This window comes from Manis pentadactyla, chromosome X (assembly GCF_030020395.1).
Source record: "Manis pentadactyla isolate mManPen7 chromosome X, mManPen7.hap1, whole genome shotgun sequence".
NCBI lineage: Eukaryota > Metazoa > Chordata > Mammalia > Pholidota > Manidae > Manis > Manis pentadactyla.
Genome location: NC_080038.1, coordinates 20,516,420 through 20,588,508, shown reverse-complemented (window position 1 = coordinate 20,588,508; position 72,089 = coordinate 20,516,420). Strand labels below are relative to the sequence as shown.

Sequence of the window (72,089 nt, the reverse complement as noted above, 5' to 3'; positions counted from 1 at the left end):
GAATATGAGAACTTCAAATAGTAAAACTCTAATTGAAATGATAGGGGAAAACTGAAACATTTGGAATCATAGCCAGATACTCTGAGGAAACTAGAATCCAGGATCTAGTCTATTTTACAATGAACAGAATTAGAATCTAATAGTATAAGGCTACCCTATTGAAACACAACTCTTCTTTCTCTCTAAAATTACCTTCATTTTTATTAATATAAAATAAGTTTAGCTTTAAAACAGTTGACTTGATTATTTACATAAGTGCAGCAAGAACAGCCACTGATTGCACAGGCTCTTTTAAATGTGCTTTGCTGGAACTTTTATAAGGAATTTCACATAGAGCTTTTAAAGGCCTCTCGAGGCCAGAAAGCCAAGCCAGACTTGCCATCAGGTTTTGCCTGCAGTACCTGTAGATTTGGGTGAATTCCTCTATTCTCGAGGTCCCCAAGACATTCCTGAGGTTCCTGCCCCTGCCAGGAAGTGACCTTCCTTACTCACCTGGTAAGGCTGCTGGGAACCGTGTGAGCAAAAGGTACCAGGCCAGTTCTTCCAGGGAGCTTTGTTGGCTTTATAAAATCGACCTTAGTTCCTTAAAGCTGTCTGGTCATATCTGAGTCTAGGCACGTGTCTCAAATATGACATTCCAGTCAAAGCCTTGGTAATATAACCAGTGTTTTCAATTGGTCCTGTCACAAGGAGAGCAGATTCTGATTGAACTTATGCGAATAAAATTGTTGCCATAAAATATGAAAATAGTCACTAAGAGTTTTTAAATTCTGGAGGGATCAGGTAGAGAGAGAGAGAAAAATGTTTCAATTCTGCTTTAAAGGTATTAATTTTCTAAACTATTGTAAACTAGCTTAAGAGGAAAAGGTTGAAACAGACACTTGTTTTTCTGTTTAAGAGATTAGCTTTATTTGCATAAAAATTAAAATCACCTTCCTCAGTTTACTTAATTTTATGTAACTAATTTTTGCTCTGCTTGAATCTAGTTCTTTACTCATTCAGGAGTAAAACAGTAACTAAATGACAAAAGACTTAGAATTGACAATGGTTGAAGATCTGATGAGAGATTACTGTTAGACAGTTGATATAAGGATGTTTGGGTGTTTCTGTAATATCAACCTAGCTTTTAGCTCTTTTAATATTAAGATTTCATTCTTTTTAAGTACTTAGACAACTCACTGAGCCCTTAAACATGAGAAATCATTTTGATACAACAATTAGAAAAACCCTTCACAATTTTTCAATATTAGAGCAGACTTATAGTTTAAGAAAACTTTGTCCTTTTAACAAACAGAAAACAAATTCTAATTTTGCTGTGTACTTCATATCAAGACTCATTTGCTTTAATCTCACATAGCATGACCATATCAAATTCTTCCACAAACTTTCTACAACTTTCCTTTTACATTCAGTGTTCTCCCTCTTTAAATAAACAGCTGTACTTTAGAACAGTTACCTTCTTTTACCCTCAATAAAATGAATTTCCATTCCTTACACCTTCTCTTACCAAAACACATCTTTTCTGTCATGCAGAGATGTTTTCTTTATAATTTTAAGTAGTTTTAATTAGAACTTAAAACCATTAGGAACTTCAATTTTTAGTGAACACTGAGAAGTAAGCTATTGTAAACTGTTAACATTAGCATTCTTTAGATTGTCAATCAGTAATTAATGTTTCATTATTTTATCTTACTTGGGAGTGACTTAATTCATTAATTTTGATGCCAGGGGTTCTTGTTTGCTGAGTCGAAGAATAGACTTAGCAAACACCCAAGGTAGGAGAGCCAGGGTAGAGGCTTTTATTGAGAGATACAGTGGGAGAATAGAGCTCCTGGCTCATGCCAGGAGGGGACAAGAGAGCCCTGGGTGGTGCATTGTCTAGGGGATTTATAGGCAGTAGAGGATTTTGGGGGAACTGAGGGCTTAGGGTGTGGACTTGTACCACATGCCCCACCCTCAAGGTGGGCTGGGTTGTTATTTGTCTGCTAGGGCTGTTTACAGTGAAGTCACGGGTTATGCTGAGATACCCTTGAAGAACTCTCAAACATTCCAGGCCAAGTTGCTCCTGGCCTTTTGACCTTTAACTGATCTCACTGAAGATGTCTATATTCTTAGTCTGGTATCTTTCCCTAGAGAATTAGTGTGACCTTGACTTTGCATAATGCTGAACGCAGAGTTTCGATAGGGACTTTACATTGTTACATTGCTTTGACCGTAATTATCCTGCCTTGCTTTTTCCAGAGGCCCTCACCCTACTCTGACTACACCCACGGTCCCTGTCTCACTTGGATCTGCATGGCGTGGGGACTAGGCCCTACCACTCTGGGACTTGGAGGAGCCGTGGAGCACGTGATAGAGTGAGATTATGTTCTGAGAACTTCCCAGAGAGAGGAGATTTTTAGGCATGCTGCAGGAGCACATCCCTCTGGGTCACCCAGGCAATGGGAACTTGCAGGCCCAAATCTGAGCTCTAAGAAGCCCCTCCCTACTTATCAGGAGTAAACAAGAGACTAAATGAAGACGTGGAAATAAAATAAAATAGTAATAATTTGGTCAGATTCTAATTTGTGGTATTCCTAATATTTTCACAATACCTTAGCAAAGTTAATACAAAATAAAAGATCATAAATCATCCTTTCCTTTATTACTTTAGGCATTTAATGCTTTTTACTGCTAGGCTAAATAAGCCAGATAGAAATTTAACTCATAAGTAAGTATAATCATTTTAATCTACAGAAATGTACTTTGTACTCTTTGGTATGGTCTGGCAAAAATAATAAGTTATATAATGCAGTACTTTTTTTAAAAGACAGTGTGATGTTTTACAGACAAGCTGCAAATCAAAAAATGAACACCTCATTGTGCAAAATGAGTAACTCCCCATTTGCAAAAGCTAAAAATAAGAGTGTTTTGAGAGTTTGAACTACTTTTAATAAGTATTGATGGAGGGCAGAGAAAGGATTCAAGCATCATGATTAATTTTCCAAAAAAGCCAAGATAATAAACAGTATAGTGAGAGCAGGAAGGATTCCATCTTCAGGCTAAGATTCCATTTTAAAAGCCAGGAAGTCAGGAAGTAAGATTCCTAACATATTCTTTAGCAAACAGACAATAACTCAATCCACCTTGTGGGCAGGGTGGTTGTTTTGATTGATATGTTCCCAGGGGGAAGCTGATATCCTGGAGAGGAACCAACCAATCTCTTGTGTTAAATTAATTTTGCAGAATTACCTGGAAGATTGATAATAGAAGAGATAATGTCTCTCACTGGAGATAAGCATTTTGAGACCACTTTGCAAGTCTATACCCACTGGCCCTTTGTCACATTCCTGAAAGTGCTTAAAAGACAGAAACCCCAGCCTTTCAACAAGCCTCTTCTCTCTGAGGATGCTTGCACTTTTCCTCTCTTTCAGTGCATAACTTTAAATAAAGCTTTCTCGCTGCTCAACTTAACTGTGTTTTGTCTCTCTGCATTTTTCCAGTGGTAAGCAGCTTCTGAGAGCTCAGATTGGGGCCTGCAAGTCCCCATTGCCTGGGTGACCCAGAGGGAACTGCAGCTGCAGTACTGCCTGCCTGGAAACCTCCCTTCTTTGGGAAATTCTCAGAACATAATCTCACTCAATCCTGTGCTCCGTAGCTCCCCCAAATCATGGGTTAATAGGGGTTAGTTTCCATGCAGAGCAGATGCAAGCAGACACAGGACACCAAGTGACCCTGGCTTTAGGAGTGTGCAAGGGAATCTGCCCTATCCCTCTGCATTCTCCTGTTCTCAGCTGCCTATAAGGCAGCTGCCATTCATTTCTACTGTCTCTTTAATGAATTCCTTCCTTACCTATACTCTTTCTGACCTGCTCGAGAATTCTTTCTTGTTCAGAGTCAAGAACCCTCTCTACCCACGCTGTCTTGGTTGAGGTTTCACCTGGTGCACAGGGAGAGACCTCCCCAGAAGCAGCTGCCCAGCAGCAGTATGATTGCATGAGTAGCAGGCAAAGAAGGAAATTTTAGCTTCTGTTTTATCCATTGGTCCAAAACAGTTGTGCCTCTGGAAGAAATTTTATACACCACCTGAACATATTATGAACTAGTCACACTTAATTTTTCTTGATTTTACTATAATCTGAACTATCCATACAATCTTTGCAATGCAAATTTTGTTTCCAAATATTGCTTTAAAATAGTATTGTATTCATGGAGAGCAGGTGTCTTGGACCCACTCAGTATTTTAGCATTGTGGTTCAAATTTCACTTTGCACAAACGTTTTCATGCAGTGAAAGATATTGTACATATTGATTCTCATGGGTTTCCTGTCAGTATTCACTACATGTGTTCTTTGCAAGAATGGATATTACAGTTTTATTATCTGGCATACATGCATAAGCCTAACATATCAAAATAGTTTATATATTTTTATTTTTTGAAATCAGTATTTTAGAATATTTTATTTTCTAATAATTAAATATGAGGCATTATGGGTAAGTTACTTTATTTGAATAACCTGACAGTGGTCACATTATAAGTGTATCTATAGATTTCCAAGGAAAATCAATTCATCATTTTTTTTTCTGTTGCGCAAATCTTAGTGTATAGCTTAATGAATTTTGATTTGTATACACTCATAACCATCACCTTATCAATATAGCAAATTTTCTCACTAACTTTTCTGCCCATCCTGTATTTTACTCCCTCCACCCTCCCTCCCCTGTGGTAACCAACAGAGTAATATTCCATTGTATACATGTACCACATCTTTATCTATTCATCTATCAATGGACATTTAGGTTGTTTTCATATTTGGCTATTGTAAACAATGCTGTGATAAATATAGGAGTGCATATATCTTTTTGGATTAGTGATTTTGTGTTCTTTAGGTAAATTCCCTGAAGTAGAATTGCTGTGCCGTATGGTATTTCCATTTTTAGTTTTCTGAGGAAACTCCATACTGCTTTATATAGTAGCTACACCAATTTACATTACCACCAACAGTGTACAAGTCTTCCCTTTTCTCTACATCCTCACTAACACTTGTTATTTCTTGTCTTATTGATGTTAGCCATTCTGACTGGTGTGAGGTGGTACCTCATTATGGTTTTGACTTGCATTTCCCTAATGATTATCAAGGTGGAACATCTTTTTTAATTTATTTATTTTTATTTATTTTTTAATTTTGGTATCATTAATCTACAATTACATGAAGAATATTATGTTTACTAGGCTCCCCCCTTTACCAAGTGCACCCACATACTCCTTCACAGTCACTGTCCTCCATAGTAAGATGCTGTAAAATCACTACTTGTCTTCTCTGTGTTGCATAGCCTTCCCCGTGTCCCCCACGCACTATACATGCTAATAGTAATGCCCTCTTTCTTTTTCCCTGCCCTTATCCCTCCCTTCCCACCCATCCTCCCCAGTCCCTTTCCTTTTGGTAACTGTTAGTCCATTCTTGGGTTCTGTGATTCTGCTGCTATTTTGTTCCTTCAGTTTTCCTTTGTTCTTATACTCCACATATGAGTGAAATCATTTGGTACTTGTCTTTCTCCACCTGGCTTATTTCACTGAGCATAATCCCCTCTAGCTCCATCCATGTTGTTGCGAATGGTAGGATCTGTTTTTTTCTTATGGCTGAGTAATATTCCATTGTGTATATGTACCACATCTTCTTTATCCATTCATCTACTGATGGACATTTAGGTTGCTTCCATATCTTGGCTATTGTAAATAGTGCAGTGATAAACATAGGGGTGCATATGTCTTTTTCAAACTGGAGTGCTGCATTCTTAGGGTAAATTCCTAGAAGTGGAATTCCTGGGTCAAATGATATTTCTATTTTGAGCATTCTGAGGAACCTCCATACTGCTTTCCACAATGGTTGAACTAATTTACATTCCCACCAGCAGTGTAGGAGGGTTCCCCTTTCTCCACAACCTCGCCAACATTTGTTGTTGTTTGTCTTTTCAATGATGGCGATCCTTACTGGTGTGAGGTGATATCTCATTGTGGTTTTAATTTGCATTTCTCTGATGATTAGCGATGTGGAGCATCTTTTCATGTGCCTGTTGGCCATCTGGATTTCTTCTTTAAAGAACTGTCTATTCAGCTCCTCTGCATATTTTTTAATTAGATTATTTGCTTTTTGTTTGTTGAGGTGTGTGAGCTCTTTATATATTTTGGATGTTAATCCTTTTTCGGATCTGTCATTTATGAATATATTCTCCCATACTGTAGGATACCTTTTTGTTCTATTGATGGTGTCCTTTGCTGTACAGAAGCTTTTTAGCTTGATATAGTCCCACTTGATCATTTATGCCTTTGTTTCCCTTGCCCGGGGAGATATGTTCATGAAGAAGTCACTCATGTTTATATCCATGAGATTTTTGCCTATGTTTTTTTCTAAGAGTTTTATGGTTTCATGACTTACATTCAGGTCTTTGATCCATTTGGAGTTTACTTTTGTGTATGGGGTTAGACAGTGATCCAGTTTCATTCTCTTACATGTAGCTGTCCAGTTTTGCCAGCACCATCTGTTGAAGAGACTGTCATTTCCCCCTTGTATGTCCATGGCTCCTTTATCATATATTAATTGGCCATATATGTTTGGGTTAATGTCTGGAGTCTCTATTCTGTTCCACTGGTCTGTGGCTCTGTTCTTGTGCCAGCACCAAATTGTCTTGATTATTGTGGCCTTATAGTAGAGCTTGAAGTTGGGGAGCGAGATCCCCCCCACTTTATTCTTCCTTCTCAGGATTGCTTTGGCTATTTGGGGTCTTTGGTGGTTCCATATGAATTTTTGAACTATTTGTTCCAGTTCATTGAAGAATGCTGTTGGTAATTTGATAAGGATTGCATCGAATCTATATATTGCTTTGGGCAGGATGGCCATTTTGACGATATTAATTCTTCCTAGCCAGGAGCATGGGATGAGTTTCCATTTGTTAGTGACCTCTCTAATTTCTCTTAAGAGTGTCTTGTAGTTTTCAGGGTATAGGTCTTTCACTTCCTTGGTTACGTTTATTCCAAGGTATTTTATTCTTTTTGATGCTATTGTGAATGGAATTCTTTTCCTGATTTCTCTTTCTATTAGTTCATTGTTAGTGTATAGGAAAGCTACAGATTTCTGTGTGTTAATTTTGTATCCTGCAACTTTGCTGAATTCAGATATTAGTTCTAGTAGTTTTGCAGTGGAGTCTTTGCGGTTTTTTATGTACAATATCATGTCATCTGCAAATAGTGACAGTTTGACTTCTTCTTTACCAATCTGGATTCCTTGTATTTCTTTGTTTTGTCTGATTGCTGTGGCTAGGACCTCCAGTACTCTGTTGAATAACAGTGGGGAGAGTGGGCATCCCTGTCTTTTTCCTGATCTCAGAGGAAAAGCTTTCAGCCTCTCGCTGTTCAGTATGATGTTAGCTGTGGATTTATCATATATGGCCTTTATTACGTTGAGGTACTTGCCCTCTATGCCCATTTTGTTGAGAGTTTTTATCATGAATGGATGTTGAATTTTGTTGAATGCTTTTTCAGCATCTATGGAGATGATCATGTGATTTTTGTCTTTCTTTTTGTTGATGTGGTGGATGATGTTGATGGATTTTCAAATGTTGTACCATCCTTGTGTCCCTGGAATGAATCCCACTTGGTCATGGTGTATGATCGTCTTGATGTAGTTTTGAATTCGGTTTGCTAATATTTTGTTGAGTATTTTTGCATCTACGTTCATCAGGGATATTGGTCTGTAGTTTTCTTTTTTTGGTGTGGTCTTTGCCTGGTTTTGGTGTTAGGGTGATGTTGGCTTCATAGAATGAGTTTGAGAGTATTCCCTTCTCTTCTTTTCTTTGGAAAACTTTAAGGAGAATGGGTATTATGTCTTCTCTGTATGTCTGATGAAATTCCGAGGTAAATCCATCTGGCCCGGTGGTTTTGTTCTTGGGTAGTTTTTTGATTACTGATTCAATTTCGTTGCTGGTAATTGGTCTGTTTAGATTTTCTGTTTCTTTCTGGGTCAGTCTTGGAAGGTTGTATTTTTCTAGGAAGTTGTCCATTTCTCCTAGGTTTCCCAGCTTGTTAGCATATAGGTTTTTGTAGTATTCTCTAATAATTCTTTGTATTTCTGTGGGGTCCATTGTGAATTTTCCTTTCTCATTTCTGATTCTGTTGATGTGTGTTGACACTCTTTTTCTCTTAATAAGTCTGGCTAGAGGCTTATCTATTTCATTTATTTTCTCGAAGAACCAGCTCTTGGTTTCATTGATTTTTTTCTATTGCTTTATTCTTCTCAATTTTATTTATTTCTTCTCTGATCTTTATTATGTCCCTCCATCTGCTGACCTTAGGCCTCATTTGTTCTTCCTTTTCCAATTTCGATAATTGTGACATTAGACTCTTCATTTGGGATTGTTCTTCCTTCTTTAAATATGCCTTGATTGCTATATACTTTCCACTAAAGACTACTTTCGCTGCGTCCCACAGAAGTTGGGGCTTTGTATTGTTGTTGTCATTTGTTTCCATATATTGCTGGATCTCCATTTTAATTTGGTCATTGATCCATTGATTATTTAGGAGCGTGTTGTTAAGCCTCCATGTGTTTGTGAGCCTTTTTGCTTTCTTTGTACAATTTATTTCTAGTTTTATACCTTTGTGGTCTGAAAAGTTGGTTGGTAGGATTTCAATCTTTTGGAATTTACTGAGGTTCTTTTTGTGGCCTAGTATGTGGTCTATTCTGGAAAATGTTCCATGTGCACTTGAGAAGAAGGTGTATCCTGTTGCTTTTGGATGTAGCGTTCTATAGATGTCTAATAGGTCCATCTGTTCTAGTGTGCTGTTCAGTGCCTCTGTGTCCTTACTTATTTTCTGTCTGGTGGATCTGTCCTTTGGAGTGAGTGGTGTGTTAAAGTTTCCCATATGAATGCATTGCATTCTATTTCCTCCTTTAATTCCGTTAGTATTTGTTTCACATATATTGGTGCTCCTGTATTGGGTGCATATATGTTTATAATGGTTATATCCTCTTGTTGGACTGAGCCCTTTATCATTATGTAATGTCCTTCTTTATCTCCTGTTACTTTCTTTATTTTGAAGTCTATTTTGTCTGATAGTAGTATTGCAATACCTGCTTTTTTCTCTCTGTTGTTTGCATGAAATATCTTTTTCCATCCCTTGACTTTTAATCTGTGCATGTCTTTGGGTTTGAGGTTAAATCTCTTGTAAGCAGCATATAGATGGGTCTTGCTTTTTTATCCATTCTATTACTCTGTGTCTTTTGATTGGTGCATTCAGTCCATTTACATTTAGGGTGATTATTGAAAGATATGTACTTATTGCCATTGCAGTCTTTAGATTCGTGGTTACCAAAGGTTCAAGGTTAGCTTGTTTACTACCTTACTGTCTAACTTAACTCGCTTATTGAGCTATTATAAACACAGTCTGATGATTCTTTATTTCTCTCCCTTCTTATTCCTCCTCCTCCCTTCTTCATATGTTGGGTGTTTTGTTCTGTGCTCTTTTTAGGTGTGCTCCCATCTAAAGCAGTCCCTCTATGATACCCTGTAGAGGTGGTTTGTGGGAGGCAAATTCCCTCAACTTTTACTTGTCTGGGAATTGTTTAACCACTCCTTCATATTTAAATGATTATCGTGCTGGATACAGTATCCTTGGTTTAGGCCCTTCTGTTTCATTGCATTAAATATATCATGCCATTCTCTTCTGGCCTGTAAGGTTTCTGTTGAGAAGTCTGATGATAGCCTGATGGGTTTTCCTTTGTAGGTGACCTTTTTTCTCTCTCTGGCTGCCTTTAATACTCTGTCCTTGTCCTTGATCTTTGCCATTTTAATTATTATGTGTCTTGGTGTTGTCCTCTTTGGGTCCCTTCTATTGGGAGTTCTGTGTGCTTCCGTAGTCTGAGCAACTATTTCCTCCCCCAGTTTGGGGAAGTTCTCAGCAATTATTTCTTCAAAGACACTTTCTATCCCTTTTGCTCTCTCTTCTTCTTCTGGTACCCCTATAATGTGGATATTGTTCCTTTTGGATTGGTCACACAGTTCTCTTAATATTGTTTCATTCCTGGAGATCCTTTGTCTCTCTCTGTGTCAGCTTCTATGCGTTCCTGTTCTCTGGTTTCTATTCCATCAATGGCCTCTTGCATCTTATCCATTCTGCTTATAAATCCTTCCAGAGTTTGTTTCACTTCTGTAATCTCCCTCCAGACGTCATCCCTTAGCTCTTGCATATTACTTTGCAGCTCTGTCAGCATGTTTATAATTTTTATTTTGAATTCTTTTTCAGGGAGACTGGTTAGATCTGTCTCTGCAGATCCTCTCTCAGGTGTTGTCTGAACTATCTTGGACTGGGCTAAATTTTTTTGCCTTTTCATGGTGATAGCGGTGGCTGTAGGCAGGTTGCAGGTGTGTCAGCTGGGAGAAGAAAGTCTTTTCCTGTTTGCTGGATGCCTTGCCCTTCTCCGCTGCCTGTGTCGGTTTCCCTCACTCCTGGAGCAGCCACTGGGTTAGTCCCCTAAGCTGCTGTGGGCAGGGTCTCAGTCAGAGCAGCGCGGAGCCCTGCGGGGAGTGGCACGCATGCCAGGTGCGCTCCTCCATAATAGCGGCGCCCCTGCCTGGCAGCTGTGTGTCAGCAGCAGCCTTTGGGTCTGGCCCGGGCGGCTGTGAATTGGGCTGGGATTCCGGTCGGCTGCTGGGAGCATGCCTGCTCCCTCTGGCTCCACTGCAGGTGCGCACGGGGCTCTCCTGCATGGTCCTCTACCGGGCTCCTCTGGCTCCACTGCCGCCGCTGCGCGCAAGCCGCAACCAGGCTGTTCAGTCGCCACCGCTGTGGGCTCACACAAGCCTCTCCCGGTCCCCTCTGGTGCCATTGGTGCATGCGATCTGCTCCTGGTCCCTTCCAGTGCCACCATCCCTGGCACATGCTGCTACTATCCCGCTACTGGGCCGGTGTGTCAGGGTCCGCGCCAGTTGGAGGAACGACTGGCAGGCTGCTTAGTGCCACAAGGGGCTTCAGAGCTGCACTGCCTCCCCGGGGTTTAGGGTGCCTAAGGTTCCCCAGGATTCCTAGCTGCTGGCTAAGTGTGCCGGGACAACTTCGTCCAGCTATGGGGTCCCTGTCTCTTTAAGACTTGCAGAAAGCACTTGCTTTTCTTTTGTCTCAGGGGCGCTACTTGCAGGGACCTGCCCACAGGTTTTGCTTTTCCATTTCTCTAATATCCTGCACCCCGTGCACCTTGTGTCTCCGCTCCAGGTGCGGATTTCTAGAGCTGGTTGTTTAGCAGTCCTGGGCTTTCACTCCCTCCCCGTTCCGACTCCTTTTTCCCGCCTGGTTCTGGGGTGTGGGAGTATTCAGGTCCCACCTGGCCGCGACTTGTATCTTACCCCCTTCGTGTGATGTTGAGTTCTCACAGATGTAGATGTATCCTCGCTGTTGTACTGCATCCACTGGTGTCTCTTGTAGGAATAGTTGTATTTATTGTATTTTCATAAATATATGTTTTGGGGAGGAGATTTCCTCTGAACTACTCACGCTGCCATCTTCCCATGATCCGGAACATCTTTTCATGTGCCTGTTGCCCATCTGTATGTCTTCTTTCAAAAAATATTTATTCAGGTCCTCTGCCCATTTTTTTTAATAGGGTTATTTGGTTTTTTTAGTCTTGAGTTGTATGAGTTCTTTATATATTCTGAATGTTAGCCCCTTATTGGATATATCTTTTCTGAGTATAGTCTCCGATGTGATAGGAAACCTTTTCATTTTGTTGCTAGTTTCCTTCACTGTGCAGAAGCTTTTTGTTTTGATGTAGTTCTACTTATTTATTTTTGCCCTTTTTTAACTTTCCTGGAGAGATATCCAGAGAATAATTACTAATGTTAATGTTCAAGAGCTCACTGCCTATGTTTTCTTAGAAGAGTTTTATGGTTTCATGTCTTACATTTTGGTCTTTAATCCATTCTGAATTTATCTTTGTGTATAGTGCCAGAGAGTGATCCAGTTTTATTCTTTTGCATGTAGCTCTCTAGTTTTCCCAACAACTTTGGAAGAGATTGTCTTTTTTCCAACATGTATTCTTGTCACCTTTGTCATATATTAATTGACCATATAAGTGTAAGTTTATTTCTGTGCTTTCTGTTCTGTTTCCTTTTTTAGACTATGTAATTGTGGATATAATTTATACTATTAAAGTCATTACTAATTCTGTATGACATTTTGCAAAACCACTTAGCTATGCATTTATTGTATCTGTGAAAAAAAGTTGTCTCACTAATTTAGGAATGTTAAAACCAAAGAAAAAAATAACTGAAGAGAATTTATGGTTTTATAAAAAATGTATTTAAAAAGTGCTATATAATGTAAACAGTATTGTTGAAGAAAATATTTTTAAGCAATTTTTGTCTATTAAAGGGTTAATTCACTGAGATCAAAAAGAGTGAAAAACTAAAAATCATTTGTAAACGATTTTGCTATTGTTTGAGATCCTTTTATGTACATAATGATACTCAGCAATTTTTTATTCTTGAGCCAGCAATATACGAGCCTCTCACCACTTTCATTTCAAACATGTGGAAGAAAATAAAATATATATTATGTCACCCTTCACAATCACAGAAGTTGAGGATGTTTTTCCTTAAAAATAAGGGAATGGAGTAAAAAGTTAGTGAAAATGGGGGGGTTAGAGAACTCTAAAAGTCTGTTCTCTCAAAAACTGTCAGAATCAACCTTATTAGAACTCTGGAAATTAATCATAGTTTAACAATCAGGAGAATACTTAATCAAGCTGAATCTTGGCAAGAAACCTTTGTAGAATTCTAACTTACCCCATACCTGGTTCTCCCAGTCACTGGTGGCCTTGAGAAAGGGAGCCAGCTTTCCAAATATGGGTTCCTCATACGAGGGAAGTCAGAAGGGACCTTGTTCTTAGTGCATTGTGGATGTTTTGGCTTGTCAAGTGATTCCTTGAAGGATAGATTCAAAGGACTTCTTTTATTTCTCTTAACTCAAAACTGTTCTAGGGTGGAGGCATTTCCTAGTCTATGTGTGTCAGAAACATGTAAAGATAAATGTATTATTAGCCACTGATGCCTAAAGCAAGGAATAACAGTTGGAGAAAACAATACGCAAACTAAAAAGCATGGAAACAAAGGTTGAGGAGAGTGATGCTCTGGGGAAAAAGGGCTTTGAGAAGCTACCATGAATTCCTGGGAAACTAGAAGATCATATGAATACCCAGGACTAGGTGCTGCTGAAAGATACACCTGAAAGGACCTAGTCTGTCACCTCAGGTTCACATTTGGCCTCTGTGTGAGCAGGAGAAGTATAGGCAAAGATGTACACTGCCCAACTGAGTGTAGAAGGCATGCTCCAATACATGCACACAGAGCCCATCAGGAAAAGATTGGAAGTAATTTATATTTTGCCTCCAGACATTGAGAAAATCTCTTTCATAACATTAGCTGACCAATAAAATAAATGAACAGAGATGTCAGTGGCCATACAAGACAAAGAACATAGATCTTTAGAAGTTAGTTTTGAAAGTTCATGAAACAAACAAAGCCACAGGAAGCAATAATAAACCATGAATAGTGGAAGAATCCTATTTCAAAATTGACACATTATAATGATCTATCTAATCAGAATGTCTAGTTTTCAAAAAAACTGAGGTATGCAATGAAAAAAGAATGGGAAAAAATGAACTTAAGAGAAACTCTTTGGGAAGAAGTCCAAATATTGGATTTACTAGACAAAGACAAATTGACAATATCTCTGATAATATATAAAACTATTTTAAATATTATCAGAGATATTAAAGAAACCATGTACAAAGAACTAAAGCAAACTATGAGGAAGATGGCTCACCAAATAGAGAATATCAACCAAGATAGAGAAACTGTGAAAAGGAACCACATAAAAATTCTGGAGTGAAAAGTATAAATAGAAATGAAAAATACACTAGAGGGATTCATCAAGAAATTTGAGCAGGCAGAGGAAAGACTCAAAAACTTAACTATACATCAATTGAGATTATGCAGTGTGAAGAGCTAAAAAGAAAAAATAATTTTGAAAACTGAACTGCCTAAAAGACCTATGGAAAGACTCCAATATAAAAGCATACATATAATGAGAGCATCAGACAGAAAGTAAAGAAAGGGGAAGAAAGAATAATTGAAGAAATAATGGGCTTCCAGTTCCCTGTCTGGAATGTTAGGAGCTTGGAAGTTATCTTTCCATCCTAACAACAAGTAAAAAGCTGAACAAACTGAAAAATCAACAAATCTTAGATCTTCAAGAGAAGTAAGACCACAGGGCAAACTGATCCCCCTCAAATTGGAGGGACAGAGAGGTCAACATGGAGAATCAGAACTGACCAGTAACAGAAACCTGCATGGAAACCAGGATCAGGATATGAAGGCTTGTGTAATTAAAAAATTTCTGGGCACTCTTCCTGGAAAAGAGTTAAAAACTCTCCACACATTTGTGTGTTTTACCTCCAGGAACTCTACCAGATTCTCATAATAAAGATTAGGAAAAAATTCCCCTGGGCTTCCAGCAGGAGGAGGGAAAAGTGACCATTTAGAATATTCCAGAGCATTCCATTCCTCTTAATAAGGCCTGTCTTCAGGAGAAACTGTATTATCAGAGCCTAAATTAGACTTTGATCACAGTTCAGCTGAAGTGGGAGAAAGGAAATACTTAGCTCTAGCCTTTTCTATGCTTCCATGTGGTGGAAGGGAAGTAAACAACTCCAGTCCCATACAGCCTTTCCAGTTTAAGGAGGGGGATGGACTGACAATCACTTGTGAACTTTGCAGCCAGTAAGTCAGAAGTATAGGTTGCTCCTTGCTATAGTCACTTCCTGGGTCTCATGACTGGCATGTGACATGGAGGCAGGCTTGGGGGACTGAGCCCTTAGCCTGGAGGACCTGATGCATTCTCCAGGTGGATGGGGTCAGGCTTGAGTTAAACCTGAAGGACACCCAGTCAGTGTCCACTGAGTATTGGAGAATTGCTTGGTCGTGAGGGAAAAGCCCACATGTTATAGTATATGATACTCAAACTGCAGAAAAACAAAGATAAAGAAAAATTTGAAATAAGTCAAAGGAAAAGCAACCTACCTATTGTGGAGGACAGATAAGAATTACATATGACTTGGCCTCAGAAATCACAGAAACAAGGAATATTTAAATGTTGTCAAGAAATTTTTTTACGTGTTGAGGAAAAAAACCCCACCAGTCTAGAATTCTGTATCTTACAAAGTTATCCTTGAAAAAAGGAGAAATACTTTCTCAGAAAAACAAAAATTGAGCGAATTTGTTATCAGTGGGTTTAACCTTGCAAGGAATGTTAAAAAGAAGTCCTTCAAAAAGAAGGAAAATGATATAGAATCCATATAAGAAAACAAGAGCATTCAGAGAAGAGATAAAGGAAGGCAAAATACTTATTTTACTTATTCTTAATTGATCTAACAGATATCAATTTATTCAAAATAATAACAACAATGTAATAGATGATTATGGCTGTGTATAACTGAAATGAATGACAGAAATGATAGAAGTGACAGGAGGGAGGAATTAGGAATACTTTGTGATTATAAGCTATTTGTACTATCAGAAAAGTGGACAGGTGAACTTGCATTAGTTGTAAATGTATACTGCAAGCACTAGTGGAACCACTGAAAAAAGGGGAAAATATGGATAATTGATATAAGGAGAGAAAATGGAATCACAGAAAATGCACAACCTTTTTTTCCACTTTTATTGAGATATGAATGGCAAGAAAGCATTGTATATACTTAAGGTGTGCAATGAAATGTTTTGCATACATATATATTATGAAATGATTCCTCTAGTCAAGCTACTTAACCTAAAAACTAACAACAGACAGGAAAAGCATGTAAGAAAAATTTTTAAAAACTAGCGAATAGAAAACAATAATAAATGTGATAGATATTAAGCCAAGTGATATAAAAACAACTTTGGATATCAACACCATAAAAACAAAAGACTGTCAGCATGAATCAAAAAATAAATCTCATCTATATGTTGTTTATAAGAAACCCACTTTAAATATAAAGACACGTAAAGATTAAAAGTAAAAGGATGGAAAAAGATATACCAGGCTAACCTTAACCAAAAGAAAGTAAAAGTGACTGCATTCACATCAGAGTGCAGAGCAAAGAAAGTAATAAGGGATAAAGAAGGGCATTACATAATGAAAAAGGAATCAAATCTCTAAGAAGACATAGCAATGCACCTACCAAGAGCACTGGAATATGTGAGGCAAAAATTGATAGAACCATAAGAGGAGACAGATGAAGCCACCATTAGAGTTGGAGACTTGCATGCCCCTCAATCAGAAATGGACAGATACAGCAGGCAGAAAATCAGTAAGAACATAGTCGAACTCATAAACATCATCAATAAACTGAATCTGATTGACATCTATAGACTACTTCTTACAACTGCAGAATATACTTTGCTTCAAGCTCACTTGGAGCATTCACCAAGATCCACTACATTCTGGGACATAAAACACATCTTAAATGTAAAAGAATAGAAATCATACAATACCTGTCTCAGACAATAATGGATATAAACTAGAAATCAACAACAGAAAGATAAAACCCGAAAACGTGGAGATTAAATAAAACACTCCAAAAACATGAGTAGAAGAAGAAATCTCAAGAGAAACTAAAAAAAATATTTGGAACTAAATGAAATAAAAATACAACATTTTTATTGCAAAATAAAAACTGTGCAAGTTTTTGGCTGACATAGGTAGCACAATTATTTGGTAAACAGTGTTCAAATGCAATGGAAAAGGGCACAGAAAGCTGCCTTAGCTCTACCAGTGGAAGTTTTCTAGTTTATCCAGGATTCAAAAGCCATTTGGCATGACAAGCTTAAGTCTCTCACCTCTGAGACACGCTCTATGAAGATCCTCACTCGCTCAGCCTTACCTTACATAGCTAAACTTAACTGCAGTTTCACCTAAGAACTTGCAGTTCCTCAAGCCGACCTGGAGCATGTATGCTGTACTGTCACTTCACTGTAGTCATCTGGACCCCAGCACCCTCCCTCTTTCCTTTTAATTGTCCCTCCGGGTTACCATAGTATCTTAACATCTTCCTTATAAGATTACTGCTCCTACATACAGAAATCCGAATGTCTCCAGCAATAGCACAGACTATTGGAAAGAGAGATGTCCAATTAATTTAAAGGGAATAAATGAGCAAATGAGCATATTAACTAATTATTGAGATTGAATTTCTCCATAATTCTTAAGTAAGCTAAGCAAATCCAGGTATGCCATTTAATTTTACTGAACGAGAGACTAAAAAAGATAAGGAAAACAGGAATCGACAATCTTCTCATTTTGTTCTGCTCTGTTTTTTGACCGCAACTATTTTACTAGTGAGTTATTGCACCTTTCCAAAGTTAACACCTGTGACACTGCCATGTCATCCTGCTCTGCATCAAAAATAAGTGGGAAAGCTTCCCAATTTGATTCACAATGTTTAAACCGTCCAAGTTGTAAACTAGATGCCCATTAATAAATGTGTAAAGGTGATTCATAAACTTATAATGAGAAGATATTTAAACCACCTATTAGAAGGAACAACGTTTTAAAACTAAGAGAGAGAGAAAGGAAGATCTCCAAATTACCACATAGACAGACATAAAGACGCTGTATATCCGCGGTGGAGGAAGGACCAGTAGGGGGCTGAGATGCTCTAAGTCGGGGACAAGAAGGTGACATGGGCTGTCTGCTGCACTGAGACCAGAGTGCAGCCTTCAGAGGCAGCCACAGGGAAGAGCTGGCCGGCCAGTCAGGTTCTGGGGTTCGCAGGTAGGCACACTGGGGAAATCCTAAGGAAAAGGTGCTGTAATGATGGGAAGAGCTGAAGCTCGGCAATGTACCAGCTCCTGGGCAGAATTCACTCTCAGGAAGATCCCAGGAAAATAGAACCCAAGGACAATCTCCACATTTTGATTTATTCTCAGATTTGCAATCCCCTTCAATAGGCCTCCTTTCTGTACTTGGGCTATAAGTGCCTTCTTATTGCCTGAGATATGTTTTGGAATAGCGAAAACAGAAGTGATTTTAGAGACCCAAGGTCTGCCTCGGGGTGAGAGGCATGGAACAGTGTGGCCGTTAGTCAAACTCAGGCCAGGGCTCTAATCCCAGCTCTGCTACCAACCAGTCTTGTAAAGTTGAGAAAACTGCAAGTTCCTCATCTTCCAGGTGGGTGAGGTAAGCCCTGTTTTATAGTACTGTTGCAATGTGTACGGTATATATGAACCACATGGGAGATGACCAGCGAATACTCCCTAACATTTAAAGAATGGCACTTCATATTATTATTTTGATCCTAGGTCATACCACCCACCTCCCTTGGAATGTTTTTTTAATCCAGGAATTGTCATTGAACATGCAATACTCTTCCACAAAGAATACTGAATCAAACAAAACCTCTCCCTAACTAGTAAAACAAAGTAATTTTTCCCGTTAGAGCATCTGTCACTTAATTCAGGTGTGGAATTTTTTCCCCAGCTGGATACAAATCAGACTCCTAGAATTTGTGTCAAGGTGCAAGTCCTCCCATTCCCCCAGGCACCCTTCCTTCCCAAAGACCTCTGTTTATATTTGCTCCCCGCTCCATGAAGGTAGCACTCCCTTGGAGCTCGCCAAATTACATTGGAGATATTCTAATTAAAATGCCCTTTTAATGCAGCAGGCTATGGCTCTCGCAGCTCTGGGCAAATAGTGCCAGCACAGAGGCTTCCTGGCATCTCGCCTCACGGGAGTATCACCCTTATTTCTCAGAAACTCCCTGTAGATAATGTGCACAAACACCTGGTTTGTTCGTGAACACTGTGTTCCTCCGCACTGGAGCAAGTGCAACGGACACCCTCCTTTCTTGCCCTAGGCGGCGATTTCTTTGTGGTTTACCCACAATCCCAAAGTAATCAAAGCTGCAGTTTTCCACTGTAGACTGAATGTTTGTGTCCCTCACCAAAATTGGTATGTTGGTGCCCTAAACCCCAGTGTGATGGTATTTGGGAGGTAACTAGGTTTAGGTGAGGTAATGAAACTGGGGTGCCCGTGATATAGTTAGTGCTCTTGTAAGAGTAGCAAGAGAGGCCAGAAGCCCCTCTTTCTGTGCTGTGTGTGGACACAGGGAGAAGGTGGACACTGCAAGCCAGGAAGAAAAGTCTCACCAGAAACTGAGTCCATTGTCACATTCGATTGTGGACTTCCCAGTGTCTGTCGCTGTTAAAGTATAAATGTCAGTTGTTTAAGTCACCCAAACCTTTGTATTTTGTAATAGTAACCCAAGCAGACAAATGGGATTCTGTTTAACTCCAAAGCATAGCGCCGGAAGGTGGGCATCTAGCCACCAGTTCCGCAACTTGAACTAGCCCACCACACAGTGTAAAGTAAAATTACATCCTACTGAGGACTTGCAGTTTCCGACAGTCCCGAACTGCCTTGCTCCAGAAATTCCCACTTAACTACTCTTATAAGAAATTCCCTCTTCTTTTTACTCTACCTGTAGTTCATCGAGGGTATTTCAACATCTTAACTTGGATGCATGCAGCTCAAAAGCTCTAAAATTCTTTGAGTAGAGGCTGGATTTTCTTTATCTTAGCATGCCCAATAGTAAGAGAGTCTTCTAAAGAGCAGATACTCAATGTATGGTGAATAAATGAACCAGTCAACATGACATCTAATTAATTAAGATTTATTTTCTTCTTTACTGAACAAGCTATGAAAAGCAAAGTATAGATCACTTTTATGAAACTAAGGACTAAAATAAACAGGTAAACTAACATTGTTCATGGTTAATTTTTCTATCCCATTACCCCAACTATTTTCCTATGGGATTCTTCTGCATTTCTAAGAATATAACCGCTATCGTGATTCGATCATGTATTTGGTCTGGAGGACAAAAATTCTCAGTCATCAGTAGGGGTGGGAAGATACTTCTGGACATGGCCCTGGAAGGTATACAGATACTCTGCCAGTGGTGCCAAGGTTGACTGCAGTTGTGACTTTGGCTTTTTCTTCCTCATCTTGCAGAGCTTCTTCACAAAAGAATGGGAAAGCACTGGGAAATTCTCTCTTGGTGTTCACTATAAATTCCAGGATTTTCATCCTGCTGGTTTCAGCGTGGGCTTTGGGGCCCCACAGGAACACATAGAGAGGGGGACCACTGCCAGGCACCTGGCGGCACTCCAGGTACTTGAGTCTAACCAAATCTTGGGTGATGAGCTTCCTGGGTTCCCCGAACAAGAAGTGCCTCCTCCCAGGATATAGGCTGAACACACTCAGGTGTTTCCACATGTCTTCCTCAGTAGCACAGTTGTTGTGCAAGAGGATGATACCCAGAACATGCATCAGGAGACCCGTCTTTGGATAGCCCCTGCCAGGACGCACCCTCCCATTGTTGGGGAGCTTCAATTTGCTGACCAAGTCATATGATGGTCTAGGTGAGTCACTTTCCTTCAGGTCAAGAGCAAAGAGGATCTCAATATGCTTAGCGGTTTTCTTGAGGATCTCAGGAAATTGGTATTCATTCTCTTTGCCAATAATCATCAGCATGTCTTCCTTCAGGATGGGCTGCTTCAGTTCATACCTCTGCACAAGGAAGTACCCCAACAGGTCAACACTGTTCTTGACTAAATAACCTTTGTCTGAGCCTTCAGTGTTCAGTGGAACCTCAGGAATCCTTGGCCTATCCTGATCTTCGTCGTCAGAAGCTTCATCAGATGTAGTGTGAGTAGATACAGTGGTGACAGGTGGTGCTTCCTGAGGCTGCTGGCCAGTGCTACGTGGCTCAACATCAGGCAGACTCTGGATAAGATCTTCACACTGAGGAAACGAGGAGGGAGTGGGCTCTGCTGATGCTGCTGCTGCTGCTGCTGCTGCTGTGGCCTGAGCTTGCCCACGACTCTGGGTCTCACCCTGGGCCTGGTGCTGTGTCTGGCGGCCCTGGCGCTTACTCTTCCGACGCTGAGGCATGATGACTCTCTGGTCAAGGACAGCAGGCAGGAGTGTGGGCAGGCTGTGAGCAGGTAAGGATACCTGGGGGAGGGAAGGTGCGAGGATGTGAGCACCTTCAGCTGGGAGATCACCTTGGCTCTAACCAAGGCCACCTCTGCAAGTTTCCGTGGGGCTCTACTCTAGGTCCCCACAGGGCTCCTGTTCTGGTCATCCTGTTCCCTGAGAACATCACAGAGGACCTCGGAGGAAACCTGAGATGACAGCTTACTAGCTCCATCACTGGGGTGACAGCAGAGGCTGCCAGTGGGGAGCCTCTGTTCTTGGGTGTGGGGGTGTTTTCAGTTCACAATAAGATTGTAATGTCAGCTATTGGCAAGTCCTAGGCCCCCTCTATTCTGCTATTGTAAAGGTGCACCAATGCCAACACCTCCCGGAGAACCAGGAGGAGCAAAAGAAGGGGTCCCTTAGCCCCTATCCCAGTCGGGGGACACCCACCTGAGAGTTAGGTGGAGCACTCTCCTTCAAGAGCTGCTCGGGTCCGCAGTTCTCGTGTAGGGTGCTTGGTCAGGCGGTACTTCCTGGTACACCTCCCGTTGGCCGCCTGCTGGCAGCACCCTCACACAAAATATCTTTTCTCCCTTACATTTAATGGAAATAAGTGAAGTTGAGCCTCAGCCTGACAGCCCTGGCCTAAGCCTTCACGTTCTGAATGCAGAGGTGGGGCTCAGAATATCTTGTGAACTATTCAATGGTGGACTGTCCCTCAATCTTTCCCCGAGGCATAGCTGGGACTCGTCATCTCCTGAGAACCCCCAGGAGGATATGTGTGTCGTCGGCTGCCCCTAGACCCTCCCGCCCATGGTCTCCAGGGCTGAGAACAGGGGATGGATTCCGTGTACCCTCATTTTGTGTGTTCTTCTCAGACATCATTGTCCTCACCTAAACCCCTAGAAAGGCCTGAAATCCTCCAGTTTCAGAGGATAAACCTTCCGCTTTAAATACAGTCCCCCCGCCACCTGGCCCACCACCATGCCCCAACCCCCGGCTGGCCGCCACACCACCCAGCCCACTGCTGTGAGCCACCCCCCACACCCACACCCTGCTGGCTGCCATGGAGCTCCCCTCCTCCCAGCCCCTGCCGTGTCCCTCAGACCCCCACCCCACCGTCCCCAGCTCCCTGCGGTGACCCGCACCACTGCCATGCCCCACTACCCCCGTGCCCGCTACAGCACCATGCCAACCACCCCCAACCCCCCAACCTGCCACAGCGCTATGGCACCCCTACCACTACTCTGCCTGGCGGCCCACACCCCCACTCACCCAACTACTGCTGTGACCCACCAAGCCCCTTCCTCCATCCCCCGTCCCGCTGCTCTGCCCCCCACAACACCCCCACCCGGGCCCACCGCCATCACACAAGCCCCGACAGGCCCTCCCACCACCCCCTGGCCCGTTACTGCCACGCCCCTCCTCCACTCAGCCCATCGGTTTGGGGGATGGGTGGGCTGGGTCCGGGAGGAAGGCGGGCGGGCTTTGGTGAATCTTTGAGCCTATGTTTCCTCACCTACACCCTTGTTGGCGTCTTCTCTCCCTCTGCTGCCCTGGGGCGGCCCCCTTAAACTACGGTCCTTCCTCACCTTCCCGAGACCCTCTAGGCAGAACTCTCCCTCAGCCTGATGAGCTGCCCAGGACACCACTACGACTGGGACAAGGAGCCGCCTCCACCACTCTTGTGGAGTGAGGGGTTCTCTCATCCTTTGTTCAGGCCCTTCCCCTTAACTCCTCATAGGGTTTGGGACTTCACTTGCCTGTTGTGTGGTTTCCCGCTTCAGGCAAAGTCGTGTTCCTCAGGCGCCTGAGAAGGAGCGACTTTACACTCGCGGTCAGCAACAACGGGGTCTCTCCCTCAAGGCTGACAGCAAGGGCGGGAACTCAGCTGCTCCAGATATTCTGGGGAGTGCCGTCAGTCATAACGGAGTCCCTCTAGGCTTACAGCAGGGGCGGGATCTCTGCTGCTCCGGATGTTCTGGGAGCGCTACTCTCCCCATCAATCATTACGGAGTCTCTCTAGACTGACGTCTGGGGTGGGATCTCTCCTGCCGGGATGCTCTGGGGAGCGCTTCGCTCCCCGTCAGTCATAATAGCGTATCTCTAGGCCTACAACACGGTGGGATCTCTGCTGCCCCTTCTGTTTTGGGGTGGAATACCCTCAGCTTCACACAGGACTCTCAATTATATTCCTTTAGTACGGTAGGCACTTCCCTCTACCACTGCCCTCACAAGGCCCTCACCTCCTTGAGACCTTCCTTGCAGAGTAGATGCTCAATAAAAGAGCAACTCTTAAAGTTGGTATGAAAACAACCCCCTCTATTCTTTGTGGAATTTCTAAGGAGGCCTTATTTTAGAAATTCCTTAAAGATGTAGTGTGTAAAACATCTAGATCGTGCTCTGTGTTCAACTGCATGTGAAAAGGAGTGTAGGACACCTATCATTTCTGCCACAGGAGGATGTTTTCCTCTGGTTCACCAATGATATTAAGTAACTCTCAGAGGGTAACTACAGTTATTGTGGTGAGCAATTCATTATGTATACAATGGTCGAATCACTATGTTGTATACCTGATTAAAAATATAAGGAACTCTTATGAGCAGGTTTAACTTCCAGTGTTTTGTCTTTCAACACTAAGGAGCACCATCTGTATATGTGGCCCGTGCTGACCAGCAGCACGGCCTCACTGAGCCCACCACCAGCTTGCAGTCATAGGATATCCCACTGAGGAGCTGGTGGTATCCCCAAACCCACAGTAACTCTGGTGAGGGGGAAATATTTTCTCAGCCCAAGGCAAAATGCCTTTGAACTGAAATCAGTCAAAGGGAGAAATAAAGTGGGAGAAACGCATTTATTGCTTACAAGCAGTTGTACACTTCTGCTCACCCCTGTCTCTCTGGACCCTGGTGCAAAAAGGGGCCCCACCCAACCTCTCTGGTCCAATTATGCCCTCCTCCCCCTTGTAATTACCTATTGATATGGAGATGTGCTACTTCTCTCTACCCCTTGGAAATACCTATTGATATGGAGATGCCCAGGGCCAGCTGAGAGATTCTGCAAATATTGCAGTTCTGCCTCACCCAAGCTGCTTTTACCCAGAGAAACTGCTCCTTATTGTTTTCAGCCCCACACCCTCCCCATCCCACTTCTCCTAACCTTCCCCCTGCTGCCTTACTGCCTGACTCCTTCTCATTTGTCCTGTATGTCTTACAGATTATTTCGCCATCTTTCCTCTATGATTACCGTTCCTTGAGGGTAAAATTCTAAGGGCAGAGGTGTTTCATATGCTAGTTTCCCCACTTCCAAAACAGTGACATTCAAAGAGCAGATGTTCTATTGATATTTGGGAAATGAATGAGCCAGAGAACATGAATTCTTGCTTTCAAATATTTTATTTCTCTCTCAAAACATTTCATTTTTTCTATATTCTCTAATAAGCTAAGCAAATCCAGGTTTGTATCTTTTATTTTTACAGAACAGACTAAAATGTGGAAGGAAAACTAGGAACTGAACAACTTTTTCTTCTTTGCCTTCTATTTTTGATCTCAATAATTTTACTGCTTTTTTTTCTTTGCACATTTCTAAGGAAATGCCTATTACAAGGCCATGTTTTTTTGTTCTCGTTAGGTAAATAGGAAATGTTTCCCAGGTTGACTTGCAAAATAATAAAACACCTTCTCTTAAATCTATTGAACAGGAAAAAATAGGCAACCAAAATCATTAATGAGCTTAGATTCTGAAATTATTTAAACTTTCTACTAAAGAAACATCTGAAATATAACAAAAGGCAAGAGAGAAAGAAAGAAAGAAAGGAAGGAAAAAATAAGGCTAGACAGAAGTCTCAATTTACCATATAGAACAGAAACAGAAAGGTGATATTCCTGCGTTCCCTCCGGACCCACCCTGACCATCACTACTTAGAATATTGACTGCTTTTTCCTTCCACAAAGAAAAAAATTTGCTTCAGCTTCAGTAAAACCTAAAAAAAAAAAAGTAAAGTTACAAGTTACAGATACACAACAGGAGCACAAAGACGCTTGTCCATCCCCCTCCGCCCCCTCCACAGCCTTCCCTCCCACCCAGGCTCACACAGCCCGTCCCCCCGCCCCACCCCCCCCCCACCCCCCCCCCCCGTTAGATTGCGGACACACCTTTCAAACAAAAAGTGAAGAGACAACCTCAGACTTCTCTTAGTGTTGGGAGGGGTTGCGAACCAAGGCTGTGGCCCGTGCGCTGGCCCTGGCAGCAATGCGGGCCCTGGCTGCAGCCTTGGCTGCAGCTCTGGCTTGGGCCCTCTCTTTCTCATCTTGCAAAGCCTCTTCATACCAGGATGGAAAGGCATTCGGCACGCTATCATGCAATTTGGCGAGAAATTCCAGCACCTTCATCTTGCTGGTTTCGGCGTGGGCCCGGGCACCCCACAGGAACTCATAACAGGGAGGGTCGCTGCCGGCTACCTGGCGGTACTCCAGGTACTTCTGCTGCACGAAATCTTCGGTGACAAGCTTCTTAGGATCCCCATAGATGAAATGCTTCTTATCAGCATAGACACCCATTACATTCAGCACTTTCCAGATATCTTCTTCCCGGGCACAGTTACCTTTCATGAAGACCACACCCAGCACCATCATCAGGACGCCGGTCTTGGGCATCTTCTCTTCACCGTTGGTCGGATCATCGAAGGCGGTGTCTAGTTTGTTGACAAAGACATAGCAGTGCCTGATGGGATCCACCTCCCTCAAATCAACACCAAAGGCCAGCTCCATGTGCTCAGAGGCTCTCTTGAAGATCTCATTGAAATGATGCTTGTGCTTTTTGATAACATGCTTGAGCATGTCTGACTTTGTAATTGGCTCCCTTTTCTGATACTTCTGCATTAGGTACTGCACCAACAAAACCACCATGCTGTGTAAAGGACCTCTTTCGAAGTCCTCAACGCCCTGTGAGGACCTTGAGCTTCGCTTATTTTGGCTATTGGCATCATTATCTGACTTGGCACTTGTAGCAGCTTTGGCAGTAGTTTTGGGAGAAGCCCTAGGAGAGCTAGGTGTCTCAGCAGCAGGCACATTCTGAGATCTTCGCTCAGAGGGAGGACTGGCAGGGGAGGGGGCCTCTCCAGCTGCTGCAGCAGTGGCCTGAGCACCCTCTATGCTCTGGCTTTCCATCCTGGCCAGGTGGCGTTTCTCACGGGCACGGAGCTTACTCTTCTGACCACGAGGCATGATTCTGGTCAAGGACAACAGGCACAAGTGCACACAATCAGATTGATGACAAGGTCACCCTAAAAGACGGAGGAAGAGATGGCATGCACAACCTCAGTAGGGAGATTCTACCTTGCCTCTAAGAAACGCCACCTCTGCTGGTTCCCTTAAGAGTACTGTTTTAGGAACCCTCAAAACAGGTGCAAATGGGACTCTGTGGACCTCCTCTGTTCTGTAGGGGCTTGTCACCTCAGATATAACTCTAACGAGAGTCCTTTGACTCCACCCTCTGCTGAATTAGAAGGTACCCCTTCAGACTAAAGCATCCAACCTCCCAAATCCCCTAGGCAGAAGTGATGGGTGTTAGGGCTATCTGCATGTTTGAGTCACTGACAGTTGAGAGTGGGGGTGGGGCACGCTGGGGTAGGCTGGGGCTCTGCGGAGCCCCCTACTTTCCCGTGGGAATATGGCCCTTCAGTTACAGCGAAAGTTTCACAGCTTGATACCTGTCTAATCCTGAGATGACGCCTACTGAGTTGAGGTCACACCTCTTCAGACATCAGCCGTTGCGGGGCACCCAACCGGCACAGCCTACGGAAGTCCTGTGATTACTTATGGCCACGCCCACTGGGCTTCCCAATGTCGTAGCTGCCGTTGGGGGTGGTTCTAGGGGAGGCATGTTCTGGGCCTCCCTTCTCTTCTGCTCTAGGGGTATATTAACGCAGAACTCGCACATGACTCTTTTCTGACTCCTGACAGGGCCACTCCTCCCTCTGGAAAGTAGAGTCAGTGGACCTCAGACCAAGGTTCTCATTTCCCTAGAACCCCCAGTATGAAGTAAGGGGGGACCTGAACCCGTAGCCATGCTTGGGACCTACCAAGCTTGGAGGGCAGCATGGGGGGGTATCTTTGTGGACCCTTCTTTTGGGGCCGGTTCTTCCTTCAGTGCTCTCTCTGTGTCTTACCTCGATGACTTGTATTTAGGTTCTGCACTATCTCTGCTGACCAGAGGCCAAACCCATCAGGTAAGACAAATCTGTAAATAATTTAAGGAGAGTCACTATCTGCACAATATTCTGCTCACTGTTAATAAAGAGTGTATTACTCTATTTGAGACTTCCTTTAAGTCTATCAGTAATTTTTTAAATGCTCGCTTTCATAAAGATCATGCACATATTTGTTAGTTCTCTTTATAGGTATATTTTGTATATTGCTGTTTTTCTGAACGGTATATTTTCCATTATATATTCTAATTATTTATTTTGTGTGGCTGGACTCCTGATTTTATTATAATGATCATTTGCACCAGCTTCCTAAAGTTTCTTGCACATTTAAATATTTGGCAGCCAATTTCTTTGGAGTCTTCAATTAGAGGATCATATTATTTCATTCACTTCATTTTCATAATTTTATTTTGGTATTCCTGTGTATAGCTCAATACTGGCTATGCCGTCCAGTCCAGGTTTGAACAGTTGAATTTGTACCATGCCTGTGCATCCTGTTGTGGACTTTATTGGGAATGTTTCTGGCATTTCACATTTACATATCTTTGGTGTTGATTCTACAATATGGAAATGCCATTCCAAGTTAAATTTGCTGTAAGTTAATACTATGAACAAGCGTTGAATTTGCATCAATCAAAGGGTTTTTTTCTTTACTTCTACACATGATCAAATGCTTTCTCTTCTCCATCTATTAACGTAGTGAATTCCAATTCACTGTTTTTTCTAATGTGGTATGATCCTTGCACTCATTGGTCACAGCCTATTTCTTCATTTAAGTCACTGCTCTACTGGATATGCTATGAATTCTTTTCAAATTTATGTCCATATGAATGAGCTTGACTTAAGTGTTCTTTTCTTGGTGCACACTCATCTGGCCTTTGTATCAAGGAGAGCTAGCCTGTTAAAGTGGTTGACTAATTTCCTACCCTGTATGGTTTGAAAGAGTTTACTTAATATGATGATTAGCTTTTCCTTCATTATCTGGTGTAACAGCCTTTAAACCTGGCTGGTCCTGGTACATTTGGAGGGTAAAATGTAGCAGAAGAACAGTTTCAGTTTGTATTGTCAATGAAAATTTTCTATTTCTTTACGGACCTATTTAGTGATTCATATCTTCTTAAAAATTGTGCCATTTTACTTGGGTTTTCAAATTCAATGACATGATATTTAAATAAATTATTTTATTAAAGAGATTGTCAACATATACAACATAATAGAGAATGTAATAGCTCACTATACCTGACAGTCAGCATCAATAATCTTCAGTAGATATAGAAAGAAGATTGTTCAGATTAAGGTTTATTTATTTATTTCTTTTGTTGTTTTCCAGAAGCACTTCACAGGTGACAACGTTCAATTCTACTAGGAGGGTCACAATGTCTGTTGTTTCATTTGCAGTGATGCTGGCAGTCATTAAGGGCCATCACTGCTATTCATTAATCCATTAAGGACTGCTGAATTGTAATTCTCTAATTCTGTCATTCCTTCTAAGATTATTGGTTGAAATATATCTATAGGCAGAAACTTTTGTTATCCTTCTTTTTTCCCTTGAGGTAAGCCTTAGAGTTGCCCCATTTTACTGCCTAGAGAGATAAAGAACTCTAATCTCTCTTTGTCTAATCAATATTAGACAACCCTTCAGTCCAAAATTGCATATATTTTTTGTAATTTAGGTAACAAAACAATCCTGCTTGAGAATAAACCAGTTAATAACTGGTTGAACAATTCATCTGTTTGTAATCAAGATTAATGAGCAGCATTGGAATAATTAATGATCAGACCCTACCTAGTCTTTGTCACATGATGTATCACTTATACCTAGAGTAGGTTATGATATTGGAAAACAGAAAATTTTTCAATGATTTTGAAAATTAGCTTTCTTTGAAGGAATACAGTTTCTATGTTCTTTTTGTAAAGCTTCCAGCCAGCATGCCAGTTGAGTTTTATTTTTTTACCTTATAAATTTAAATGTAAACATGGCTAGTGGTTACTATGTTAGATTGTACTCATGTAGTTGCAAAAAAATACATTGTGGCACTCTTTCCTCTGGGTTTACAGACTTACTCAATATAGGGTGACCTAATGGACTTCATCTCAGGACTCTGTTCATTCATGAGGTCAGTGCAAAAATACCTGGTTTGTTTGAATAAATATGCTATTACAGTGTCACCATTTGTTAACATAGATTTTCCAACTTCTCAGTTCACTTGCCAGTAAATTAAATATTTAGATTTTTGAATGAATATTTACTTTTTGAATAAGTAACTTTTTGGACATATTTCTAGATTAATAAGCCTGGAAGTAGAGAATGTTGTACAGCAGAGACATCAAATTGGTTAAGGAGCCATAGGTTATACATCCGGTTTGTTACCATTCAACTGTTAGAACTACCTCCCTGGTCCCTCCACCTATCCTCCTTCTCCCTGAGTGGAGCACTCAGGGAGAGGTCATCTGGAGTGATTTGGCCTCTGACACCTTTAGCCTTTCAGTGGCTGACGACCTTGTTCATCTCGACTTTCTGCTCCAGTCCAACTTGTACAAACTGTCCAGCCTTAAACCTGCTGTTTCCAATACCATTTCAACCACCTCAGTGGTCACATTGCCACCGAAAGACTGGATTTCTGAAGGCTTCCCATTCCCTCAGACATCAGCTCCAGCCAAGAGAATGATATTAAGGAGAAACAGGACCAATTAGTGATCAAAGCCATTTTAGAGGACTGGATGACCTGTCTTCACTGAGCCCAGGACCTATTGTCATCATACTCAAATCAATATAGCCAGTTTGTCAGATCAAGAGAACTATATTTTGGAACACATAGCTGTATCACTTGCCAGGCAACCAAAATAACTAAGTAGAAAGTGTATTTCAGAGGTAAGAGCATATGTTAATACCTCCTAGTAAATGAAAGATAAGGAAATGTCAAAGGTCACTGAGTCAGGGCCAGCCAGAACTAAGGTGAGTGGGAAAGGAAGAAAATATCCTATTTTTAAATTAAGACAGGATCTGACCCTACACTTGCATGGCCCTGACAGTGAGTTCCTCGCTTGTCTAACCTTATTTTTGGTCCGTGGATGGTGTCCCTATTTAAAAGTGTGGTATTTCTCTTCCTGAATTTTTGGCACTAATTTAAACTCTTTTAAAATACTGAATTAAAACATAACTTATCTTGATGACTAAGACTTTTCCGTTCACCCCTTACCTTAAATTTGTGGCTTAAGGTGAATGCCTCACTTGCTTCACCCTAGTCGCAGTCCTGGTGAGACTTTAGTGTCTAATACTGATCCTGGCCTCACGCTTTTAAGAGCATTGCTAGTTAATTATCCCTTGCCTTACCTTAAATTTTAGACGTCATTTCATTGTCTACCTTGGTGAACTCGAGCAATGAGTCTACCCTATATGAGACTTAAAAAAAAAGGAAATTTAAAATGGAGAAGAAATTTAGAATGGAGAATAAGGATATTCTTTTTACTGAGTTGGTGAAATGATTAAATAAAAGTATACATGAGAAAATGCTTTGTGATCTTTACATGTTACTGGTTGTTTAGAAATAGTTACCAGATTGAAACTTGGAGAAAGTCCTAAAAATCAGTCTTGATCCATCCTTTGAGATATCTGGCGCATTCGTTTTCCATTGCTGCATAAGAAGTTATGGTTGAAAACAACATCCGTCTATTACCTTAGAGTTCTGCCAGTAGTTTAGGGGTGGCTCATTTATGTTCTCTGCTCAGGTCCTCACTCTCAAGGTGTCTTGTTGGCTGGGCAGCGTTTTTCTCAGTAGGCTCTAGACGAGGCTCTACTTCAAGTACTCAGCTCTTTAGTAGAATTGAGTTGCTTGTGATTATAGGACTGAGGCCTCCATTTCCTTGCTGGCTGTCAGACAGGCACCACTCTTAGCTCCTAGAAGTTGACCGTATTCCTTGTGCTGCGATCCTCTCCACTGTCAAATTCAGCCGGGGAGAATCTCCCTCATGTAGAATCCCCAGCACTTTGAATCCCTTTCACCAGGAAGGTGGACCCTTTTAAGGGCTCACCTGATTCTGTCAGGTGCCCCAAGGATAATCTACTTTTCTTAAAGTCAACTGTTGTCATATAACATAACTTTATTGTGGGAGTGATAGCCCATCATATTCACAGGTGCCTCCTGTGCTCAGTGGGAGGGGACTATAAAGGTGGGAGCCATTGGGGGCAGTCTTACAATTCTGCCTATCACACCTAAAAATATAAATGATTACACAATTCTTTACCATAACAATAGCTGGAACTCCCAAGTTGTGTGTACAGTACTAAATGTTAGAATGAAAGGTGTTAAAGCCTCCAATGCTTTGGGTTTTCCTTTTACCGTCTTTGAAACAGTTGTGCCTAGTGGCCTGTCAGCATCCATCAGAGAACTGCTCCACTGGAATATTTGCCATAGTAGGCACGATTCAGGCCTCTAATTCCCAAACTGGAAGTCTGCATTCATACATTGGCCTTCACTGTGTCTGTTGTTTCATATTAATGTCTTCATATTGTCTCATCAACTCATGAATGACTTTCTGCTTATCACTTACTTAACAAATACATATATAAGGCCAAGCACTATGCCATGAGTAAAGTATGCAGCAATGAATGCCTATGTGTATGTCTTCAGAGTACGAAATGGAAATTAACAGGGTTTACAATTCATTCATTCTTCTTTCCATCACAGTAACTCTAAGTGTAAGAAGTAATGAGATAGTCAGTCTTATATCCTAGTCTTTTCAAAGGTATACGAATGGTCATACAACGAAATAAGGAGCGATGCATGGAACACATACTGGAACCAGGACATCTGTGCTCAGAGATGGCTCGCCTCCAGAATGACTGTGTACTTGATGATTGTTGGGAGGTTACTGGATTAACCTATTGTAACTATTTAGTGTTTATCACTGGTGCTCACTAAAAACAGAAAAGAAATTATATTCTGTAGGAAACGCCTAAGTAATATAAATGGAATTTCAAGTGAAGTGATATTAATTCATTTGGAAAGGATTAATCTGCCTTACAAATTTGATAACAACATATAAATAATACGATGTAGTTGGTAAATATTTTCTTGGCTGTAAGTGGGAAAAAAACAATACCAGGTAGTTGGCAAAAATTTTCTTGGCTGTAAGTGGGAAAATTATAACTATTTAAAGAGGAAAACACATGCCTACCAAGGAGCAAGTTTAATTAATTTAAACTCGAGGGGCCTGTATATTTTGTCTGTAAAAGAAGTATTTTTGGAAATACCTTTTTGAAATTAAGAAAAAAACAATAGTAGAGGATACCATGCAAAGAGAAAAGTATGGTTAATTTAGACACTAGCAGTTACTAAATTACATATAGAAAGAGTATCTATTGTATCCGAAAAGAAAATTTTGTTTGCAAGTTCTGAATGGATATTGAGTATATGGAGCATTTAAAATGGGATCAGTTAAGAGGTTCGGTTTGCTGTTCATTTGTTTTCTCCTTATTTTCCCTCTTAGTGGGACTTTCGAACTAACCGTCTCAGTGTATGTGTGTGCACTCATGGGGTCGGTAAGAAGGAATGGGAAGACAAGTACCAACTTACTGCCACACAAGTAGGCTGTGTCCTAAGAAAGAAGTGGTTGTGCCTGGAAAAATGTAATGAGCCTCGTTTTCCAGACTGCTTTGTAAGTCCAAGTGTGACTGTGTAATGGAATGGGGCACACAGGTTTCCCCAGGCCATTCTCTAAAACTTTTGTGTGTTATTCAGCCACAGGAATATGAGGGTTGAAACGTAAGGAGGTAGGACAAGCATTTTAAAATAAAAATAATAATACCTACTTTAACTACTTATTGATAACTGCACTGATCAATAAGTTTTATTAATAACTATATTATTACATGATGGGCAAGGAAGTATGCCATGTACCTTATCACATATAGACTGTGGTGTGGATTCTATTCATTGCATTATACAGGCAAATAAACTGAGGCTCACGAAATTAAGAAGCCTTCATTCATCTATTTAGTCTATATTTACTATAACCAGGAACTTGACCAAAGTCATAAAGATAGTTAAGGCTTAGACTGACCAAGAGATAGAGAGAAGAGGGATTTGATCTCAAAAGAGAAAGATCAGAAGTCATTTTCAGATCAGAAGTGGCAAGGTTTCCTTGGCAGTGGATAGACAACTTTTAGTTTCATGTATTGCAATCGACTATGTTCAGTACTTTCTGTTTTAGACTTTTCTTTGTTTTTGCTTTCTACTGTATTCATAATTTTGATAATCAAAATGATGTTTGCAAAATTGGTCTCAACTGTAAACTAGTATAAAAGTCATAAGGAAAAATTAATATGATATTTATTGTAAGGGAATTATTCATGACAGAATCATCTTAAGCATTCAGTTGAAAAGACCCTTAAGAAATACGCTCTTAGGTTAGCTCTTTTATTTAAAAGAATCTATCTTGTTTTTATCTAGTGAACGACTAGTTGTCTTTTTTTATTCAAGTCAAAAGTGGAATCTCAAAATCGGATTTATGCATTCTTACAGCAAGTGAACATGATCTGATTCTGTGTACTCTCAGTACCAACCTAACTTCATATATTTCATTCCCACTTTAGTATTTTTCAGAGTATAAAATATTACAATCCTTATTTCAATAGTTACTTATTGGTCAATAATTTAGCCATGCATTGTGCTGGGAGCTGAGGATAAAATAGTGAGCGCAATGTGGGCAGACCCTGCCTTCATGGAGCTTATCATCTGGTGGGAGACAGATAGGTATATAAATTCAATAAACACATATATTCATTTATTACAAACTGTTAAAGGTTATGAAGGAAAAGGACAGGGAGATAAAATAGTAGGATACTGTCTGATTCAATAAGTTTGGGACGGCTGTCCTGAAGAATTAGGATTTTAACCTACAAACGTTTAGATGGATGTGAGTTCGATGAACAAGAATGGGGTGGGGTTTGAAGACTGTTCCTTAAGGGGTGTTTGCTGCATCCCAAGGATTTTTGAACCGTTGTGTTTTTTTATTTTTATTATGCCACAAGTACTTTTTTTTTCACTTACTCTTTGATTTCTTTGTTACCCATTGTTGTTTAGTCGCTTGCTATTTAGCGTTCATATGTCTGTGTTTTTCCTATTTTTTTCTTACTACTGATTTCCATTTTCATCCCTTTGTGGTCAGACAAGATGCTTGATATGATTCAATCTTCTTAAATTTATTGAGAATTTCTTGGTGGCCTGACATGTGATCTATCCTGGAGGATGTTCCATGTGCTCCTGAAAAGCATGCGTATTCTGCCGTTTGGGGATGAAATGTTCTGTGAATATCTATTCAGTCCATTTGGTCTACTGTGTCATTCAAAGCAACTGCTGTTCCCTTATTGATTTTCTGTCCGAGTGATCTATCTATTGATGTAAGTTGGGTGCTAAAGTCCCCTACTGTGTTGTATCACAGACAATTTCTCTCTCTCTGACTCTTAATGTTTGCTTCATATATTTAGGTGCTCCTCTGTTGAGTGCACAGTTATTTACAATTGTTATGTCTTCTTGCTGGTTTGAGCCCTTGACCACTATGTAATGTCCTCGTCTCTTGTTACAATCTTTGTTTTAATGTCTATTTTGTCTGATATAAGTACTGCTGCTCTAGCTTTTCAAAATTTGTATTTGTGTGGAATCTTTTTCACATCCCTACAGTTTCACTCCGTGAATGTCTTTAGGTCTGAAGTGATCATCCTACAGGTTTTGTTTATTTCATCCATTCAGTCACTCTGTGTCTTTTGATGGGAACATTTAGTCCATTTAAAGTGATTATTGATAGGCATGTACTTATCTTGTTAAACATTTCCTGGTTGGTTTTGTTGTCTCTGATCCTTTCTTTTGCTCTTGCCTTCCTTTCCACATGATAACTTTCTTTAGTGTTGTGCTTGGATTTCTTGCTCCTTATTTTTGTGTATCTGTTGTTAGTTTTTGTTTTTGGTTACCATGGGGTTTACATATGATGTCTTACATATATAATACTCTGTTAAGTTGAGAGTTGATTCAACTCAAATGTATTCCTACAGCACTACATTTTTTATTCCACTGGACCATGTTTTTTATATATGTTTTCTTTGCACCTTTTTATTTAGTGGTTCCCTTAACTAATTTTTAGGAATAGTTGCTTTTACTACTGTGTCTTTTAACCTTCATACTAGCTTTTAAATGACTGATCTATTTATTACCTTTGCTATATGTTTTCTTTTACCAGTGAAATTTTTTCTTTCATAAACTTCCTGTTTCTAGTTATGGCCTTTTCTTTTACTTTTAAAGAATTCCCTTTCACATTTCTTGTAAGACTGGTTTAGTGGTGGTGAGCTCCTTTAACTTACATTTATCTGGGAACCTCTTTGTCTCTCCTTAATTCTGAATGATAACCTTGCCAGGTAGAGTAATCTTGTAGTAGGTTTTTCCTGTAAACACCTTGAATATATTCTGCCACTCCTTTCTGGCCTATACAGTTTCTGGTTGAAAATCAGCTGATAGCCTAATGGGGTTTCCCTTGTATGTAACTGTTGGTTTTCTCTGTTGGTTTTCTCTGTTTTAAGTCTCTTTTTGTCTTTGATCTTTGACATATTACTTATTACATGTCTTGGTGTGGAATTCCTTGAGTTTGTTTGAGCCTCTCTGTGATCCCTGGACCTGGATGTCTTTTTCCTTCCCTAGGTTAGGGAAGTTTTCCAGCTATTATTTCTTTAAATAAGTTTTCCATCCCATGTCCTTCTCTCTTCTCATTCTGGGACTCCTGTAATGTGAATGTTAGGACATTTAATATTGTTACAGAGGTCCCTTAACCTGTCCTCATTTGTACCCTTTTTCCTTTCTACTGTTCAGCTAGAGTGCTTTCCATGACTCTGTCTTGCACATCACTAATCCAATCTCTAATCTGCTGTTGATTCCCGCTAGTATAACTTTATTTCATTTATTGTTTTCTTTACCTGTGATTACTTCTTTTTCATATTTTCTATCTCTTTGTGGCTATCCTCCCTGAGTTCATCCATTTCTCTCTCAAGTCTGGTGAGTATTTTTGTAACCTTTAGTTTGACCTTATCAGATAGGTTGCTTACTGGGTTTCATTTAGTTTGTCTTCTGAAGTTTGTCTTATTCTTTTGTTTCCAGCATATTCCTCGGTCTCATTTTGTTTCACTTCCCGTGTTTGTTTCTCTTGATTAGGCAAAAGAGCTGCCTCTCCCAGTCTGAAGAGCATGGCCTTGTGAAGGAATATCACCTGGGTAGACTGCATATGCCTGGGTGCTTTTAGCTGGGTGGCTGGAGACCACGTGGACATTGGCTATGGTGTCCTGGTGCCAGGGCTGCCCAGGCATGGTCCAGGGACAGAGGAAAGTCTCAAAAACTTGACTATAGATCAATTGAGATTATGCAGTGTGAAGAACTGAAAAGAAAAAACAATTTTGAAAACTGAACTGCCTAAAAGACCTGTGGAAAGACACTCAAATGTAAAAGCATACATATAATGAGAGCCTCAGATAGAAAGGAAAGAAAGGGGAAGAAAGAATAACTGAAGAAATAATGGGCTGCCAGTTCCCTGTCTGGAATGTTAGGAGCTTGGAAGTTATCATTCCATCCTAACAAGTAAAAAGCTGAACAAACTGAAAAATCAACAAATCTTAGATCTTCCAGACAAGTAAGATCACAGGGCAAACTGATGCCCCCCAAAATGGAGGGACAGAAACGGCAATATGGAGAATCAGAACTAACCAGTAACAGAAACCTGCATGGAAACCAGTATCAGGGTTTGAAGACCTGTGTAATTAAAAAATTTCTGGGCACTCTTGGTGGAAAAGTCCATGAGTTAAAAACTCTCTGCACATTTGTATGTTTTACCTCCAGGAGCTCTACCAGATTCTCATAATAAAGATTAGGAAAAAATTCCACTGGGCTTCCAGCAGGAGGAGGGAAAAGTGATCATTTAGAATATTCCAGAGCATTCCATTCCTCTTAATAAGGCCTGTCTTCAGGAGAAACTGTATTATCAGAGCCTAAATTAGACTTTGATCACAGTTCAGCTGAAGTGGGAGAAAGGAAATACTTAGCTCTAGCCTTTTCTAGTCTTCCATGTGGTGGAAGGGAAGTAAACAACTCCAGTCCCATACAGCCTTTCCAGTTTAAGGAGGGGGATGGACTGACAATCACTTGTGAACTTTGCAGCCAGTAAGTCAGAAGTATAGGTTGCTCCTTGCTATAGTCACTTCCTGGGTCTCGTGACTGGCATATGATGTGGAGGCAGGCTTGGGGGACTGAGCCCTTAGCCTGGAGGACCTGACGCATTCTCCAGGTGGATGGGGTCAGGCTTGAGTTAAACCTGAAGGACACCCAGTCAGTGTCCACTGAGTATTGGAGAATTGCTTGGTCGTGAGGGAAAGCCCACATGTTATAGTATATGATACTCAAACTGCAGAAAAACAAAGATAAAGAAAAATTTGAAATAAGTCAAAGGAAAAGCAACCTACCTATCGTGGAGGACAGATAAGAATTACATATGACTTGGCCTCAGAAATCACAGAAACAAGGAATATTTAAATGTTGTCAAGAAATTTTTTTACGTGTTGAGGAAAAAAACCCCACCAGTCTAGAATTCTGTATCTTACAAAGTTATCCTTGAAAAAAGGAGAAATACTTTCTCAGAAAAACAAAAATTGAGCGAATTTGTTATCAGTGGGTTTAACCTTGCAAGGAATGTTAAAAAGAAGTCCTTCAAAAAGAAGGAAAATGATATAGAATCCATATAAGAAAACAAGAGCATTCAGAGAAGAGATAAGTGAAGGCAAAATACTTATTTTACTTATTCTTAATTGATCTAACTGATATCAATTTATTCAAAATAATAACAACAATGTAATAGATGATTATGGCTGTGTATAACTGAAATGAATGACAGAAATGATAGAAGGGACAGGAGTTAGGAATTAGGAATACTTTGTGATTATAAGCTATTTGTACTATCAGTAAAGTGGTCAGGTGAACTTGCATTAGTTGTAAATGTATACTGCAAGCACTAGGGCAACCACTGAAAAAAGGGGAAAAAATGGATAATTCATAAAAGGAGAGAAAATGGAATTGCATAAAATGCTCAACATTTTTTCCCACTTTTATTGAGATATGAATGGCAAGTAAGCATTGTATATACTTAAGGTGTGCACTGAAATGTTTTGCATACATATATATTATGAAATGATTCCTCTAGTCAAGCTACTTAACCTAAAAACTAACAACAGACAGGAAAAGCATGTAAGAATATTTTTAAAGATTAACAAATAGAAAACAGTAATAAATATGATAGATATTAATGCAAGTGATTCAAAAGCTGCTTTGGATATCAACACTCTAAAAACAAAAGATTGTCAGCAGGGAACAAAAAGTAAATCTCATCTATATGTTGTTTATAAGAAGCCCACTCTATATATAAAGACACCTGTAGATTAAAAGTAATAAGATTGAAAACAAAATACCAGGCTAACCTTAACCAAGAGAAAGTAAAAGTAACTTCATTCACAACAGAGTGCAGAGCAAAGAAAGTAATAAGGGATAAAGAAGGGCATTACATAATGAAAAAGGGGTCAAATCTCTAAGAAGACATAGCAATGCAACTACCAAGAGCATCGGAACATGTGAGGCAAAAATTGATAGAACCGTAAGAGGAGACAGATGAAGCCACCATTAGAGTTGGAGACTTGCATGCCCCTCAATCAGAAATGGACAGATACAGCAGGCAGAAAATCAGTAAGAACATAGTCGAACTCATCAACATCATCAATTAACTGAATCTGATTGATATCTACAGACTACTTCTTACAAATGCAGACTATACTTTGCTTCAAGCTCACTTGGAGCATTCACCAAGATCCACTACATTCTGGGCCATAAAACACATCTTAAATATAAAAGAATAGAAATCATACAATACCTGTCTCAGACAATAATGGAACTAAACTAGAAATGAACAACAGAAAGATAAAACCCGAAAACGTGGAGATTAAATAAAACACTCCAAAAACATGAGTAGAAGAAGAAATCTCAAGAGAAACTAAAAAAAATATTTGGAACTAAATGAAATAAAAATACAACATTTTTATTGCAAAATAAAAACTGTGCAAGTTTTTGGCTGACATAGGTAGCACAATTATTTGGTAAACAGTGTTCAAATGCAATGGAAAAGGGCACAGAAAGCTGCCTTAGCTCTACCAGTGGAAGTTTTCTAGTTTATCCAGGATTCAAAAGCCATTTGGCACGACAAGCTTAAGTCTCTCACCTCTGAGACACGCTCTATGAAGATCCTCACTCGCTCAGCCTTACCTTACATAGCTAAACTTAACTGCAGTTTCACCTAAGAACTTGCAGTTCCTCAAGCCGACCTGGAGCATGTATGCTGTACTGTCACTTCACTGTAGTCATCTGGACCCCAGCACCCTCCCTCTTTCCTTTTAATTGTCCCTCCGGGTTACCATAGTATCTTAACATCTTCCTTATAAGATTACTGCTCCTACATACAGAAATCCGAATGTCTCCAGCAATAGCACAGACTATTGGAAAGAGCAGATGTCCAATTAATTTAAAGGGAATAAATGAGCAAATGAGCATATTAACTAATTATTGAGATTGAATTTCTCCATAATTCTTAAGTAAGCTAAGCAAATCCAGGTATGCCATTTAATTTTACTGAACGAGAGACTAAAAAAGATAAGGAAAACAGGAATCGACAATCTTTTCATTTTGTTCTGCTCTGTTTTTTGACCGCAACTATTTTACTAGTGAGTTATTGCACCTTTCCAAAGTTAAAATCTGTGACAGTGCCATGTCATCCTGTTCTGCATCAAAAATAAGTGGGAAAGCTTCCCAATTTGATTCACAATGTTTAAAAACTCCAAGTTGTAAACTCGACGCCCATTAATAAATGTGTAAAGGTGATTCATAAATTTATAATGAGAAGCTATTTAAACCACCTATTATAAGGAACAACGTTTTAAAACTAAGAGAGAGACAAAGGAAGATCTCCAAATTACCACATAAACAGACATAAAGACGCTGTATATCCGCGGAGGAGGAAGGACCGGTAGGGGGCTGAGATGCTCTAAGTCGGGACGAGCAGGTGACATGGGCTGTCTGCTGCACTGAGACCAGAGTGCAGCCTTCAGAGGCAGCCACAGGGAAGAGCTGGCCGGCCAGTCAGGTTCTGGGGTTCGAAGGTAGGCACACTGGGGAAATCCTAAGGAAAAGGCGCTGTAATGATGGGAAGAGCTGAAGCTCGGCAATGTACCAGCTCCTGGGCAGAATTCACTCTCAGGAAGATCCCAGGAAAATAGAACCCAAGGACAATCTCCACATTTTGATTTGTTCTCAGATTTGCCATCCCTTCAATAGACCTCCTTTCAGTACTTCGGCTAAAGTGCCTTCTTATTGCCTGAGATATGTTTTGGAATAGCGAACACAGAAGTGATTTTAGAGACCCAAGGTCTGCCTCGGGGTGAGAGGCATGGAACAGTGTGGCCGTTAGTCAAACTCAGGCCAGGGCTCTAATCCCAGCTCTGCTACCAACCAGTCTTGTTAAGTTGAGAAAACTGCAAGTTCCTCATCTTCCAGGTGGGTGTGGTAAGCCCTGTTTTATAGTACTGTTGCAATGTGTACAGTATATATAAACCACATGGGAGATGACCAGCGAATACTCCCTAACATTTAAAGAATGGCAATTCACATTATTATTTTGATCCTAGGTCATACCACCCACCACCCTTGGAATGTTTTTTAATCCAGGAATTGTCATTGAACATGCAATATTCTTGCACAAAGAATACTGAATCAAACAAAACCTCTCCCTAACTAGTAAAACAAAGTAATTTTTCCCGTTAGAGCATCTGTCACTTAATTCAGGTGTCGAATTTTTCCCCAGCTGGATATGAATCAGACTCATAGAATTTGTGTCAAGGTGCAAGTCCTCCCATCCCCCCACGGAACCCTTCCTTCCAAATGACCTCTGTTTATATTTGCTCCCCGCTCCATGAAGGTAGCACTCCCTTGGAGTTCGTCAAATTACATTTGAGTTATTCTAATTAAAATGCCCTTTTAATGCAGCAGGCTATGGCTCTCGCAGTTCTGGGCAAATAGTGCCAGCACAGAGGTTTCCTGGCATCTCGCCTCACGGGAGTATCACCCTTATTTCTCAGAAACTCCCTGTAGATAATGTGCACAAACACCTGGTTTGCTCGTGAACACTGTGTTCCTCCGCACTGGAGCAAGTGCAACGGACACCCTCCTTTCTTGCCCTAGGCGGCGATTTCTTTGTGGTTTACCCACAATCCCAAAGTAATCAAAGCTGCAGTTTTCCACTGTAGACTGAATGTTTGTGTCCCTCACCAAAATTGGTATGTTGGTGCCCTAACCCCCAGTGTGATGGTATTTGGGAGGTAACTAGGTTTAGGTGAGGTAATGAAACTGGGGTGCCCGTGATATAGTTAGTGCTCTTGTAAGAGTAGCAAGAGAGGCCAGAAGCCCCTCTTTCTGTGCTGTGTGTGGACACAGGGAGAAGGTGGACACTGCAAGCCAGGAAGAAAAATCTCACCAGAAACTGAGTCCATTGTCACATTCGATTGTGGACTTCCCAGTGTCTGTCGCTGTTAAAGTATAAATGTCAGTTGTTTAAGTCACCCAAACCTTTGTATTTTGTAATAGTAACCCAAGCAGACAAATGGGATTCTGTTTAACTCCAAAGCATAGCGCCGGAAGGTGGGCATCTAGCCACCAGTTCCGCAACTTGAACTAGCCCACCACACAGTGTAAAGTAAAATTACATCCTACTGAGGACTTGCAGTTTCCGACAGTCCCGAACTGCCTTGCTCCAGAAATTCCCACTTAACTACTCTTATAAGAAATTCCCTCTTCTTTTTACTCTACCTGTAGTTCATCGAGGGTATTTCAACATCTTAACTTGGATGCATGCAGCTCAAAAGCTCTAAAATTCTTTGAGTAGAGGCTGGATTTTCTTTATCTTAGCATGCCCAATAGTAAGAGAGTCTTCTAAAGAGCAGATACTCAATGTATGGTGAATAAATGAACCAGTCAACATGACATCTAATTAATTAAGATTTATTTTCTTCTTTACTGAACAAGCTATGAAAAGCAAAGTATAGATCACTTTTATGAAACTAAGGACTAAAATAAACAGGTAAACTAACATTGTTCATGGTTAATTTTTCTATCCCATTACCCCAACTATTTTCCTATGGGATTCTTCTGCATTTCTAAGAATATAACCGCTATCGTGATTCGATCATGTATTTGGTCTGGAGGACAAAAATTCTCAGTCATCAGTAGGGGTGGGAAGATACTTCTGGACATGGCCCTGGAAGGTATACAGATACTCTGCCAGTGGTGCCAAGGTTGACTGCAGTTGTGACTTTGGCTTTTTCTTCCTCATCTTGCAGAGCTTCTTCACAAAAGAATGGGAAAGCACTGGGAAATTCTCTCTTGGTGTTCACTATAAATTCCAGGATTTTCATCCTGCTGGTTTCAGCGTGGGCTTTGGGGCCCCACAGGAACACATAGAGAGGGGGACCACTGCCAGGCACCTGGCGGCACTCCAGGTACTTGAGTCTAACCAAATCTTGGGTGATGAGCTTCCTGGGTTCCCCGAACAAGAAGTGCCTCCTCCCAGGATATAGGCTGAACACACTCAGGTGTTTCCACATGTCTTCCTCAGTAGCACAGTTGTTGTGCAAGAGGATGATACCCAGAACATGCATCAGGAGACCCGTCTTTGGATAGCCCCTGCCAGGACGCACCCTCCCATTGTTGGGGAGCTTCAATTTGCTGACCAAGTCATATGATGGTCTAGGTGAGTCACTTTCCTTCAGGTCAAGAGCAAAGAGGATCTCAATATGCTTAGCGGTTTTCTTGAGGATCTCAGGAAATTGGTATTCATTCTCTTTGCCAATAATCATCAGCATGTCTTCCTTCAGGATGGGCTGCTTCAGTTCATACCTCTGCACAAGGAAGTACCCCAACAGGTCAACACTGTTCTTGACTAAATAACCTTTGTCTGAGCCTTCAGTGTTCAGTGGAACCTCAGGAATCCTTGGCCTATCCTGATCTTCGTCGTCAGAAGCTTCATCAGATGTAGTGTGAGTAGATGCAGTGGTGACAGGTGGTGCTTCCTGAGGCTGCTGGCCAGTGCTACGTGGCTCAACATCAGGCAGACTCTGGATAAGATCTTCACACTGAGGAAACGAGGAGGGAGTGGGCTCTGCTGCTGCTGCTGCTGCTGCTGCTGTGGCCTGAGCTTGCCCACGACTCTGGGTCTCACCCTGGGCCTGGTGCTGTGTCTGGCGGCCCTGGCGCTTACTCTTCCGACGCTGAGGCATGATGACTCTCTGGTCAAGGACAGCAGGCAGGAGTGTGGGCAGGCTGTGAGCAGGTAAGGATACCTGGGGGAGGGAAGGTGCGAGGATGTGAGCACCTTCAGCTGGGAGATCACCTTGGCTCTAACCAAGGCCACCTCTGCAAGTTTCCGTGGGGCTCTACTCTAGGTCCCCACAGGGCTCCTGTTCTGGTCATCCTGTTCCCTGAGAACATCACAGAGGACCTCGGAGGAAACCTGAGATGACAGCTTACTAGCTCCATCACTGGGGTGACAGCAGAGGCTGCCAGTGGGGAGCCTCTGTTCTTGGGTGTGGGGGTGTTTTCAGTTCACAATAAGATTGTAATGTCAGCTATTGGCAAGTCCTAGGCCCCCTCTATTCTGCTATTGTAAAGGTGCACCAATGCCAACACCTCCCTGAGAACCAGGAGGAGCAAAAGAAGGAGTCCCTTAGCCCCTATCCCAGTCGGTGGACACCCACCTGAGAGTTAGGTGGAGCACTCTCCTTCAAGAGCTGCTCGGGTCCGCAGTTCTCGTGTAGGGTGCTTGGTCAGGCGGTACTTCCTGGTACACCTCCCGTTGGCCGCCTGCTGGCAGCACCCTCACACAAAATATCTTTTCTCCCTTACATTTAATGGAAATAAGTGAAGTTGAGCCTCAGCCTGACAGCCCTGGCCTAAGCCTTCACGTTCTGAATGCAGAGGTGGGGCTCAGAATATCTTGTGAACTATTCAATGGTGGACTGTCCCTCAATCTTTCCCCGAGGCATAGCTGGGACTCGTCATCTCCTGAGAACCCCCAGGAGGATATGTGTGTCGTGGCCTGCCCCTAGACCCTCCCGCCCATGGTCTCCAGGGCTGAGAACAGGGGATGGATTCCGTGTACCCTCATTTTGTGTGTTCTTCTCAGACATCATGGTCCTCACCTAAACCCCTAGAAAGGCCTGAAATCCTCCAGTTTCAGAGGATAAACCTTCCGCTTTAAATACAGTCCCCCCGCCACCTGGCCCACCACCATGCCCCAACCCCCGGCTGGCCGCCACACCACCCAGCCCACTGCTGTGAGCCACCCCCCACACCCACACCCTGCTGGCTGCCATGGAGCTCCCCTCCTCCCAGCCCCTGCCGTGTCCCTCAGACCCCCACCCCACCGTCCCCAGCTCCCTGCGGTGACCCGCACCACTGCCATGCCCCACTACCCCCGTGCCCGCTACAGCACCATGCCAACCACCCCCAACCCCCCAACCTGCCACAGCGCTATGGCACCCCTACCACTACTCTGCCTGGCGGCCCACACCCCCACTCACCCAACTACTGCTGTGACCCACCAAGCCCCTTCCTCCATCCCCCGTCCCGCTGCTCTGCCCCCCACAACACCCCCACCCGGGCCCACCGCCATCACACAAGCCCCGACAGGCCCTCCCACCACCCCCTGGCCCGTTACTGCCACGCCCCTCCTCCACTCAGCCCATCGGTTTGGGGGATGGGTGGGCTGGGTCCGGGAGGAAGGCGGGCGGGCTTTGGTGAATCTTTGAGCCTATGTTTCCTCACCTACACCCTTGTTGGCGTCTTCTCTCCCTCTGCTGCCCTGGGGCGGCCCCCTTAAACTACGGTCCTTCCTCACCTTCCCGAGACCCTCTAGGCAGAACTCTCCCTCAGCCTGATGAGCTGCCCAGGACACCACTACGACTGGGACAAGGAGCCGCCTCCACCACTCTTGTGGAGTGAGGGGTTCTCTCATCCTTTGTTCAGGCCCTTCCCCTTAACTCCTCATAGGGTTTGGGACTTCACTTGCCTGTTGTGTGGTTTCCCGCTTCAGGCAAAGTCGTGTTCCTCAGGCGCCTGAGAAGGAGCGACTTTACACTCGCGGTCAGCAACAACGGGGTCTCTCCCTCAAGGCTGACAGCAAGGGCGGGAACTCAGCTGCTCCAGATATTCTGGGGAGTGCCGTCAGTCATAACGGAGTCCCTCTAGGCTTACAGCAGGGGCGGGATCTCTGCTGCTCCGGATGTTCTGGGAGCGCTACTCTCCCCATCAATCATTACGGAGTCTCTCTAGACTGACGTCTGGGGTGGGATCTCTCCTGCCGGGATGCTCTGGGGAGCGCTTCGCTCCCCGTCAGTCATAATAGCGTATCTCTAGGCCTACAACACGGTGGGATCTCTGCTGCCCCTTCTGTTTTGGGGTGGAATACCCTCAGCTTCACACAGGACTCTCAATTATATTCCTTTAGTACGGTAGGCACTTCCCTCTACCACTGCCCTCACAAGGCCCTCACCTCCTTGAGACCTTCCTTGCAGAGTAGATGCTCAATAAAAGAGCAACTCTTAAAGTTGGTATGAAAACAACCCCCTCTATTCTTTGTGGAATTTCTAAGGAGGCCTTATTTTAGAAATTCCTTAAAGATGTAGTGTGTAAAACATCTAGATCGTGCTCTGTGTTCAACTGCATGTGAAAAGGAGTGTAGGACACCTATCATTTCTGCCACAGGAGGATGTTTTCCTCTGGTTCACCAATGATATTAAGTAACTCTCAGAGGGTAACTACAGTTATTGTGGTGAGCAATTCATTATGTATACAATGGTCGAATCACTATGTTGTATACCTGATTAAAAATATAAGGAACTCTTATGAGCAGGTTTAACTTCCAGTGTTTTGTCTTTCAACACTAAGGAGCACCATCTGTATATGTGGCCCGTGCTGACCAGCAGCACGGCCTCACTGAGCCCACCACCAGCTTGCAGTCATAGGATATCCCACTGAGGAGCTGGTGGTATCCCCAAACCCACAGTAACTCTGGTGAGGGGGAAATATTTTCTCAGCCCAAGGCAAAATGCCTTTGAACTGAAATCAGTCAAAGGGAGAAATAAAGTGGGAGAAACGCATTTATTGCTTACAAGCAGTTGTTCACTTCTGCTCACCCCTGTCTCTCTGGACCCTGGTGCAAAAAGGGGCCCCACCCAACCTCTCTGGTCCAATTATGCCCTCCTCCCCCTTGTAATTACCTATTGATATGGAGATGTGCTACTTCTCTCTACCCCTTGGAAATACCTATTGATATGGAGATGCCCAGGGCCAGCTGAGAGATTCTGGAAATATTGCAGTTCTGCCCTCACCCAAGCTGCTTTTACCCAGAGAAACTGCTCCTTATTGTTTTCAGCCCCACACCCTCCCCATCCCACTTCTCCTAACCTTCCCCCTGCTGCCTTACTGCCTGACTCCTTCTCATTTGTCCTGTATGTCTTACAGATTATTTCGCCATCTTTCCTCTATGATTACCGTTCCTTGAGGGTAAAATTCTAAGGGCAGAGGTGTTTCATATGCTAGTTTCCCCACTTCCAAAACAGTGACATTCAAAGAGCAGATGTTCTATTGATATTTGGGAAATGAATGAGCCAGAGAACATGAATTCTTGCTTTCAAATATTTTATTTCTCTCTCAAAACATTTCATTTTTTCTATATTCTCTAATAAGCTAAGCAAATCCAGGTTTGTATCTTTTATTTTTACAGAACAGACTAAAATGTGGAAGGGAAACCAGGAACTGAACAACTTTTTCTTCTTTGCCTTCTATTTTTGATCTCAATAATTTTACTGCTTTTTTTTCTTTGCACATTTCTAAGGAAATGCCTATTACAAGGCCATGTTTTTTTGTTCTCGTTAGGTAAATAGGAAATGTTTCCCAGGTTGACTTGCAAAATAATAAAACACCTTCTCTTAAATCTATTGAACAGGAAAAAATAGGCAACCAAAATCATTAATGAGCTTAGATTCTGAAATTATTTAAACTTTCTACTAAAGAAACATCTGAAATATAACAAAAGGCAAGAGAGAAAGAAAGAAAGAAAGGAAGGAAAAAATAAGGCTAGACAGAAGTCTCAATTTACCATATAGAACAGAAACAGAAAGGTGATATTCCTGCGTTCCCTCCGGACCCACCCTGACCATCACTACTTAGAATATTGACTGCTTTTTCCTTCCACAAAGAAAAAAATTTGCTTCAGCTTCAGTAAAACCTAAAAAAAAAAAAGTAAAGTTACAAGTTACAGATACACAACAGGAGCACAAAGACGCTTGTCCATCCCCCTCCGCCCCCTCCACAGCCTTCCCTCCCACCCAGGCTCACACAGCCCGTCCCCCCGCCCCACCCCCCCGTTACATTGCGGACACACCTTTCAAACAAAAAGTGAAGAGACAACCTCAGACTTCTCTTAGTGTTGGGAGGGGTTGCGAACCAAGGCTGTGGCCCGTGCGCTGGCCCTGGCAGCAATGCGGGCCCTGGCTGCAGCCTTGGCTGCAGCTCTGGCTTGGGCCCTCTCTTTCTCATCTTGCAAAGCCTCTTCATACCAGGATGGAAAGGCATTCGGCACGCTATCATGCAATTTGGCGAGAAATTCCAGCACCTTCATCTTGCTGGTTTCGGCGTGGGCCCGGGCACCCCACAGGAACTCATAACAGGGAGGGTCGCTGCCGGCTACCTGGCGGTACTCCAGGTACTTCTGCTGCACGAAATCTTCGGTGACAAGCTTCTTAGGATCCCCATAGATGAAATGCTTCTTATCAGCATAGACACCCATTACATTCAGCACTTTCCAGATATCTTCTTCCCGGGCACAGTTACCTTTCATGAAGACCACACCCAGCACCATCATCAGGACGCCGGTCTTGGGCATCTTCTCTTCACCGTTGGTCGGATCATCGAAGGCGGTGTCTAGTTTGTTGACAAAGACATAGCAGTGCCTGATGGGATCCACCTCCCTCAAATCAACACCAAAGGCCAGCTCCATGTGCTCAGAGGCTCTCTTGAAGATCTCATTGAAATGATGCTTGTGCTTTGTGATAACATGCTTGAGCATGTCTGACTTTGTAATTGGCTCCCTTTTCTGATACTTCTGCATTAGGTACTGCACCAACAAAACCACCATGCTGTGTAAAGGACCTCTTTCGAAGTCCTCAACGCCCTGTGAGGACCTTGAGCTTCGCTTATTTTGGCTATTGGCATCATTATCTGACTTGGCACTTGTAGCAGCTTTGGCAGTAGTTTTGGGAGAAGCCCTAGGAGAGCTAGGTGTCTCAGCAGCAGGCACATTCTGAGATCTTCGCTCAGAGGGAGGACTGGCAGGGGAGGGGGCCTCTCCAGCTGCTGCAGCAGTGGCCTGAGCACCCTCTATGCTCTGGCTTTCCATCCTGGCCAGGTGGCGTTTCTCACGGGCACGGAGCTTACTCTTCTGACCACGAGGCATGATTCTGGTCAAGGACAACAGGCACAAGTGCACACAATCAGATTGATGACAAGGTCACCCTAAAAGACGGAGGAAGAGATGGCATGCACAACCTCAGTAGGGAGATTCTACCTTGCCTCTAAGAAACGCCACCTCTGCTGGTTCCCTTAAGAGTACTGTTTTAGGAACCCTCAAAACAGGTGCAAATGGGACTCTGTGGACCTCCTCTGTTCTGTAGGGGCTTGTCACCTCAGATATAACTCTAACGAGAGTCCTTTGACTCCACCCTCTGCTGAATTAGAAGGTACCCCTTCAGACTAAAGCATCCAACCTCCCAAATCCCCTAGGCAGAAGTGATGGGTGTTAGGGCTATCTGCATGTTTGAGTCACTGACAGTTGAGAGTGGGGGTGGGGCACGCTGGGGTAGGCTGGGGCTCTGCGGAGCCCCCTACTTTCCCGTGGGAATATGGCCCTTCAGTTACAGCGAAAGTTACACAGCTTGATACCTGTCTAATCCTGAGATGACGCCTACTGAGTTGAGGTCACACCTCTTCAGACATCAGCCGTTGCGGGGCACCCAACCGGCACAGCCTACGGAAGTCCTGTGATTACTTATGGCCACGCCCACTGGGCTTCCCAATGTCGTAGCTGCCGTTGGGGGTGGTTCTAGGGGAGGCATGTTCTGGGCCTCCCTTCTCTTCTGCTCTAGGGGTATATTAACGCAGAACTCGCACATGACTCTTTTCTGACTCCTGACAGGGCCTCTCCTCCCTCTGGAAAGTAGAGTCAGTGGACCTCAGACCAAGGTTCTCATTTCCCTAGAACCCCCAGTATGAAGTAAGGGGGGACCTGAACCCGTAGCCATGCTTGGGACCTACCAAGCTTGGAGGGCAGCATGGGGGGGTATCTTTGTGGACCCTTCTTTTGGGGCCGGTTCTTCCTTCAGTGCTCTCTCTGTGTCTTACCTCGATGACTTGTATTTAGGTTCTGCACTATCTCTGCTGACCAGAGGCCAAACCCATCAGGTAAGACAAATCTGTAAATAATTTAAGGAGAGTCACTATCTGCACAATATTCTGCTCACTGTTAATAAAGAGTGTATTACTCTTTTTGAGACTTCCTTTAAGTCTATCAGTAATTTTTTAAATGCTCACTTTCATAAAGATCATGCACATATTTGTTAGTTCTCTTTATAGGTATATTTTGTATATTGCTGTTTTTTTGAATGGTATATTTTCCATTATATATTCTAATTATTTATTTTGTGTGGCTGGACTCCTGATTTTATTATAATGATCATTTGCACCAGCTTCCTAAAGTTTCTTGCACATTTAAATATTTGGCAGCCAATTTCTTTGGAGTCTTCAATTAGAGGATCATATTATTTCATTCACTTCATTTTCATAATTTTATTCTGGTATTCCTGTGTATAGCTCAATACTGGCTATGCCGTCCAGTCCAGGTTTGAACAGCTGAATTTGTACCATGCCTGTGCATCCTGTTGTGGACTTTATTGGGAATGTTTCTGGCATTTCACATTTACATATCTTTGGTGTTGATTCTACAATATGGAAATGCCATTCCAAGTTAAATTTGCTGTAAGTTAATACCATGAACAAGCGTTGAATTTGCATCAATCAAAGGTTTTTTTTCTTTACTTCTACACATGATCAAATGCTTTCTCTTCTCCATCTATTAACATAGTGAATTCCAGTTCACTGTTTTTTCTAAAGTGGTATGATCCTTGCACTCATTGGTCACAGCCTATTTCTTCATTTAAGTCACTGCTCTATTGGATATGCTATGAATTCTTTTCAAATTTATGTCCATATGAATGAGCTTGACTTAAGTGTTCTTTTCTTGGTGCACACTCATCTGGCCTTTGTATCAAGGAGAGCTAGCCTGTTAAAGTGGTTGACTAATTTCCTACCCTGTATGGTTTGAAAGAGTTTACTTAATATGATGATTAGCTTTTCCTTCATTATCTGGTGTAACAGCCTTTAAACCTGGCTGGTCCTGGTACATTTGGAGGGTAAAATGTAGCAGAAGAACAGTTTCAGTTTGTATTGTCAATGAAAATTTTCTATTTCTTTATGGACCTATTTGGTGATTCATATCTTTTTAAAAATTGTGCCATTTTACTTGGGTTTTCTAATTCAATGACATGATATTTAAATAAATTATTTTATTAAAGAGATTGTCAACGTATACAACATAATAGAGAATGAAATAGCTCACTATACCTGACAGTCAGCATCAATAATCTTCAGTAGATACAGAAAGAAGATTGTTCAAATTAAGGTTTATTTATTTATTTCTTTTGTTGTTTGCCAGAAGCACTTCACAGGTGACAACGTTCAATTCTACTAGGAGGGTCACAATGTCTGTTGTTTCATTTGCAGTGATGCTGGCAGTCATTAAGGGCCATCACTGCTATTCATTAATCCATTAAGGACTGCTGAATTGTAATTCTCTAATTCTGTCATTCCTTCTAAGATTATTGGTTGAAATATATCTATAGGCAGAAACTTTTGTTATCCTCCTTTTTTCCCTTGAGGTAAGCCTTAGAGTTGCCCCATATTACTGCCTAGAGAGATAAAGAACTCTAATCTCTCTTTGTCTAATCAATATTAGACAACCCTTCAGTCCAAAATTGCATATATTTTTTGTAATTTAGGTAACAAAACAATCCTGTTTGAGAATAAACCAGTTAATAACTGGTTGAACAATTCATCTGTTTGTAATCAAGATTAATGAGCAGCATTTGAATAATTCATGTTCAAACACTACCTAGTCTTTGTCACATGACGTATCACTTGTACCTAGAATAGGTTATGATTTTGGAAAACAGAAAATTTTACAATGATTTATTGAAAACTAGCTTATTTGATGGTATACAGTTTCTATGTTCTTTTTATATAACTTCCACCAGCATGCCAGTTGAGTTTTATTTTTTCACTTTATGAATTGAAATGTGGACATGGCTAGTGGTTACTATGTTAGATTGTACCAATGTAGTTGCAAAAAACTACATTGTGGCACTCTGTCATCTGGGTTTACAAACTTACTCAGTATGGGGTGACCTAATGGACTTCATATCAGGACTCTGTTCATTCATGTGGTCAGTGCAAAAATACCTGGTTTGTTTGAATAAATAAGCTATTACAGTGTCTCCATTTGTTAACATAGATTTTCCAACTTCTCAATTCACTTGTCAGTAAATTAAATATTTAGATTTTTGAATGAATATTTACTGTTTGAATACTTAACTTTTTGGACATGTTTCTAGATTAATAAGCCTGGAAGTAGAGAATGTTGTACAGCAGAGACACTCAAATTGGTAAAGGAGCAATAGGTTATACACCTGGTTTTTTACCATTCAACTGTTAGAACTACCTCCCTGGTCCCTCCACCTATCCTCCTTCTCCCTGAGTGGAGCACTCAGGGAGAGGTCATCTGGAGTGATTTGGCCTCTGACACCTTTAGCCTTTCAGTGGCTGATGACCTTGTTCATCTCGACTTTCTGCTCCAGTCCAACTTGTACAAACTGTCCAGCCTTAAACCTGCTGTTTCCAATACCATTTCAACCACCTCAATGGTCACATTGCCACCGAAAGACTGGATTTCTGAAGGCTTCCCATTCCCTCAGACATCAGCTCCAGCCAAGAGAATGATATTAAGGAGAAACAGGACCAATTAGTGATCAAGGCCATTTTAGAGGACTGGATGCACTGTCTTCACTGAGCCCAGGACCTACTGTCATCATACTCAAATCAATATAGCCAGTTTTTCAGATCAAGAGAACTGTATTTTTGAACACATAGCTGTATCACTTGCCAGGCAACCAAAATAACTAAGTAGAAAGTGTATTTCAGAGGTAAGAGCATATGTTAATACCTCCTAGTAAATGAAAGATAAGGAAATGTCAAAGGTCACTGAGTCAGGGCCAGCCAGAACTAAGGTGAGTGGGAAAGGAAGAAAATATCCTATTTTTAAATTAAGACAGGATCTGACCCTACACTTGCATGGCCCTGACAGTGAGTTCCTCGCTTGTCTAACCTTATTTTTGGTCCGTGGATGGTGTCCCTATTTAAAAGTGTGGTATTTCTCTTCCTGAATTTTTGGCACTAATTTAAACTCTTTTAAAATACTGAATTAAAACATAATTTATCTTGATGACTAAGACTTTTCCGTTCACCCCTTACCTTAAATTTGTGGCTTAAGGTGAATGCCTCACTTGCTTCACCCTAGTCGCAGTCCTGGTGAGTCTTTAGTGTCTAATACTGATCCTGGCCTCACGCTTTTAAGAGCATTGCTAGTTAATTATCCCTTGCCTTACCTTAAATTTTAGACGTCATTTCATTGTCTACCTTGGTGAACTCGAGCAATGAGTCTACCCTATACGAGACTTAAAAAAAAAGGAAATTTAAAATGGAGAAGAAATTTAGAATGGAGAATAAGTATATTCATTTTACTGAGTTGGTGAGATGATTAAATAAAAGTATACATGAGAAAATGCTTTGTGAACTTTACATGTTACTGGTTGTTTAGAAATAGTTACCAGATTGAAACTTGGAGAAAGTCCTAAAAATCAGTCTTGATCCATCCTTTGAGATATCTGGCGCATTCGTTTTCCATTGCTGCATAAGAAGTTATGGTTGAAAACAACATCCGTCTATTACCTTAGAGTTCTGCCAGTAGTTTAGGGGTGGCTCATTTATGTTCTCTGCTCAGGTCCTCACTCTCAAGGTGTCTTGTTGGCTGGGCAGCGTTTTTCTCAGTAGGCTCTAGACGAGGCTCTACTTCAAGTACTCAGCTCTTTAGTAGAATTGAGTTGCTTGTGATTATAGGACTGAGGCCTCCATTTCCTTGCTGGCTGTCAGACAGGCACCACTCTTAGCTCCTAGAAGTTGACTGTATTCCTTCTGCTGTGAACCTCTCCACTGTCAAATCCAGCCGGGGAGACTCTCCCTCATGTAGAATCCCCAGCACTTTGAATCCCTTTCACCAGGAAGGTGGACCCTTTTAAGGGCTCACCTGATTCGGTCAGGTGCCCCAAGGATAATCTACTTTTCTTAAAGTCAACTGTTGTCATATAACATAACTTAATCGTTGGGGTGATAGCCCATCATATTCACAGGTGCTTCCTGTGCTCAGTGGGAGGGGACTATAAAGGTGGGAGCCATTGGGGGCAGTCTTACAATTCTGCCTATCACACCTAAAAATATAAATGATTACACAATTCTTTACCATAACAATAGCTGGAACTCCCAAGTTGTGTGTACAGTACTAAATGTTAGAATGAAAGGTGTTAAAGCCTCCAATGCTTTGGGTTTTCCTTTTACCGTCTTTGAAACAGTTGTGCCTAGTGGCCTGTCAGCATCCATCAGACAACTGCTTCACTGGAATATTTGCCATAGTAGGCACGATTCAGGCCTCTAATTCCCAAACTGGAAGTCTGCATTCAGACATTGGCCTTCACTGTGTCTGTTGTTTCATATTAATGTCTTCATATTGTCTCATCAACTCATGAATGACTTTCTGCTTATCACTTACTTAACAAATACATATATAAGGCCAAGCACTTGCCATGAGTAAAGTATGCAGCAATGAATGCCTATGTGTATGTCTTCAGAGTACGAAATGGAAATTAACAGGGTTTACAATTCATTCATTCTTCTTTCCATCACAGTAACTTTAAGTGTAAGAAGTAATGAGATAGTCAGTCTTATATCCTAGTCTTTTCAAAGGTATACGAATGGTCATACAACGAAATAAGGAGCGATGCATGGAACACATACTGGAACCAGGACATCTGTGCTCAGAGATGGCTCGCCTCCAGAATGACTGTGTACTTGGCGATTGTTGGGATATTACTGGATTAACCTATTGTAACTATTTAGTGTTTGTCACTGATTCTCACTAAAAACAGAAAAGAATTTTATATTCTGTAGGAAACGCCTAAGTAATATAAATGGAATTTCAAGTGAAGTGATATTAATTCATTTGGAAAGGATTAATCTGCCTTACAAATTTGATAACAACATATAAATAATACAATGTAGTTGGTAAATATTTTCTTGGCTGTAAGTGGGAAAAAAACAATACCAGGTAGTTGGTAAATATTTTCTTGGCTGTAAGTGGGAAAATTATAACGATTTAAGGAGGAAAACACATGCCTACCAAGGAGCAAGTTTAATTAATTTAAACTCAAGGGGCCTGTATATTTTGTCTGTAAAAGAAGTATTTTTGGAAATACCTTTTTGAAATTAAGAAAAAAAACAATAGTATAGGATACCATGCAAAGAGAAAAGTATGGTTAATTTAGACACTAGCAGTTACTAAATTACATATAGAAAGAGTATCTATTGTATCCGAAAAGAAAATTTTGTTTGCAAGTTCTGAATGGATATTGAGTATATGGAGCATTTAAAATGGGATCAGTTAGGGGGTTCAGTTTGCTGTTCATTTGTTTCTCCTTATTTTCCGTCTTAGTGGGACTTTCGAACTAACCGTCTCAGTGTATGTGTGTGCACTCATGGGGTCGGTAAGAAGGAATGGGAAGACAAGTACCAACTTACTGCCACACAAGTAGGCTGTGTCCTAAGAAAGATGTGGTTGTGCCTGGAAAAATGTAATGAGCCTCGTTTTCCAGACTGCTTTGTAAGTCCAAGTGTGACTGAGTAATGGAATGGGGCACACAGGTTTCCCCAGGCCATTCTCTAAAACTTTTGTGTGTTATTCAGCCACAGGAATATGAGGGTTGAAACGTAAGGAGGTAGGACAAGCATTTTAAAATAAAAATAATAATATCTACTTTAACTACTTATTGATAACTGCACTGATCAATAAGTTTTATTAATAACTACATTATTACATGATGGGCAAGGAAGTATGCCATGTACCTTATCACATACAGCCTGTGGTGTGGATTCTATTCATTGGATTATACAGGCAAATAAACTGAGGCTCACGAAATTAAGAAGCCTTCATTCATCTATTTAGTCTATATTTACTATAACCAGGAACTTGATCAAAGTCATAAAGATAGTTAAGGCTTAGACTGACCAAGAGATAGAGAGAAGAGGGATTTGATCTCAAAAGAGAAAGATCAGAAGTCATTTTCAGATCAGAAGTGGCAAGGTTTCCTTGGCAGTGGATAGACAACTTTTAGTTTCATGTATTGCAATCGACTATGTTCAGTACTTTCTGTTTTAGACTTTTCTTTGTTTTTGCTTTCTACTGTATTCATAATTTTGATAATCAAAATGATGTTTGCAAAATTGGTCTTAACTGTAAACTAGTATAAAAGTCATAAGGAAAAATTAATATGATATTTATTGTAAGGGAATTATTCATGACAGAATCATCTTAAGCATTCAGTTGAAAAGACCCTTAAGAAATACGCTCTTAGCTTAGCTCTTTTATTTAAAAGAATCTATCTTGTTTTTATCTAGTGAACGACTAGTTGTCTTTTTTTATTCAAGTCAAAAGTGGAATCTCAAAATCGGATTTATGCATTCTTACAGCAAGTGAACATGATCTGATTCTGTGTACTCTGAGTACCAACCTAACTTCATATATTTCATTCCCACTTTAGTATTTTTCAGAGGATAAAATATTGCAATCCTTATTTCAATAGTTACTTATTGGTCAATAATTTAGCCATGCATTGTGCTGGGAGCTGAGGATAAAATAGTGAGCGCAATGTGGGCAGACCCTGCCTTCATGGAGCTTATCATCTGGTGGGAGACAGATAGGTATATAAATTCAATAAACACATATATTCATTTATTACAAACTGTTAAACGTTATGAAGGAAAAGGACAGGGAGATAAAATAGTAGGATACTGTCTGATTCAATAAGTTTGGGAAGGCTGTCCTGAAGAATTAGAATTTTAACCTACAAAATGTTTAGATGGATGTGAGTTCGATGAACAAGAATGGGGTGGGTTTTGAAGACTGTTCCTTAAGGGGTGTTTGCTGCATCCCAAGGATTTTTGAACCGTTGTGTTTTTTTATTTTTATTAATGCCACAAGTACTTTTTTTCACTTACTCTTTGATTTCTTTGTTACCCATTGTTGTTTAGTCACATGCTATTTAGCGTTCATATGTCTGTGTTTTTCCTATTTTTTTCTTACTACTGATTTCCATTTTCATCCCTTTGTGGTCAGACAAGATGCTTGATATGATTCAATCTTCTTAAATTTATTGAGAATTTCTTGGTGGCCTGACATGTGATCTATCCTGGAGGATGTTCCATGTGCTCCTGAAAAGCATGCGTATTCTGCCGTTTGGGGATGAAATGTTCTGTGAATATCTATTCAGCCCATTTGGTCTACTGTGTCATTCAAAGCACCTGCTGTTCCCTTATTGATTTTCTGTCCGAGTGATCTATCTATTGATGTAAGTTGGGTGCTAAAGTCCCCTACTGTGTTGTATCACAGACAATTTCTCTCTCTCTGACTCTTAATGTTTGCTTCATATATTTAGGTGCTCCTCTGTTGAGTGCACAGTTATTTACAATTGTTATGTCTTCTTGCTGGTTTGAGCCCTTGACCACTATGTAATGTCCTCGTCTCTTGTTACAATCCTTGTTTTAATGTCTATTTTGTCTGATATAAGTACTGCTGCTCTAGCTTTTCAAAATTTGTATTTGTGTGGAATCTTTTTCACATCCCTACAGTTTCACTCCGTGAATGTCTTTAGGTCTGAAGTGATCATCCTACAGGTTTTGTTTATTTCATCCATTCAGTCACTCTGTGTCTTTTGATGGGAACATTTAGTCCATTTAAAGTGATTATTGATAGGCATGTACTTATCTTGTTAAACATTTCCTGGTTGGTTTTGTTGTCTCTGATCCTTTCTTTTGCTCTTGCCTTCCTTTCCACATGATAACTTTCTTTAGTGTTGTGCTTGGATTTCTTGCTCCTTATTTTTGTGTATCTGTTGTTAGTTTTTGTTTATGGTTACCATGGGGTTTACATATGATGTCTTACATATATAATACTCTGTTAACTTGAGAGTTGATTCAACTCAAATGTATTCCTACAGCACTACATTTTTTATTCCACTGGACCATGTTTTTTATATATGTTTTCTTTTGCACCTTTTTATTTAGTGGTTCCCTTAACTAATTTTTAGGAATAGTTGCTTTTACTACTGTGTCTTTTAACCTTCATACAAGCTTTTAAATGACTGATCTATTTATTACCTTTGCTATATGTTTGCTTTTACCAGTGAAATTTTTTCTTTCATAAATTCCCTGTTTCTAGTTATGGCCTTTTCTTTTACTTTTAAGGAATTCCCTTTCACATTTCTTGTAAGACTGGTTTAGTGGTGGTGAGCTCCTTTAACTTACATTTATCTGGGAACCTCTTTGTCTCTCCTTAATTCTGAATGATAACCGTGCCAGGTAGAGTATTCTTGTAGTAGGTTTTTTCCTGTAAACACCTTGAATATATTCTGCCACTCCTTTCTGGCCTATACAGTTTCTGGTTGAAAATCAGCTGATAGCCTAATGGGGTTTCCCTTGTATGTAACTGTTGGTTTTCTCTGTTGGTTTTCTCTGTTTTAAGTCTCTTTTTGTCTTTGATCTTTGACATATTACTTATTACATGTCTTGGTGTGGAATTCCTTGAGTTTGTTTGAGCCTCTCTGTGATCCCTGGACCTGGATGTCTTTTTCCTTCCCTAGGTTAGGGAAGTTTTCCAGCTATTATTTCTTTAAATAAGTTTTCCATCCCATGTCCTTCTCTCTTCTCATTCTGGGACTCCTGTAATGTGAATGTTAGGACATTTAATATTGTTACAGAGGTCCCTTAACCTGTCCTCATTTGTACCCTTTTTCCTTTCTACTGTTCAGCTAGAGTGCTTTCCATGACTCTGTCTTGCACATCACTAATCCAATCTCTAATCTGCTGTTGATTCCCGCTAGTGTAACTTTATTTCAGTTATTGTTTTCTTTACCTGTGATTACTTCTTTTTCATATTTTCTATCTCTTTGTGGCTATCCTCCCTGAGTTCATCCATTTCTCTCTCAAGTCTGGTGAGTATTTTTGTAACCTTTAGTTTGACCTTATCAGATAGGTTGCTTACTAGGATTCATTTAGTTTGTCTTCTGAAGTTTGTCTTATTCTTTTGTTTCCAGCATATTCCTCGGTCTCATTTTGTTTCACTTCCCGTGTTTGTTTCTCTTGATTAGGCAAAAGAGCTGCCTCTCCCAGTCTGAAGAGCATGGCCTTGTGAAGGAATATCACCTGGGTAGACTGCATATGCCTGGGTGCTTTTAGCTGGGTGGCTGGAGACCACGTGGACATTGGCTATGGTGTCCTGGTGCCAGGGCTGCCCAGGCATGGTCCAGGGACAGAGGAAAGTCTCAAAAACTTGACTATAGATCAATTGAGATTATGCAGTGTGAAGAACTGAAAAGAAAAAACAATTTTGAAAACTGAACTGCCTAAAAGACCTGTGGAAAGACACTCAAATGTAAAAGCATACATATAATGAGAGCCTCAGATAGAAAGGAAAGAAAGGGGAAGAAAGAATAACTGAAGAAATAATGGGCTGCCAGTTCCCTGTCTGGAATGTTAGGAGCTTGGAAGTTATCATTCCATCCTAACAAGTAAAAAGCTGAACAAACTGAAAAATCAACAAATCTTAGATCTTCCAGACAAGTAAGATCACAGGGCAAACTGATGCCCCCCAAAATGGAGGGACAGAGATGGCAATATGGAGAATCAGAACTAACCAGTAACAGAAACCTGCATGGAAAACAGGATCAGGGTTTGAAGACCTGTGTAATAAAAAATTTCTGGGCACTCTTGGTGGAAAAGTCCAAGAGTTAAAAACTCTCCGCACATTTGTGTGTTTTACCTCCAGGAGCTCTACCAGATTCTCATAATAAAGATTAGGAAAAAATTCCCCTGGGCTTCCAGCAGGAGGAGGGAAAAGTGATCATTTAGAATATTCCAGAGCATTCCATTCCTCTTAATAAGGCCTGTCTTCAGGAGAAACTGTATTATCAGAGCCTAAATTAGACTTTGATCACAGTTCAGCTGAAGTGGGAGAAAGGAAATACTTAGCTCTAGCCTTTTCTAGTCTTCCATGTGGTGGAAGGGAAGTAAACAACTCCAGTCCCATACAGCCTTTCCAGTTTAAGGAGGGGGATGGACTGACAATCACTTGTGAACTTTGCAGCCAGTAAGTCAGAAGTATAGGTTGCTCCTTGCTATAGTCACTTCCTGGGTCTCGTGACAGGCATGTGACATGGAGGCAGGCTTGGGGGACTGAGCCCTTAGCCTGGAGGACCTGATGCATTCTCCAGGTGGATGGTGTCAGGCTTGAGTTAAACCTGAAGGACACCCAGTCAGTGTCCACTGAGTATTGGAGAATTGCTTGGTCGTGAGGAAACAGCCCACATGTTATAGTATATGAAACACAAACCACAGAAAAACAAAGATAAAGAAAAATTTTGAAAGAAATCAAAGGAAAAGCAACCTACCTGTAGAGGAGGAAAGATAAGAATTGCATATGACTAGGCCTGAGAAATTACAGAAAAAAGGAATATTTAAATGTTGTCATGAAATTTGTTAAGTTTTGAGGAAAAAACCCCCACCACTCTAGAACTCTGTATCTTACAAAATTATCCTTCAAAAAAGGAGAACTACTTCCTCAGAAAAACAAAAATTGAGTGAATTTGTTATCAGTATGTTTAACCTTGCAAGGAATGTTAAAAAGAAGTCCTTCAAAAAGAAGGAAAATAATATAGGATCCATATAAGAAAACAAAAGCATTCAGAGAAGAGATAAGTGAAGGCAAAATACTTGTTTTACTTATTCTTAATTGATGTAACAGATATCAATTTATTCACAATAATAACAACAATGTAATAGATGATTATGGCTGTGTATAACTGAAATGAATGACAGAAATGATAGAAGGGACAGGAGGGAGGAATTAGGAATACTTTGTGATTATAAGCTATTTGTACTATCAGTAAAGTGGTCAGGTGAACTTGCATTAGTTGTAAATGTATACTGCAAGCACTAGTGCAACCACTGAAAAAAGAGGGAAAAATGGATAATTGATAAAAGGAGAGAAAAAGGAATTACATAATATGCTCAACATTTTTTCCACTTTTATTCAGATATGAATGGCAAGTAAGCATTGTATATACTTAAGGTGTGCAATGAAATGTTTTGCATACATATATGTTATGAAATGATTCCTCTAGTCAAGCTACTTAACCTAAAAACTAACAACAGACAGGAAAAGCATGTAAGAAAATTTTTAAAGATTAACAAATAGAAAACAGTAATAAATATGATAGATATTAATCGAAGTGATTGAAAAATAACTTTGGATATCAACACTCTAAAAACAAAAGATTTTCAGCATGGATCAAAAAATAAATCTCATCTATATGTTGTTTATAAGAAACCCACTCTAAATATAAAGACACCTCTAGATTAAAAGTAATAAGATGGAAAATGATGTACCAGGCTAACCTTAACAAAAAGAAAGTAAAAGTGACTGCATTCACATCAGAGTGCAGAGCAAAGAAAGTAATAAGGGATAAAGAAGGGCATTACATAATGAAAAAGGAATCAAATCTCTAAGAAGACATAGCAATGCACCTACCAAGAGCACTGGAATATGTGAGGCAAAAATTGATAGAACCGTAAGAGGAGACAGATGAAGCCACCATTAGAGTTGGAGACTTGCATACCCCTCAATCAGAAATGGACAAATACAGCAGGCAGAAAATCAGTAAGAACATAGTCGAACTCATAAACATCATCAATCAACTGAATCTGATTGACATCTATAGACTACTTCTTACAACTGCAGAATATACTTTGCTTCAAGCTCACTTGGAGCATTCACCAAGATCCACTACATTCTGGGCCATAAAACACATCTTAAATATAAAAGAATAGAAATCATACAATACCTGTCTCAGACAGTAATGGAAATAAACTAGTAATCAACAAAAGAAAGATAAAACCCGAAAACGTGGAGATTAAATAAAACACTCCAAAAACATGAGTAGAAGAAGAAATCTCAAGAGAAACTAAAAAAAATATTTGGAACTAAATGAAATAAAAATACAACTTTTTTATTGCAAAATAAAAACTGCAAGTTTTTGGCTGACATAGGTAGCACAATTATTTGGTAAGAAGTGTTCAAATGCAATGGAAAAGGGCACAGAAAGCTGCCTTAGCTCTACCAGTGGAAGTTTTCTAGTTTATACAGAATTCAGAAGTTATTTTGCACTACAAGCTTAAGTCTCTCACCTCTGAGACACGCTCTATGAAGATCCTCACTCGCTCAGCCTTACCTTACATAGCTAAACTTAACTGCAGTTTCACCTAAGAACTTGCAGTTCCTCAAGCCGACCTGGAGCATGTATGCTGTACTGTCACTTCACTGTAGTCATCTGGACCCCAGCACCCTCCCTCTTTCCTTTTAATTGTCCCTCCGGGTTACCATAGTATCTTAACATCTTTCTTATAAGATTACTGCTCCTACATACAGAAATCCGAATGTCTCCAGCAATAGCACAGACTATTGGAAAGAGACATGTCCAATTAATTTAAAGGGAATAAATGAGCAAATGAGCATATTAACTAATTATTGAGATTGAATTTCTCCATAATTCTTAACTAAGCTAAGCAAATCCAGGTATGCCATTTAATTTTACTGAACGAGAGACTAAAAAAGATAAGGAAAACAGGAATCGACAATCTTTTCATTTTGTTCTGCTCTGTTTTTTGACCACAACAATTTTACTAGTGAGTTATTGCACCTTTCCAAAGTTAAAACCTGTGACAGTGCCATGTCATCCTGTTCTGGACCAAAAATAAGTGGGAAAGCTTCCCAATTTGATTCACAATGTTTAAAAACTCCAAGTTGTAAACTCGACGCCCATTAATAAATGTGTAAAGGTGATTCATAAATTTATAATGAGAAGCTATTTAAACCACCTATTATAAGGAACAACGTTTTAAAACTAAGAGAGAGACAAAGGAAGATCTCCAAATTACCACATAAACAGACATAAAGACGCTGTATATCCGCGGAGGAGGAAGGACCGGTAGGGGGCTGAGATGCTCTAAGTCGGGACGAGCAGGTGACATGGGCTGTCTGCTGCACTGAGACCAGAGTGCAGCCTTCAGAGGCAGCCACAGGGAAGAGCTGGCCGGCCAGTCAGGTTCTGGGGTTCGCAGGTAGGCACACTGGGGAAATCCTAAGGAAAAGGTGCTGTAATGATGGGAAGAGCTGAAGCTCGGCAATGTACCAGCTCCTGGGCAGAATTCACTCTCAGGAAGATCCCAGGAAAATAGAACCCAAGGACAATCTCCACATTTTGATTTGTTCTCAGATTTGCCATCCCTTCAATAGACCTCCTTTCAGTACTTCGGCTAAAGTGCCTTCTTATTGCCTGAGATATGTTTTGGAATAGCGAACACAGAAGTGATTTTAGAGACCCAAGGTCTGCCTCGGGGTGAGAGGCATGGAACAGTGTGGCCGTTAGTCAAACTCAGGCCAGGGCTCTAATCCCAGCTCTGCTACCAACCAGTCTTGTAAAGTTGAGAAAACTGCAAGTTCCTCATCTTCCAGGTGGGTGTGGTAAGCCCTGTTTTATAGTACTGTTGCAATGTGTACAGTATATATAAACCACATGGGAGATGACCAGCGAATACTCCCTAACATTTAAAGAATGGCACTTCATATTATTATTTTGATCCTAGGTCATACCACCCACCTCCCTTGGAATGTTTTTTAATTAAGGAATTGTCATTGAACATGCAATATTCTTGCACAAAGAATACTGAATCAAACAAAACCTCTCCCTAACTAGTAAAACAAAGTAATTTTTCCCGTTAGAGCATCTGTCACTTAATTCAGGTGTCGAATTTTTCCCCAGCTGGATATGAATCAGACTCATAGAATTTGTGTCAAGGTGCAAGTCCTCCCATCCCCCCACGGAACCCTTCCTTCCAAATGACCTCTGTTTATATTTGCTCCCCGCTCCATGAAGGTAGCACTCCCTTGGAGCTCGCCAAATTACATTTGAGATATTCTAATTAAAATGCCCTTTTAATGCAGCAGGCTCTGGCTCTCGCAGCTCTGGGCAAATAGTGCCGGCACAGAGGCTTCCTGGCATCTCGCCTCACGGGAGTATCACCCTTATTTCTCAGAAACTCCCTGTAGATTATGTGCACAAACACCTGGTTTGCCCGTGAACACTGTGTTCCTCCGCACTGGAGCAAGTGCAACGGACACCCTCCTTTCTTGCCCTAGGCGGCGATTTCTTTGTGGTTTACCCACAATCCCAAAGTAATCAAAGCTGCAGTTTTCCACTGTAGACTGAATGTTTGTGTCCCTCACCAAAATTGGTATGTTGGTGCCCTAAACCCCAGTGTGATGGTATTTGGGAGGTAACTAGGTTTAGGTGAGGTAATGAAACTGGGGTGCCCGTGATATAGTTAGTGCTCTTGTAAGAGTAGCAAGTGAGGCCAGAAGCCCCTCTCTCTGTGCTGTGTGTGGACACAGGGAGAAGGTGGACACTGCAAGCCAGGAAGAAAAGTCTCACCAGAAACTGAGTCCATTGTCACATTCGATTGTGGACTTCCCAGTGTCTGTCGCTGTTAAAGTATAAATGTCAGTTGTTTAAGTCACCCAAACCTTTGTATTTTGTAATAGTAACCCACGCAGACAAATGGGATTCTCTTTAACTCCAAAGCATAGCGCCGGAAGGTGGGCATCTAGCCACCAGTTCCGCAACTTGAACTAGCCCACCACACAGTGTAAAGTAAAATTACATCCTACTGAGGACTTGCAGTTTCCGACAGTCCCGAACTGCCTTGCTCCAGAAATTCCCACTTAACTACTCTTATAAGAAATTCCCTCTTCTTTTTACTCTACCTGTAGTTCATCGAGGGTATTTCAACATCGTAACTTGGATGCATTTAGCTCAAAAGCTCTAAAATTCTTTGAGTAGAGGCTGGATTTTCTTTATCTTAGCATGCCCAATAGTAAGAGAGTCTTCTAAAGAGCAGATACTCAATGTATGGTGAATAAAAGAACCAGTCAACATGACATCTAATTAATTAAGATTTATTTTCTTCTTTACTGAATAAACTATGAAAAGTAAAGTATAGATCACTTTATTTTATGAAACTGAAGACTAAAATGAACAGGTAAGCTAACGTTGCTCATGTTTACTTTTTTTTCTGTTCTATTACCCAACCATTTTCCTATGGGATTCTTTTGCATTTCTAAGAATATAATCCTTATTGTGATGTGACATTGTATTTGGAGAATCTGGAGGACCAAATTCTCAGACTTCAGTAGAGCTGGGGAGACCCTTCTGGGCATGGCCAGTGGTGCCAAGATTGGCTGCAGCTCTGACTTGGGCTTTTTCTTCCTCATCTTGCACGGCTTTTTCACAAAAGATTGGGAAGACACTGGGAATTTCTTTCCTGCTGTTCACTACAAATTCCAGGATTTTCTTCCTGCTGGTTTCAGCGTGGGCTTTGGGGCCCCACAGGATCTCATAGCGAGGGGGATCACTGCCAGTCACCTGGCGGTACTCCAGGTACTTGAGTCTCACCAAAGTTTGGGTGATGAGCTTCCTGGGTTCCCCGTAGAAGAAGTGCCTCTTTCCAGGATATAGTCTCATGTTCCTCAGGTGTTTCCACATGTCTTCCTCAGGAGCACAGCCGTTGTGCAAGAGGATGATACCCAGAACACGCATCACGAGACCCGTCTTTGGAAAGCCCCTGCCAGGATGCACCCTCCCATTGTTGGGGAGCTTCAATTTGCTGACCAAGTCATATCATGGTCTAGGTGAGTCACCTTCCTTCAAGTCAAGAGCAAAGAGGATCTCAATGCGCTTAGCGGTTTTCTTGAGAATCTCTGGAAATTGGGATTCATTCTCTTCGCCAATAATCTTCAGCATGTCTTCCTTCAGGATGGGCTGCTCCAGTTTATACTTCTGCACAAGGAAGTGCTCCAACACGTCAATAATGGTACTGACGTAATAAAATTTGCGTGAGCCTTGAGTGTCGAGTGGAACCTCAGCAGTCCTGGCCTATCCTGATCTTTGTCGTCGGAACCTTCATCAGATGTAGTGTGAGTAGATGCAGTGGTGACAGGTGGTGCTTCCTGAGGCTGCTGGCCAGTGCTACGTGGCTCAACATCAGGCACTCTGGATAAGATCTTCACACTGAGGAAACGAGGAGGGAGTGGGCTCTGCTGCTGCTGCTGCTGCTGCTGCTGCTGCTGCTGCTGCTGCTGTGGCCTGAGCTTGCCCACGACTCTGGGTCTCACCCTGGGCCTGGTGCTGTGTCTGGCGGCCCTGGCGCTTACTCTTCCGACGCTGAGGCATGATGACTCTCTGGTCAAGGACAGCAGGCAGGAGTGTGGGCAGGCTGTGAGCAGGTAAGGATACCTGGGGGAGGGAAGGTGCGAGGATGTGAGCACCTTCAGCTGGGAGATCACCTTGGCTCTAACCAAGGCCACCTCTGCAAGTTTCCGTGGGGCTCTACTCTAGGTCCCCACAGGGCTCCTGTTCTGGTCATCCTGTTCCCTGAGAACCTCACAGAGGACCTCGGAGGAAACCTGAGATGAGAGTTGCTAGCTCCATCTGGGGTACACTGGGGTGACAGCAGAGGCTGCCAGTGGGGAGCCTCTGTTCTTGGGTGTGGGGGTGTTTTCAGTTCACAATAAGATTGTAATGTCAGCTATTGGCAAGTCCTAGGCTCCCTCTATTCTGCTATTGTAAAGGTGCCCCAACGGCAACACCTCCCGGAGAACCACGAGGAGCAAAAGAAGGGGTCCCTTAGCCCCTATCCCAGTCGGGGGACACCCACCTGAGAGTTAGGTGGAGCACTCTCCTTCAAGAGCTGCTCGGGTCCGCAGTTCTCGTGTAGGGTGCTTGGTCAGGCGGTACTTCCTGGTACACCTCCCGTTGGCCGCCTGCTGGCAGCACCCTCACACAAAATATCTTTTCTCCCTTACATTTAATGGAAATAAGTGAAGTTGAGCCTCAGCCTGACAGCCCTGGCCTAAGCCTTCACGTTCTGAATGCAGAGGTGGGGCTCAGAATATCTTGTGAACTATTCAATGGTGGACTGTCCCTCAATCTTTCCCCGAGGCATAGCTGGGACTCGTCATCTCCTGAGAACCCCCAGGAGGATATGTGTGTCGTCGGCTGCCCCTAGACCCTCCCGCCCATGGTCTCCAGGGCTGAGAACAGGGGATGGATTCCGTGTACCCTCATTTTGTGTGTTCTCCTCAGACATCATGGTCCTCACCTAAACTCCTAGTAAGGCCTGAAATCCTCCCGTTTCAGAGGACAAACCTTCCGCTTTAAACACAGTCCCCACACCACCCGGCCCACCCCCATGGCCCAACCCCCGGCTGGCCGCCACACCACCTAGCCCACTGCTGGGGGCCACTGCCGTGTCCCTCACACCTCCACCCCACCATCCCCAGCTCCCTGCGGTGACCCGCACCACTGCCGTTCCCCCCTACCCCTGTGCCCGCTACAGCACCGTGCCAACCACCCACAACGCCCCAGCCTGCAACAGCGCCATGCCACCCACACGACTACGCTGCCTACCGGCGCACACCCCCACCCACACAACTACTGTCGTGAACCACCCCACTCCCCACCACGCCCCCCTCCTCCATCCCCCGGCCCGCTGCTGTGCCCCCCACAACACCCCCACCCCGGCCCACGCCGTCACACACGACCCCACCGGTACTCCCACACCCCCTGGCTCGCTGCTGCCACGCCCCTCCTCCACTCGGCCCACCGGGTTGGGGGGGTGGGTGCACTGGGTCGGGGAGGAAGGCCGGCAGGCTTTGGTGAAACTTTGAGCCTATGTCTCCTCACCTACACCCTTGTTGGCATCTTCTCTCCCACTGCTGCCCTGGGGCGGCCCCCTTAAACTACGGTCCTTCCTCACCTTCCCGAGACCCTCTAGGCAGAACTCTCCCTCAGGCTGATGAGCTGCCCAGGACACCACTACGACTGGGACAAGGAGCCGCCTCCACCACTCTTGTGGAGTGAGGGGTTCTCTCATCCTTTGTTCAGGCCCTTCCCCTTAACTCCTCATAGGGTTTGGGACTTCACTTGCCTGTTCTGGGGAGCACTACTCTCCCCCTCAGTTATAACAGAGTCGCTGTAGGGTGACAGCAGGGTTGGGATCTCTGCTGCCCCAGATATTCTAGGGAGCTCTACTCTCCCCATCAGTTATAATGGTGTCACTGAAGGGTGACAGCAGGGGTGGGATCTCTGCTGCCCCGGATGTTCTGGGGAGCTTCTCTCCCCATCAGTCATAATGGCATCTCTCTAGACTGACAGCAGGGGTGGGATCTCTGCTGCCCCGGATGTTCTGGGGAGCTTCTCTCCCCATCAGTCATAATGGCGTCTCTCTAGACTGACAGCAGGGGCGGGATCTCTGCTGCCCCGGATGTTGTGGGGAGCGCCGTCAGTCATAACGGAGTCTATCTAGGCTTACAGTAGGAGCGGGATCTCTGCTGTCCCGGATGTTGTGGGGAGCACTACTCTCCCCTTCAGTCATAAACGAGTCTTTCTAGACTGATAGCAGGGTTGGGATCTCTGCTGCCCCAGATATTCTAGGGAGCTCTACTCTCCCCGTCAGTTATAATGGAGTCGCTGTAGGGTGACAGCAGGGGCGGGAGCTCTACTGCCACAGATGTTCTGGTGTGGAATTTCATCAGGTTCACACAGGACTGTCAATTATATTCCTTAATACTGTAGGCACTTCCCTCTGCCACTGCCCTTACAAGGCCCTCACCTCCTTGAGACCTTCCTTGCAGAAATCAGCCTGACAGTGGAGGTGAGGGAACTCTACGTGATGCGCTGTTTGGGCGTGGTACTCAGTCAACATTCTTCTAGGTCTTCATCTTGGTGCCTGTCTCTTTCATGAAAGGCTTCTCAGGGGAATGCCACATCCCTGCAAACCCTTGAGTAATTTTTGTCCTTGCAAATTTTACAGAAAATGGGTCTGTGTCCCCCAGGAGTGATATGAGATGGGGAAGCTGAGGAAGAAGGCAGAGGATTAGGGATGGGAGGTGGGCTACAAGCCAAGGAGAGCAGCCTCAGGAAAAACCAACAATGCCAGCTCCTTGATCTTGGGCTTCCAGCCTCCAGAACTAGGAAAATATTACTTTCGGTTGTTTAAGCCTCCTAGTCTGTGGCATTTCATTATGGCAGCCCTAGCCAAGCAAGTGAGTACACTGCCCTAGATGAAGATTTCTTACTGGCTTATCTGCTGCCAAAGTAATTCACAGGAGCATGTTTTCACAGCCTCCTAGACACCCCATGAGGTGAGGAAGGATTTTACCCAGTATGGTTGTGTGGTGTCCAAACACACTGGACACTGGAGAGATGAGACAAACAGCAGATTATGAACCAAGTATATGCACAGATTTAGGGGGAACACCATGTGCCACCTAGCACGACATGGGGTTGCACTCAGGAACAAAGAACATAAACAGGGCCTGTGGGAGGCTGGGTTTGCAGTATCAGAGGATGAGGCGATCCCTTGTCCCCATGGGAGCAAGTCATCAGTTGGTTTGAAAAATTTCGCCAACTGGTAGGCCACAAAATCTTGCAACTTAGGAATAAGCAAGATGTGTCTGTGCCTTGTTCCCTTGATGAAGATGGTTGGTTGTTACAGGACCTTTCCTGCATGTGCACAGTGTGGAGGAAAACTTGCAGTTAGGCAATTCAAAGCCCTGCTGGGCTCTCCAAATATCAAGGAGCACCTGACTTTGGACCTTAATTTCAGGCCTTACACCACAGTGCAGTTTTCCATTCAAAGATTTTTTTCCCTCAGCTCTAAGACACATCATCTGAGGGTCTGGCCTCTACTCGGCACTCCCACAGTCACATCTACTCAATAAGGCACTTTAATTATAATTACATTGCATGTATTGACTTGCAGCTTCCTAAAACTTAAAGTACCCTGCCTAAGGAATTTACACTTTACTACTCTCACCTGTGACACCTTCATTCCCACCCTTTCCCGTAAGTCATAGAGGATATCTCAACAGCTTCCTTCTGTGATGGCAGCTCCTAGCTTCTGAAGTTCTATAGGCAGAGGCTCGGTCTTTATCTTATCATCCCAGCACTAATACAAAGGCTTCCAAAGAGCAGATACTCAACTGATGTTTGGGGAATAAAGAGAAAGTCTAACTTGTTAAGATTTAATATCTCCTACATTCTTTAACATGCTAAGCATACCAAGGTGTAAATCATTTACTTTTATAAAGCAAAAGACTGAAAGGAGTAAGGAAACCCAAAGTTGATCTCTTTTATTTCTCTATTCCGTTATCCCAGCTATTTTAGTGTGGGATTCCTTCCCTGAAAATCCCTACTGTGGTGTCACATTTCCCTACAGGATGACCGAAACTGTCTCAAACTTCAGTAGGGGCTGCGGAAGCTGCCGGGTAGGGCCCTGGAATTCATAGCGGCTGCGGCAGAGTGCCAGCCCTGGCTGCAGCTCTGGCTCCGGCCCTCTCTTCCTCCTCGTGCAGATCTTCCTCATTCAGTGATGAAAAGACACTGGGGACCCCTTTGTTGACCTTCACCAAAAATTCTAGCAGTTTCGTCTTGCTGTTTTCAACATGGGCCCTTGGGCCCCCCAGGAACTCACCACATGGAGGATCAGTGGCAGGTACCTGGCAGTACTCCAGGGACTCCAGAGCTTGGGTGAGGAGCTTCCTGGGTTGCCTCTAGATGAAGTGCTTCCTCCCAGCATATCCTTGCACCATGTTCGGCAATTTCCAGATGTCTTCCTCAGAGGCACGGTTGTCCTTCATGAAGATCACACCCAGGACGGTCATCAGGAGACTGGCTGGGCATCAGCAAGCCCCTGCCAGCACAACCCCTCCCGTTGTTGGGGACCTTCAGTTTGCTGACGAGGTCCTGTGAGTGGCTGGTTGAGTTGATTTCCTTAAAGTCAACTGGAAAGATCTCAATGTGCTCAGAGGCTGTCTTGAGGATTTCAGCAAATCAGCCTGGGTACTATTCGTCGACCATCTTCAGCATGTCCTCCTTCATAACGGGCTGCTTCATTTTATGCTTCTGTGGAAGGAGCTGCTCCAATAAGCACACTTTGGAGGAAGTCTGAGCTAGCCATAGGTTGCAGCCCACCAGCCCTGCCTGAGTGTTCCTGCGCTGATGGAAGGCACACGCAGTGGAGCACCCGGTGTCCTAGGGCAGGGGGTCTGCCCAGTTCTTTGAGCTCACCATGACAGCAGTTGACGGGGCCTGGGTGCCTCCCTCCTGCTTCTCTGGAATTGACAGCTCACTGCACCCTGGGACCCACAGGAAGGAAGTGAGGGGGACCTCAGTCCCACCGCCCCTGACAGGGATAACCGGTTCCACCAGCTGTGTGGGACCTCCCATGTCCCGGCGTCGTTGGGTCCTCAGGCCTTACTTGGCTCTCTCCTGTTGGCCCCACGAAGGGCCTGGGACCCACTCTTCTGCCCTCCCGTGGCTTCTCCTGTAGACCAAGGGCCTTGCCTCCCTTAGATGTGACATACAGGAGCAGTCAGGGAGCCTCTGCCTCACAATTCTGCCCTGAGCTTTTAAGTGCTAAAAGGATGGCAAGACTGAACTCTTGGTTTTCCTCTGTATCCGGGGGTTTGGGAGGTGGGGCCTCCTCAGTTTGACTGACTCCTGGGAGGACCTGCGGGTCCTCTCTCCCCCGGAGCGGAGGATCTCCCCTCACAGTAAGGGCCTACGCTTGAGACCCAGTAGAAGGAAGCAAGGGTAGCTGTGCTTGGCCACACTGGCCTGTGCCCTCCTGAGGCAGAAAGCGGTGGCAGGCCCATTCAGGCTTTGTGGCAGTTGCGCTGCTTGATTCTGGGAGGGCCTGTGAGTCGTCCTTCCCTTGCCCTGCCACTGCCCTCACTTCTCAGTCACCCCCGACAGGAATTGATGGCCGGTTTGTTGCCTGCGCTCTGCATCCCCTCTGTCCAAGCCCCTCCCAGGACTTGGCAGTAGGTCAGAGTTGAGGTGCTGCCCCCATTGTTGTGGTCTTTGTGTTCCGCTCTATCCCCGGGATCCTCCCCCTGACTCTTGGTGCAACCTGGAAATGTTTCCCATGCGGAGTCAGCCAGCCCGCACACCAAGGCCCTCACCACCCCGAGTCCCCAGATGGGGAAGTCAAAGTG

At 42.3% G+C, this 72,089-nt stretch overlaps 5 protein-coding genes across 5 annotated transcripts; all 5 read right to left on the bottom strand.

Annotated features, from left to right (window-relative positions):
* Window positions 1-19,862: 19,862 nt before the first annotated feature.
* Window positions 19,863-21,016, bottom strand: LOC130682000 (melanoma-associated antigen B5-like). Its single transcript, XM_057496001.1, is given in 2 exon segments — window positions 19,863-20,006; window positions 20,009-21,016. Coding segments are annotated over 2 exon segments (1,152 nt in total).
* Window positions 21,017-25,236: 4,220 nt separating this feature from the next.
* Window positions 25,237-26,268, bottom strand: LOC130681999 (melanoma-associated antigen B18-like). The gene has a single exon (XM_057496000.1). The coding sequence runs from the start codon at window positions 26,266-26,268 to the stop codon at window positions 25,237-25,239; it is 1,032 nt and encodes a 343-aa protein (XP_057351983.1).
* A 16,231-nt stretch (window positions 26,269-42,499) lies between these two features.
* On the bottom strand, window positions 42,500-43,647 carry LOC118926194 (melanoma-associated antigen B5-like). The gene is given in 2 exon segments (XM_036912766.2): window positions 42,500-42,643; window positions 42,646-43,647. Coding segments are annotated over 2 exon segments (1,146 nt in total).
* A 4,205-nt stretch (window positions 43,648-47,852) lies between these two features.
* LOC130681998 (melanoma-associated antigen B18-like) lies at window positions 47,853-48,884 on the bottom strand. Its single transcript, XM_057495998.1, has one exon. It carries the CDS (start codon window positions 48,882-48,884, stop codon window positions 47,853-47,855), a length of 1,032 nt encoding a protein of 343 aa, XP_057351981.1.
* Window positions 48,885-65,211: 16,327 nt separating this feature from the next.
* LOC130681997 (melanoma-associated antigen B3-like) lies at window positions 65,212-66,261 on the bottom strand. Its single transcript, XM_057495997.1, is given in 2 exon segments — window positions 65,212-65,930; window positions 66,204-66,261. Coding segments are annotated over 2 exon segments (777 nt in total).
* Between the last annotated feature and the right edge of the window lie 5,828 nt (window positions 66,262-72,089).

Excerpts from the sequence above, each read along its gene's own strand:
- LOC130681999 (XM_057496000.1), bottom strand. The coding sequence starts at position 26,268 with ATGCCTCGTGGTCAGAAGAGTAAGCTCCGTGCCCGTGAGAAACGCCAC.
- LOC130681998 (XM_057495998.1), bottom strand. The coding sequence starts at position 48,884 with ATGCCTCGTGGTCAGAAGAGTAAGCTCCGTGCCCGTGAGAAACGCCAC.